Source organism: Phascolarctos cinereus, unplaced genomic scaffold (genome assembly GCF_003287225.1).
Source record: "Phascolarctos cinereus isolate Bilbo 61053 unplaced genomic scaffold, phaCin_HiC Scaffold_3;HRSCAF=262, whole genome shotgun sequence".
Lineage (NCBI taxonomy): Eukaryota > Metazoa > Chordata > Mammalia > Diprotodontia > Phascolarctidae > Phascolarctos > Phascolarctos cinereus.
Window position 1 is genome coordinate 91,487,195 of NW_027555736.1, and position 72,089 is coordinate 91,559,283.

General features: G+C 38.3%; 1 long non-coding RNA gene across 1 annotated transcript; it reads right to left on the reverse strand.

Annotated features, from left to right (window-relative positions):
• Positions 1-18,045: 18,045 nt before the first annotated feature.
• Positions 18,046-40,004, reverse strand: LOC110209633 (uncharacterized). The gene is made up of 5 exons (XR_002324875.2): positions 39,731-40,004; positions 35,851-35,904; positions 27,457-27,549; positions 21,502-21,552; positions 18,046-18,251 (listed from the first exon to the last, which is right to left on the reverse strand). It is a non-coding gene; the product is annotated as an uncharacterized LOC110209633 (long non-coding RNA).
• Between the last annotated feature and the right edge of the window lie 32,085 nt (positions 40,005-72,089).

Below are 72,089 nucleotides of genomic sequence, written 5' to 3' on the forward strand. Positions count from 1 at the left end.
TTGTATAGGCTCATTCAGGGTATTACTACACTGAAGAGGATAACTTTCCTCTTGATTCTGTCTTTGTATATATAATAGATGACCTCTCTGAAAGACTAATGCCCTTTCATGGCATAAGTTATAAAAGCTTAACATTATTTGAATGCCAGCCAGGCTATCTGCGTTAACAATCAGACCCACAGTCCTGAAGAGCAGGAAAATGTTGATTTTGACCTCAGTAGAAATCAGATCTGCTCAACACAGCGATGATGATAGCAAACATATGGAATTGATTAAATGAATAAATAACCCTACTTAGTTTTGCATAAAAATATGTGGTACCCAGGTCAAAGATAATCCCTAATTTTTCTATGCATAATAGATTCTAAAGTGTAAACATCACCAGTAGCCGGAACCAAACTAGATGCTTTAAGTCAACAGTCAAAGGTGTGATTGTAAACTCAGAAATATTGATAATGTTTGTGAATATCACCAGACTAAATTATGCTAAGGGTCCCCAGCAGTTATGAGTTCCTGCTCTATCTGAAATTTCAGTATCCAGGCTCATCTATGTCAGAATTCTGACCACAGTAACTACCCCTCCCACTAAGATTTGATGTCTCTTTTTCCCCTTATTATCTGCAGTGGCAGAATAATACCAAATAATCTGATAGAAAATAAAGACCTAAATACAGTGACATGGGAGCACTCAACTTATTTTTCTTTTCAATGGCTCTAGATGTTAGAAAAATATTTATTTTCTTCTCACAATATTTTCCCCTCCTTTCCATAGTAATACTGAGAATGGTGGTAATACTAAATTACAATTACGGTTATAAAGTGCTTTATGATTATATAGCTCTTTACATGTACTCTCACAGTCACTGAAGAATTAAAATTAAGCACCCCCCAGAGTGCAATGAGGAGACACATGGTAGAGGCAAGCAGACCCAGGCATATTTCCAACAAAGAATTACATACCAAAAGTGATACTAACAATGTCCTCTAATAAACACACAACTGAAATGGGATGTGGGCCAATAATGAAGCAATGGTGAGGGAAGGTCAGCCTGTGTATTTCACTGAGTACTAACATGTAAAAATATCCAAAAGAAGTTACCCAGCATATTGAGTGGACCATGTGGAGGACGTATATGAGAATAAGGGCAAGAATCACACAGCAAATTTGGAACTCAAAGTTTTATAAATGAATGTTAAAAATTATTTTTACATGTAACCAGGGAAAGCTAAAATAGTAAATAAATTTAAAAAAAGAATCACACAGGCTTGGAAGGCAGGGATGTTCTACTTTTGGAGGGAGTAGTTATATCAGTGAAATCTTAGGTGCACTAAAATATCTCATTTGAACCTCAAAACAGTCCTGTACTATAAGCAGTCTAGCATTATTGTCCTCATTTTATAGATAAGAAATCAGAAGCTCGGATGGGGAAGTGATTTGCCCCACACTATCCAGTAAACAAATATCAGAGCTAGGTCTTCCATCAAATGGTTCAATAGTCTTTCTATCACACTTTGCTTCTTTTCTCAAGAGCATGAGGGTTTCATTTCCTTTCATGGGTTCTTTTTTTTACAAAAAAAAAAGTTTAGTGCACTAGACTTGTGATTTCCTCTGTATGGGGAACTCCCAGTGAAGAAGCTCCCTCCACACAAAGCAAATTGCAGTGGCTACAATGCAATTTAGTCTTACAGAGTTGCCTGGAGCACTGAGAGATTGTGTCCTCCCCAGCTTTACACAGAGTGAGACTTGAATACAGGTCTTACTCCAAAATCAGCTTTCTCTCCATTATGTCAGGCCACCTCTTGTAGAAAGAAATACAATTAGTGCTAAGGATATGCTAATAAAATTAGGTGTCAGTGTGGAAAGGAGAAGATTAATGCAAGTCTTGCCATTTTAACACTTCTGTGGAATAATACTCTTGTCATTGCAAAATAAGTGGAAATGGAGGGATGGGTTACTATTCCATGGGAGGTTGGTGGCATTTAAGAGCATGGGAAAGTAGGCACGTGTATTTGACATCTTTAGAAGCCAGCTAGATGCTCTGATAGCAGAAACATGGAAGAAGAGGAAGTGGTGAGTACATGTTTCACATTTGCATTACAGTATAAGAGCAAAGAATATAGAAACTGGGAATCCATTGTATTTACAGTGACCCTAGAGAGGCTGGGAATTCATGGTACCAGAGTAAACCATGAGAACAGGATGTGTGGGGTTGACTAAGAAGAATGGTAGTCTTTGATGCTGTGGGAGTTCTGTGAATCTCTTCCACCCAGTATGGTTATTGTAATGTGGGTAAGTGTGAGCCTAGAATTAAAGCTTATAGACTGATTGCCAGAAACCTCCAGGAAGCGTATGCCCACACAGAGTGAATGCTATTAAGAACTGGAAGATTAGACTGTCTAGAATGACGTATTGTAGTTGAGGACAAGTAAGCTTGCCTTTGATTTTCATTTCCAAAGATGAGTGACTTAGGGGGCACTGGGCAACCTAACAAATAAGATGTACCAGTGATGCTGTGGAAGAGGCTTCCCTTCCCTGTCGTCTTGGATGGGTTTGTCAGAATGGTTCAGAGTCTGGGAAAATCAGCTCTGGAAGGTAACACACTCATTGATAAACTCATGGCACAACAAAATTACTGAGTGCAGATCATGTTTATTAATCTCCCAATGCTGGTTGTTCTAGAAGAGTTAATGATTGGATATCCTCATTTTTCAGGGGAAGTAGAAGGAGATGTTAGCTATTCCAGGAGCATTGTCAGTTTACCTTTAGGAGACATATACACTCAGGTATGAGTAGCTTTGATGATTGGAAAGCTAGGAGAGGCTGCACTTGATTGGCCAATGCATTTTATAGGGGAAGAAAGCCCATTGCTTGGGAACTACTGGGTCAGGAATTCTTAACCTGGGGTGCACAGGTTCATGGACAGATTTCAAGAGGACAGATTTCAGATGTCCAAGGCTGTGAACTTGGATAGGAAAACACACACACACACACACACACACACACACACACACACACACACACATATACACACTATATTATTTTCACTAACCTTTGTCTTTTAATCCTATATATTTTATTTTATTCATTTAAATTCAGTCTGAGAAGGGGTCCATAGGCTTCAATAGACTACCAAGAAGGTCCATGACACAAAACAAGGTTAAAGATGTTTATACTCGAGTTCTGAGGCAGCTATTCAGTTCATGTTTTGGTTCCTCATATAGGACACAGGATACTACGACTCCCACCCTAAGTATTGGGCATTGTGCAAGACCTCTGCCTGATTACGTGAAGGGAGTTAGCCAGTTGGGAGTCATTTGAGTCTGGGAGAAGGCAATCTTAGTGGCAATCTTTAAAAAAAGGTTTCCATGAGGAGCATCAGGACTGCTTAGCAGAGGATCTTTCTTTAGACAATAGGTCTAAAGTGATAGGTCATGATGTACATGATTGTCCAGCTAAATGATTGACTTGAATACTAAATGAAGGGGCAATAGAATCCTGAGCCTATGTAACTATGGGGCAATTGATGAAAGCAGACTTCCCTGGGTTAGTCAATAAGTCTTAATTAAGTGCTTACTTGTGCTAAGTTTGGGGAATACAAAGAAAGGCAAAAATCATGATCCTTGCTCTTAGCTCACATTCTAATATGGGTAGGCAATATGTGAATAACTATGTACATAGAAGAGATATAGGCTATAAATGACGGTAACCTCAGAGGGAAGGAACTAAGGGGTAGGCAGGAATAGCAGGAAAGACTTTCTACTGAAGGTTGAATTTTAGTTGAGACTTGAAAGAAGCTGGGGAAGCTATGAGTCAGAGCTGAAGAAGAAGATTCCAGGAATGGAGAATAGTCAGAGCAACGCCATGGAGACAGGAGATGTGGTGTTTGTTGTATGTGAAGGATAGCAAGTGAGTGGGATTGGTAGATCACAGTGCATGGAGGAATGTGGAGCAAGAGGACTGGAAAGGAAGAAAAGGGTCATGTTGGGAAGGGCTTTAAATGTCAAAAAAGAGGATTTTGGTCCTGGAGGTAATAGGGAGCCAGTGGCTTTCATTAAGAAAGGAAGTAGCTGACAAATCACTTTGACATCTGAGTGGAGTTTGGCTTGGAGTAGGCAGATAGTTAAGGTAAGGAGACTGTTTAGAAGGCTATTGTGATATGTGCTACTCCATAGCTTCTGCCTTCAGAAAGGAACACTTGGTAGCCTGGGTCATTGATATCAATGGTCTTGGATTCAGGATGGAAAAGAGTAGCCTTTATTGGCCAAAAGGAAGTATAACTGGAGTTTACCCTAAGGCCTCATTTCCCTAGGGTGCTATATTAAACCAACCTAAGCCTATGTTTTCCATGCTGTGTCTGGGGCACAGCAATAGTGAATAGGGCCCAATAGTGAAGACAGTAATGCCCATCCCTTGATGAAAGATTTAGGCAATGTTCTCCCTTGAGACCAAGCAAGAGGGGGTTGTATTTTGGATTTCACCTACAATAGCAGCAGCTTAAGATCTGAGTCATCTGAGAGGCTGCAAGTTAGCCAAGATGAGGTCCAGGTATAGTTTACCAACATCTTTCCTGCCCTCAGAGGGAATTCTGAGAAACCTTACATCTGGGAGTATGTCTGAAAGAAATCCTTGTGGATTGAATCTTTACACTCAGATCTCAAACTTAGGTGGAGAGAGAAAGATTATGGTTAGGATATTAGAACATAAGAAGGCTAGAGGGGAAAACAGATATAAATTTTGTGTCTTGTAAAGGAAAATTCCTTCCCCATGCTCTTAGTGTCGTGAGGGTTACTGAAAGAGAATGAATAATTGCAATTCTGTGAGCATATTTAGGATAATCAGAAAGCAGACAGAATGTTGGTGAATGTGGCATTGGGTTGGTTTGAAGCTAGCCCTGGGTGCTGTGAGGGTAGAAGGAGAAGAGAGGTGATGGTGAGTCTTTATTTTGGGTTTTCATTTCTGTGTGAAAGCAGAGTGAATAGAGGAGATTATAGACGTCAGGAACACTTGACACTTGAAGGCAGGGCTCCTTCTTTTGGGTGGCAATCATGAAGTGAGGGGCTGTGCACATGGTATTGAGGCTTCTGGTCTAATTACTAGCATCTCTCACGCACAGTAACTCCCAGAAATGATTGAGCAGTGATGAAATCCAGAGCAGATTCTAAGTATTGTAGCAAGTCTGAACTATGGGCACCTGAATTCCCCACAGGGTTTCTGTTTCCAAATGAGAGTGCCCTGGTGGGCCCTGGGCAGCCCAGCACTGGGTCATTACTGTAACCACCGTTTTGTTATGCAAGTAAAGGTCAAAGTAAAATGCAGTGGTATCCTTTCTAAAGTTGTAAAAGTAAGCTTTGAATATCAGCCAAAATATTGAAAGGAGCTTTTTAAAGCAAGGAATGATCTGAGGATTGTAAATTTGGGGTTGGAGAGAGCTGCTATGGACACATCTTAGATATTAAGATCTGTTACAAAATGGATTTTGCGTGATTGTAAATTCCTAGTTGAGTTTCACTTATTTATTTGTCCTTATCATATGTTCCATCTTTTATATGTTGAAACAGAGGTCTGCTCTAATTTGCCATTATAGTCCTATGGATATAGGTTCCTTTTCAATAATTTTCCAGCTCAGTTGTAGTACATTATTCTTTCTTAGATCTATGTGTTTGTTGTATAATAAAAAAACAAATACAGCCCTTAGTGTGGTTCTCTCTATCTCCATGCTGTTTTATTGATTTAAGTACCAAATGTTATTCTGTTGGATCTTCATTTTCAAAGAGGACCAATGGCATCATGGGGTGATGACTTGTGGGTGAACTGGATTTAAGTGAGGCAGAATTGTATCAAGTTGTCAGCCTCACTCTCTTTTCTGAGTCATCAAAAATCCAGTGGCAAGGCAAAAGTGAAGATGATTGGCAGTGGCCTGGGATGCAGTAGATGACCTTGGCATCTCTGATGTCTGATCAGGCTCTAAGTGCTCCGTGGTGCCTACTTCAGCTGCCTTCATGGCTGTTGAAACAAACTTGTTCTCATCAGTCTATTCCTCTGGGGGGATGTCTTCTTATGCTTGGCTAGACACTCCCCTAACTCACTGACAGGTTTGAGCCTGTTGGTTACCCTCAATGTGATCTAGCCTGTCTGCCAAGATGGTTTTCCTGGGTGTGGCCTCTGTGCATACTACAGCTTCTTGGAGCCACAGGTGAGAGGTGGGTGACAGGTGGACACCAAAGGTGGATGACCAGCCCTGAAAAGGGCTCGTACCAAGCCCTCATACCAGAGATTCTAGTCCTTCCTGGACACCCCATAGACCCCTAAGTATCAACTAGCTAATCTAGAGCTATATGACACAGAGTACCCCCTCTAATTTTTGAACCCAAGTCTGGCATTGTTATAAAATGGTTTGTTTTGTTTTAAAGGGAATTCTTCCAGATTATTTTTCTTTTCTGGTTCTAAAATTGATAACAAAATTTAGGTACAAATTTGTGAGTCCTTATATATGGAATGAAAGTATCAGCACAATCATCACTTAATAATGACTATGGAACATTGGAAAAGCACTAGATTTGGAGTCAGAAGGCTTAGATTCAAATTCCAACTTGTGTTTGCTGCCTGCTCTTGGATCCTCTCCAGAGCCCAGTTCTCTTGTATGTGCCATGGGGGAGCACTAGTATGATCACAGGTGCATAGGGTGAGAGCTGGAAGAGACTTTAGAGGTAATCGAGAGCAGAATGGATCAGATGACCTCTTATGTACAAGGCCACATGTTAGGCACTCTATAGAAATAAAGGAATATGAGATATAACTTGATCTCAAAGGAAACACAAAAATAGTTGGTGAGAAAGTATTTACAAACAAAAAATGATAACTTGCAATATATAAGGTGAAAAATAATGGCACCTTTGAGTACAATTAGGACAGAGAATTCGCCAAGGATGTGGAATTTATGTAAGTCTCCACAGGAAGGGAAAGATTTTCAGACAGGTGGAGAAGGCCTGGTGTTATAGGTTGGGGGTAGAGAGGAAGGGAACTATATGTTTAAAGTTATGGCGTCAAGAATATACATGGTGTGGTCTCAAACTAGTGAGGAGACCAGTCTCACTTTCATGGTACAAAGCTTCACATAAAGGGGACTTCTGCATCACATGGCCAACAATATGAAATATTAGACTTTTTTTCTGATCTCTCAATCTCTCAAACCATACAAAAATAAGAATTATACATAAGAAGTGCAGCAATCCCATTTATCTCCATAGTCTAAGACAGAGGCATCAAAGTCCTACAAGCAGACAGCAAAAGTATATCCTGAGCTAGATCAAAATGTAATTGTAAAATATTTAACAAAATATGATACAGCATAGATAGTGTTAATTTGTGGTCTCCTAAGTTAATTTGTGGCCTATAGATTTCTTTTTAACTTTAACATTACTGGTATAAGACACCAAGAACAACTGGGTAACAACCCAGTGAACTAACAGCAGGGAAGACTAAGCCTTAATCCCTAACATGCTCCTGTAGCCTCCACTCCATCACCAAGCACCATGCTCTTCAAGGAATACACCATCTCTGCCACCTACTCAGCATTTCTCTTGCTGCAGCTGTAGTCTCTGCTAGCATATTCCTTTGCTTCTTCCCTCACCTCACTCCTCTGAGGCAAGAAGTACAAGAATTCAGCTCTGCCCACCTCTATTCTGTAAAGGAGGAGGAAGAGGTATAGGAAAGCCAGAAGCTTTCCCTCCCTGGGGGTGGGAAGCGCTTCCATGGCCTAGCCAGATTTGTGACGACCAGAGGGATCTGGGGCACCTAAATGTGCTCCAGTGTAACCATGTGTATCCATGTTGTGGGGATAGTAATGGAGGAGGCACTCTAGGCCTGAAGGAAGGGAACTGGCATTGACTGAGGCCAGTTCTGTCCCCTTAAAAATGAATTTCTAATGTAGCTTTGAGGGGAGTGTAGGAGCCAGCCCCTACTGACTTGACTCACGAGAGCCAGTTGTTAAATTTTCAGAAGGAGCATTTATACCCCATAAATAGGCAAATGCTAAAAATCAGTGCCAGATTTATTGCTTTGTTGATTGTCTAGACTTCAGAAAGTAATGTAAAAACATTAATAGTGCAGATTAAAATTTAAAACTATATGACATGTAATCTTTTTTCTTCAGAGAGCCAATTGTTAAACATTTATCATCACACTCCTGCTCCTGAGTTCAGCCCTCAGGAACACCACCATCAAAGGGGAAGGATCCAGAAAGTGAGTGATAGGGAATGATAGGAATAGGGATAGTGATAGGGATGAGAGAGGAAAACAATGACACCACCAACACCAAGACTAAAATTAAAAAAGATATCAAGAGGGAAACTTTTTTTAAACCTTGAACACAAGCAAATAAACCAACAGGGAAGATATTAATAACAGAAGGGAATGTGGTCGCCATATCATTGAAACAAGTCCGAACATCCCTGAATAAATATTAGGAGATAAAGGAAAATGAATCAATAATTGATAAGGCAAAGGACCTATGGATTCTCAAGGGAACATGGAAACTGCAACAGCATGTTCCCAAATGGTTCAAGTAATAAATAAGAACTGTGAAAGCAGACTTTATGGCCTGCACAACAGAAATAATCAACAGAAAAGGAAAAAAAAAACCCAAACCCGTGATGACAAATCTCACCAAAGAAACAAAAGAGGAAACAACTGATTGGGAATGCAAATGCACAGAGAGGAAGGACAATCTGGAAGAAGAGACATAAAAAGCAAGCAAAACATAATTGATCTAGACAACAGGATTTGTAGGCACAATGTAAGTATGGTAGGTCTTCCACAAAGACACAGCAGAAAAACCCAAACAAACAAACAAACAAATGAACAAAAAAAACACCTAAAAAGCAAAAGCAAAAACAGAAAACCCCTAAACACCACAATGCAAGAAATATACAAAAAAAGTGCCTATGAAAGCTTTACATAGAGAGTAAGCTGGAAAGGTAAGTTTGGGCCAGATCTAGAGAGCTTTGAATGTCGGCCTGAGGAATTTGGACTTTACCATTTGGCAATGGGAACCACTGAAGGTTCTTAATGGGAGAATGACTGGTTGAGAACAGTGGTAACTTTAAGTCTCTCACCTCTAAGTGAATTGGTAGATTATGTCTGTAGGGTTTTCAACCTAATAGTCTGTTTATTTAACAGTCCTCATTAGAGCCTCTTAGCACATCAAAGGATACTTAAAAATCTACTGGCTAACTTTGGGAACAAAAAAGCAAACACAAGCACAATATATTACTTTGCCAGCTGAACAAATACCACTTTGTTATGCTAATAGCCCCTAAGGAAGACAGCAGCCCTTAAACAAACTTACTTGATTACAGAATTGTAATCTGCACAGGTAGAATCTACTAATTGCTACTCATTGTTCAGTGTTGAGTGAATACAATCTGTGTTTTTTTTTTTGTCCCCTAGTCTCTCTGTGTTTCCACCAATGCCTTGCAACAAATATTTATTGAGTACCTACTATGTACAATGTGTTAGGCTCCAGAGAAGAGATTAAGAAAGGAGGCATCCTTCCTACCCTGAGGGAGCTTACTGTTCTTTGTCAGCTGCCAGGCCACTTAGCCATCCTCAACAAAAGCACAATTTTCAAGGGACAGATGAGGTGACTGCTATTGTAGAGTGGGAATGCTTAAACCTAACTTTTCCATCCCTCAGCTTCTGTCAGAACAATAGATCTAAAAAAGGTGACTCATGACTGAAGAGTCTTTCCCATCATAGATTTATTAATAACTAGGAAGGACCTTCAGGTCATCCAACCAATCTACCCACCAATGAGCAAATCAACAAGAGTTTATGTGTCTACCATATGCCAAGCACTTAGAAAGAAAGGCAAAAACACAAAAATAATCCCTGCCCCTTACTAATGGGGGAGATGACATATAAATACATAGGCACATACAAAATATATACAGAGTCAAAAGACATCCCACCCATCTCAAAGCCCCTACTCAAAACTTTTCAGCTTGGTAGGAAGTTCCAGAGTTTATATTCCACTGAAGGAGCCTTTGAAGGAGCCACTGAACTTTAATGTGCTAAGAGAGGCAACATAGAATAGTGGAAAGAGGACTGTATTTGGAGGCAGAAGACCTCAGTCTGAGTTAATGCTGGCTGTGTTACTAAGACCCTGTTTGACATGGAACAAGTTATTGCACTTCTTCTGCCATGGTTTTCTCATCTATAAAAGGAGGCTTTTGAAGAAGATGATTTGTAAGGCTCTGTAAATGAGATGTGCAGTGCTGTGTGGATTTAGAACAGGGGGAGAAAATCAGGAAAGGTGTCAGGAAGGAGATGGCTTTGGATTGGGTTATGCATTAGATAGGTAGAAGAAGGGAGGTCATTCAAGGAAGAAGGAACAATGTGAACAAAGGTATGGAGAAAAGAAAGTATGGCATGGTAAATCCTCCAACCTGGCTGGGTCATAAAATGAATAGTGAGAGATGTCTGGAAATAAAGGTTTGGACCAAATTGTATAGGGTCTTGGATGCCATGTTAAGGAGTTTAAGTTTTTGTCAGTTGGAGGTGGAAGAGATATTAAAAGTTCAGGTAGCACAGTGCATAGACCACTGAGCCTGAAGTCAAGAGGACTTGAGTTCAAATCTGACCTCAGACACTTACTAACTGTGTAATCCTGGACAAGTCTCTTAGCCCTGTTTGCCTCAGTTTCCTCATCCATAAAAAAAGCTAGAGAAGGAATTGGCAAACTATGCCAGTATCTTTGCCAAGAAAACCCCAAATGGGGTCATGAAGAGTCAGACACAACTAAAAAATGACTAAAAATAAAACAAGAAGTAGAAAAGCGTGAAATGATCAGACTTGTCATGTAGGAAGCTTAATCTAGCATCTGTTATAAAATGGTTTTAAAAAGGGAGAGACAGGAGGCAAGGTCCTTTGAGGTAGAGGGTGAGGAGAGAGACCCTACTGCAGCTCAAGGTCTTAGTAGGGCAGAAGAAGCTCAGGTGTATTAAAAGAAGGCTGTATATGGGAGAACTTCAAGAAGAGAGTGTATGGGATGACAAATATGCCATGGTGCACCTTCTAGAGCCAGCAGAACATGGACACAAAACCTGAGGCCCTTGCATGCTCTGCATGGGCAAATGCCTATTGGACAGGATAGAAAGTTGATCCAGACGCATGCACAAGCCACACATAGAGACACGTAAGTAGGAGTATATGTCCAAAGCGGCTCTGTACAGACCTAGAGGTAGGCATAACCAAAACATATGAGTAGAGAGTCTATATTGTGGATATAGACATATATTTAATTTTATTCTTTTTTAAAGCCACATTCCAAAGGCAAAGACCTCCTTGGAGGTAAAATTCCAGATGAGGAGGAAATTAAGAGGGAGATCCATCTGAAGTTTTGTGGGGTGTCAGATACAACATGAGAAGGACCCTGGTATTCTCTGCAAAAATGCTAGAACATCTGTTACATTCAGTATAACAACGACAAAAACCAAAGTTACTCTCTAGTGTGGAAAAACTACTAATCGATCATTGTGGGGTTTCTGTCCTATTTAAAGGAAGCTGCCAAAAGAGCTCCAGAAATACCAGTACAGGATGAAAGTAATATTCGCTTCTGTATGAAGTTATGCCAACTTCTAGGGCTCACTAACTCAGAATTCTCACGCTTGGCACAGTTACACAATGACTCTTAAATGAATCCCACTAGCTTCTAGACAAACCAACAGCCAGTCAGATTCATTAGTCTTTTTTTTTTTAAATGTTTTCAGTATAAACATTCTTCTACTAATTAGTGTGATCTGCTTGGCCATCACAAAAAACATTGTCAAATCAGTTTCCCTCTGTTTATTTTAATGCATGACTGTATTATTTCAGATGAAAAGACTTTAGTTTAATCTGGGTAGATATTAAGAAATAAACAACTGGGATGTGAAAGTCATAATAAGCATTTGGTCTCTAAATCGGGCCATTCTGATTGATGGAGAAGTTTTTGAAAAGTTTTCTATATGCAGTTCATGTATACAAATTCTAATATACTAAATAAAATAAACCCCTTTTCTGGGTGAGTTTTGAAAAAAAATAGCACAGTGCCCTACACGGACTTGATTTCCTCATATGAAAAATAAGCAAGGCAAGGCAATAAGGATTTATTAAGCAAATACTATGTGTCAGGCATTGTGCTGGGGTTATGAATTCAATAAACCACCACCACCACCACCCAATTCCTGATCTCAAGGAGTTTACATTCTAATGCAATAGGATAACACCCAAAAGACAGCAACAGAAGGGACAGTGAGTAATGAAAGTACATGGCACCAGGGGCATGATTTTGAGATCCAGAAGCCAAGAAGCCAAGGGAGAGGCAAATGGAGGCAAAAGAAGGAAGTGCCAATGGGAGAAAAGGTCTGGGTGGGAGGTGATATTCCAGGGTGATAATGCCTAAGGGAAAGTGAGAATAAGAGGGTTTAGCTCGGTATCTAATTATGGATTTACCAGCTATCTTCCCATTTGAAATCCAGTATTCAAAATTGGGATGGTGAACGCTCTAGGCTGGTTGAACTTCACCCAGGAGCATTGAGTGGAATAGGCAGGGATATGATTGAGGTTAGAATTAGCTCAGTACTGACGAAGTCAGTCTGTGGAAGCAAAGGAGAGCTGAGGAAAAACTGCTAACCACAACAGCAACAACAAAAATCCCAAAATTATAATTAGGGAATTGACACATATGGCAGCCCCAAAACTAATCCCCAATAACATAAGTAGTCAAAAAATGCCAAAAGCATTCAGGGAAGGTTCTGTGGGGAAATTTCAAGAGCTGGTTAAATGCAGACAGGAAGATACTTTCATAGTCTAGGTACAGGAATGGAATTCCAGGCCCCCCAAAGTCCTGTTTTAGGTCATACAAGTATGTTCTTGACTCATTGACACTCTTATAGATACCCACTAGTCTATACTACCGCTTTAAAAAATTTAGTGAGGGGCAGCTAGGTGGCGCAGTGGATAGAGCACTGGCCCTGAGGTCAGGAGGACCTGAGTTCAAATCCGGCCTCAGACCAAACACTTGACACTTGCTAGCTGTGTGACCCTGGGAAAGTCACTTAACCCCAATTGCCTAAAACAAACAAACAAAAAATTTAATGAGATAAACTACAGGTTTATTTTAAGCTGTTACTCCTTCCTAATTAAATATCCAATTAAGAAACACCAGAACAGAATCATAGAAAGCATATAATATTTATATAGTGCTTTCAAGTTACAGAACACTTACTTTACATATGTTATCTCATTTGGGCCAGTAGAATGTAAGCACCTTGAGGGCATGGCAGTAGTTCATTTTTGTCTTTGCAGCCCCAGTACATAGTATAGTGCCTTTCCCAGAGTAGGTGCTTAAGAAATATTTGTTGAATTGAATTTAAACTTCATAACAATTCTGTGAGATAGACAGTGCCAAATCTTATTATCTCTGTATCGAGGAAACTAAGAGTTGGCCAGAGAGGTGAAGGGCCTCCATCAAGGAGGCACAGCTAGTAAGTGAAGCAGCCAGGAGCCAAGATTTCCCAGACCTTCTGCCTTCAAGCCTAGGGTGCCTCTCAACATCTTGAGAACTGTTGTTCACCAAATGTACATTCCTCAGAACTTAGGATTTGGCTCAAAAAATGTTGTAACACATACTAAAACCTATTTGAAAGTATATTAAATTCCAAGACCCTGCCAACGAGAAGGAGTAATATAGACCTTCCACATTCTCAAGCTGAGCATTCTGCTTCCAAACACTGTCATTGAACTTTATCAATAATACAATGACTTTTCTTTAAGCATAAGCCTATTCATTGCTCTTTCATGCTTTACCTTTGTGGGGGTATACAATATATTTTTACTAGAGCCGATATCCCCAAACTGAAAAAAGATAATTTTCAGCTCTGATTATGTTTTGTTTGGGATTTTGTTTTTACTTCTTTGTCTTTGGTGATGATGCTACTAGCTCTTAGTAGCTCTTAGAACATTGCCTCAGACAAACTGAGACTTGGCAAAGACCTTAAGAAAAGGCAAGGTCACCCACTGCATCCTGGGTCATTGCCAGTTGTCTTAACCTTTGTCTTGCCACTAGACTTGGATGACTCTGGAGGAGAGTGTGAGGCTGAGGGGTCTGTGCAGCTCTGCCTCACTTAAATCCACTTGACATGCAAGTTAAGACATCACCCTCATGATGTCATTGGTCCTTTTTGAAAACAAAGAACGTACAGCAATAACAACAATCTTCCCACTGATTGAGGCTCAGAACTTCTTTCAGAGTCATCTTTGAACTTTCTCACCTTTCTCAACCAATCACTTGCTTAGCCATATTTGTTCTGCCTCCACTATTGCTGGCCACCATTGCTGGCTTCTCATTTTGTATTTCCACTCAAACCATCATCATCAACTCTGTATTCTAGATAACAGTCTAATACTACTAATAGTTTCTCCCTATTTCTGGTTTCTTCTACCTCTAATTTATCCCTAGCTTCTTTCAGTCTAAGTGTCATTATGTGAAATTTTTCTTGATTCCCAAGTTCTTCATGTTCTCTCCCTCCTCAAGTTATTTTGTATTTATTTTCCATATTTGTACATATTGTAACCATCAGTAGAATGTAAACTCCATGAGGACAGGGACAGTTTGGGCTTTGATGCTTGTATTCGTAGAGTGCTGAATATTAAAGGTTCTTAGAAAATGTTGGAATTGAATACTTTGTCAAACCCCAGGCTGATTAATTTATCTAATGCACCTTTGTGATCATATTATTCCTTTACTCAGAATTATTCTGTGGCTCCCCATTGCCTGCTAATCAAATAAATTCTAAACTTTTTATTTTAAAATTCTAGGCCTTCTACAATCTGGCTGTAACTGACACTTCTAACCCTGTTTCAAATGTCTATATTCTAGTCAACTTGATCTGCTGACCATCTATATTCATGTCATCCTCTTTACTAAAACAAATTATCTCAATATCACTTCTCAGCAAACTCTTTGCCCATTGACAGCTTATGAAAATTTTCCTTCAAGGCCCTTCCTCTATAAAGCCTCCCAAAATTCCCTGGCTGGAATTGGTCTCCCCATTATCAAATTTCTCATTACACTTTGTTTGAATGTTCCTTTTGTCCTTATCCTGCTCATCCTTATGTGAGGGACTTGCGCATAGGAAATTCTCTCCACCAATACAGATTGCTATCATTGATGACTTAGCAGTTGTCTAAGGCCCTTAAAGTTAAATGCTTTGATCTGTCTTGTATAGTTTATATCAGAGGCAGAGTGAGCAGCTAGGCGGTGCAGTGGAAAGAACGCCAAAATTGACCTCAGACACTTATTAACTAGCTGGCGAATCACTTAACCCTGTTTGCCTCAGTTTTCTCATCTGTAAAATGAGCTGGAGAAGGAAATGGCAAACCACTACAGTATCTTTGTCAAGAAAACCCCAAATGGGGGGGGGGAGTCCCACTCCACAAAGAGTTGGACACGACTGATAGGACTCAACAATAACAACAATAACATCCGAGGCAGAATTTAAATCCAGGTCTTCTAGATTCCGAGCCTGGCATTCTAACCACTCCATTGCACTGACTATTGTTTTAACCTAGCAGGAAACTAAGCGGTACAGTGGAGAGAGCACCAGACCTAGAGTCAGAAACACCTGAGTTCAAATTTGACCTTAGACATGTACTAGCTGTATAATCCCTGGCAAGTCATTTCACCTTAGTTTACCTCAGTTTCTTCAACTACAAAATGAGGATAATAACATCATGTACCTGACAGGATTGTTGTGAGACTCAAATGAAATGATAGTTATCATGCACTTAGCCCAATGCCTGGCACATAATAGGCACTATAAAAATGCTTATTCCCTTCCTCTGACATCTCAATTTATATTATTGTTATTTGTGGTTTTTTTTTTTGTCCTAGCAACTACCAAGCTATGGGTTCCCTAATAGCAGGGACAGTGGTTTCTGCTTTTCATCTTTGTATTTCCCAAAGTGCCTTGCACATAGAAATTACTTAATAAAAGTTCTTTGAACGAAATGAGTTGAATCAAGATGTACCTTACTATAATTTCCTGCAATATCCTAATGCTGAATTCCTTAAGTTTTGCATCAGAATATGAATTCTGCTGACAATGCATTGCTTACCCTAAAAGAGAAAAAACATACATAAAATAAAATGTATTTGGGTCAAGCTCCTTCAGAAAGTCAGCCATACTTGCCACCTCTATTTCCTCCCCTCCCCCACTCTCTTCTCAATTCTCTACAATCTGGCTTCTGAGCTCAACACTTTCTCAACCCTCTCTTAAAAATTACCAATGTCTTCTCTTACTAAATCCATTATATTTTCTGAGTACTTCTCCTTCTTGGATTTTGGTGATTTTGGCACTGGTGACTACCTCTCCTACTTGAGTACTTCCTCCTGCTTATCTTCCTACATCTTAGATTGCTCTGCTCTGTCTGGTGCCTCTCTCTCTCTCTCTCTCTCTCTCTCTCTTCTCTCTTCTCTCTCTCTCTCTCTCTCCCTCTCTCTCTCCTCTCTCTCTCTCTCTCTCTCTCTCTCTGTTTTCTCTTCCAAAGAGGATTCTATTGGAAATGGAAAGGACAGGAAAAAATGGTTAGTAGGAAGTTGAAATCCAAGATAATTGAGAAGGAATAGATCAATCAGCCTCCCTAAATGACTACTTGCCCCTTGGTCTAGAGAATGACAACAACATATAGGATTTGATGGGAATGGAGCAGAGCCTTCAAATATAAGCTTAGGGTACCCTTTCCTCTTGGAAAAGTGACTGACCAGGAAAATGGTTTCAACCAAAGAAAAAAGTTATTTCCCCCAGACTAGTAATATTTGAGAGTGCAAAAAGATAGAATTCTAATTTGATACCCATCTCTTTGAGGAAATCAAAATGGCCAGCCTCAGGACACCTGCTCTTGCTCCCCTCTTGACATGAACCAAAGTCTCCTACAAAGAGGGGCAGGCAAGATTCCTGAAATATCTATCAAAACCTCCCCATGAGTTGACAAACCCATGTGGACATACACAAAACCGAAACGTGTAACACTCATACCCTGTGATTATACTATTCTTTAGGCAGCATTAGGAACCAGTAGTCTAGTACAAGTACTATATTTTGAACATTATCTAGATTTGTTAATTACATGTAGCTTATTAATTATTACATTTATTTTCTCCTGCAAGGAACAAAGGCATATCAAATTTATATATAGTGGCTTCTCCCAAAACGCTCAAAATGCTTCACTGACATATCATTCATAGTAGCAAGGGGAGCTTTGGTGATAAGTTGAGGTATTCCACACTTGTGCCTTCTTGATTAATAATTCAAATGTCTGGAGTGCTGATTTGGCTATTCCAATATTATGAAATCAAAATAAGCTCATTGTCCAAACTGGCATGTCATGTCTCTATTGAGGTGGCTTAAATATTTATTGGTAGTTCTATTGAGCCAGTTGAAAAATTGCACTTCTCACGTCCCTGTCTCATTTAGGAGATCATTCTGGATGAGAGCGCCCCCCTTCAAGCAGTGATCAGTAACTGGGAAAATTCTCCTTTCTCTTCCAAGAAGTTTGAGGTTTTGGAAGAAAAATCCTGGAGTGTGTTAAATATGCAATTATGTTATTACAGAAAACAAACATGGGGCTGACGTGAGAGAAATATTCTACTATAGTATCATAGTCTACTGCTGAAATAAGATCACCATTTTCTCCTCCTCCTCCCCTTTCTGCCATACAATTGGAAGGGCATTGCTTCTGTTTTCATGTATATTATATAATATATATTTATGTTTTATAAGCCTTTGGTAAATAAGACATTATTTCAAATAATTTAATATACACTAGGTGTTAAAAATAGATCAGACTCTCCATTCTGTTCGTCATCATCACACCTAATGCAACTATTATGGCAACATTAAGATGGACCTGCATAGTGTGTGTGTGTGTGTGTGTGTGTGTGTGTGTGTGTATGTATACACTTAAGTTAAAAATGAAAAAGAATGCCCAGGGAAAATAAAACATGAAAGTTCAAAAGCTTTATTTATTAGGTTTAATAAGCATCAGTATTTGGCCTACTCAGTATTCCAGATGACATTTTTTTCTCCTGATGAACTTGTGCATTTTCCAGAAGGAGCAAACACAACATATTTCTCAGCCATCCTTATGATCCAAATTCACTAGGTCCTGCTGGATTAACTGGGTCTCACTTGCTTTATAGTTTTCTTATCTATAAGGGGAATGAAAAGAAAGGCATATATCAAAAAAAGGTTAAGTAGCACCACCCTTACAGTTCTACTTCCCATAAATAACTTCTATCTCTCATAAATCAAAGTGTGCCTGAAAGTAATGTGGCAAAACGGAAAGAGGACTAGGAGACTGAAGGTGTGGATTCTAGTCCTAGCTAGCAATGTGACCTTGGGCAATTCATTTGAATTTTTGGTGCCTTGGCTTCTAAATCTGATTCAATAATGATATTCAATAATATTTATTAAGTGCCTACTATGTGCTAAGCACTGTGCTAAGATTCTTTAAACTGAAATTTCTATGAATAGAAATATAATAAATGTTGAACAAATGAATGAGTGAATTGTATAACTCTTTCCAACTGCTTATTCAAAAATACAAAATAGACTGCGGACACCTTCAGTTGGTGATATTGTTTTTCTTAGACTCTAGCACATTTCTATGAGAACCTAACTCAATACAGATGGACAACAGACAGGATAAATCTCTATCACTCATTACATATGCTTAGTGATCAAAGGTATTTAACTAGATATTTTTTCTCATTGGCTGTTTGCATTAGATATGCAAATCTTCTCTCTTGCCAAGACATTTCTGAACATATTTGCAAGGCTATTGATGTCCATTAAGTCTTCACTTAAATATAGATTAGAAATGCTGACAAATATTTTCATCCAAAGAGTTTGATCATTTTCAGATTATTCTCAATACTAGTTATTAACCTTACTCACTATCTTTCTGTAGAACTTTCAAACAGAGTTCTTTGAAAACATAAAGTTTCATAAATATGTACTAAATAACCTTAAAGCCCTTTATGAATAATTATGAGTTTTTAAGTTTTTGTGAATCTGCATATTAATTCTGGGCCATAAATAAAACATGAAGTAAGAATCCAGCATGTTGAAATATCAGGGGGATAGAGGAAGAAAAGGAGGGATAATTATCAGTTTAATGTGGGCACATACTTAACCTAAAAGCTTTTCTTTAAAAATGTTGACATCCTAAGTATATATACTATAAGAGGATGCTTCAATTTAAATTGGAGAAAAAGATTTTATATTTGAGTTCCTGCCATTTTGCAAGCTTTAGGCTAAAGGTGATTGTGAGAATTTTAATTTGTTAGGGAATTGGTTTCTTTCCTTTATTTAGATGCTACTCCTCCCACACATATGTATTATGGATCTATGACCATGTAATTCCCAGATTGGGATTTGATCTTTTGAAAACCACATAAAGAGAGACTGCTTCTGACTCAATTGACTATATTTTGCTTTTCATCAGCAAGTATGGACATAAAGCACAAGAGGAAACATCACTGGTACCAAAACAATTTCATTTTATTTGTCTCTGGAGTGCTCCAGGATGAAGAGTGTATGAATAGTGGCATCAAAGGTGAAGTTGTGTGGTCCCCATGGATACCTACCATACATCATAATTTATAGCAGCTCTACTCCAATCCCTAGGCCCCAGGCTCCTTACATTTAAACACAGCATTTCACAGAGTGAAATAGGATGATGAATGACATGATCTCTCAACGGTCATGGCATGGCAACTTCTGAATGAAACCAACATAACAAGGGCACTGAAGGTATTTGACAATCTACCCTATGCAATGGCATGTGTGGAATTAGAATGGAAGGCAGGAGAAAAGGGGCTTGGTTATGAATGTTTCCCCACAGGCCAAAAAGAGAGCCAACTAGGTTTGTAAATGTCATCTAAGAAGACATCAAGTTTCACCATGCATGTTTTATAACATACCTGACTTTGTGCTTAGGGCTAACTTGTCTCTGAAATACTCACTTTCTTTTTGGAAAATCATCTATTTTGGGAACCTTGCACAATCTTTATCAGTGTGTCTAGCCTTTCAAAAGCACAGAAAGCATGAATAACATTAAACATGGTTAGGATACTGTGCTGGGTTTGGAGCATATTAAGCATGTTCTGAGAGCTCAGAAAAGGGTTGAATTATAATAATTTCAATATTAACAGCTCACATGATTTCAACCCTGATGCTTCACTGCAGTGTGGAGGTGACCCTAGACTCTGGGTGGCTATGCCAGCAGGATTCAAGTTCTGGCAAGTGCTACCATGCTGGAAAGTCTTCAAGTGTGTTCCCAGTAACAGACCGTCTTCTTTCAAGGAGTAGTCTAGCGAAGTATTATGAGACCAGGCAGCTAGCTTCTGCGAGAGGAATCCTTTGGCTTTGGAAATCCATCTAGCCCCCAGTCTACTGCATCTACCTTCTGTTTCTGCAGTACCCATTGGAGAGCAGCAGAAAAGGAAGCAGAGTGCTAAGAACGGAGAGTTTTTGGCCACTCATAAACCATAAGTTTACTATTTGCAAATGGGAGCTCCTTGGCCGATGACCAGCGAACTGACATACTAGAGGATACTAAAGCAACTGAATCATATTAATTAATCATAATCATAATAAATGAAATCAGATAGCATAAGGAACTAGCAGCTAAGATGGCCCATATGTTCTCCTATGAGAAGAGTTGGTTGCATTGCTTTAGTATCTGTACAAAGCTAACAAGAATCATCATTTCATGAAACACTTGGTCATCTTGTTATGTTAGTGCTCATGATGAATGCAAGTAAAAAAGATATCCATGAAGAGCATTTGTAGATTTGTTTTCAGAGGATAGGGAAGTAGAGAAATTTTATGTTTAACTTGATAGGAATCTTCAGATGAACTGAACCTGCACTTTAATACTCAGTAACTTTAGTGAAAAGGGAATCAGTCATAGGATAAAATATATGCTGAAAATAGGGCTCACGGCCAAGGTACGAGAAAGGGCAAAGACTAACAAAACCTTAAGCTTACATACTACATATATTTTCTCCAAGAAGAGATGGAAAGGTGCAAGGCAGGAAACAAGTGGTTACTAAGGTAGGAATCATTTTCATATCAGCTTTTGTTCTATAGTCAGATTCTTCACTTGAATGAACAAAGAACAAACCCACACCAAATGAGATGAAAGAATAAACATAAGACGATATGGCAAATAACTAAAACAGCTTAAATAAAAACAAGTTATTGATAGCCCCAAATGGGAAATGGATAAATGAACAGACATTGACATTGACTATTATAATTTCCTATGGAATTTTAACCAATAAAAAAGCAATTCCCAAGATGATCAGGCCAACAGAACCTAGGAACTGTCTCAACCAGGAACCATTTGATTTTTTTTCACAGAGAGAAATATTATGTTTGAGGGGGTCATACCTTTGAAGGATTTTATAGAGGAAACTGGTAGAAGCTTTTGAGCAGTATCACCTGAGAAAACAGAGAGAAGCAGTGTCAGAAAAAATATGATTGCAGAAAGTTTGGCAGGAGACCAATTAAGCCAATGCATCTGTGGGTCACTTATAGAACATTTAAGGATAACACTTTAAGGATAACACTTAAGGTAATCACTTCTACATTCATTCAGAATTCAATAAGAATGTATTAAGAAGGATAGTATATTGTGCAAGGAACTGGATGAAAGAATTAAGACTCACTTCTGGCCCTCATGGCACTTATATAATAATGATGATAAGACTCAGCAAAGTATAATGTTCATTAGAATGTTATAAATGCATAAGAGTACAAAGTGCTATGGAATTAGATGTAGAAGAAGTTACATCTATGGGAGTGTATCAGTGAATACTTTCTACAGCAGACAGAGTTTAAGTTGATCTTTGAAGGATGTATAGGATATCAAGGGGTAAAAGATGGGAGGTATATTCTAGGTATGACAAATGTGAGTAAAGGAACAGAAACCAAAAAGTCCTAGATGTATTTAGGTAATAGTGATTAGTCTTAGAATGATTAGAACATGAGAAGCATGACAGAAAACAGTGTGAATTGAGGCTGGAGAGGTGATTTGGTACCATATTTTGTATGACCCTGAATGCCAAGCAAAAGACTTTGACCATTATGTTGATGGAAAAGGGGAGTGATATGATTAAACCAGGACAAAGTCTCACCCAGAATCACACAATAATTTATAAATAGAAAAAGTACTAGAACCTAGGTTCATAGGATTTAGAGGTAGAAGAAAACTCAGATATTCTATAGTCAAACACCATTTAAAGAGGAAGGAATTGAGATTAAGTGGTTTATCCAAAATTATCCAACTAGTAAGTGGCAGACAGAATTCAAAACATAGGTCCTCAGACTCCAAATCCAGCATTCTTTTTATTTTGTCACATTGGTCCAGAACTAATGTGGTCTAAGTATGCAACGACATGACACCTGACACCTTCTTCTGTCTCTCTTGGCTGATGCACTTACCTTAACTTGCACCTACACTGGTAAGTCTAAAGGTTTTCCCATATTGTGGGTGTATGGCAACCATGACTACATAGTTATAACTCAAACTCTCTCAGGGACTGGGGTGGTGGTGGTGGTGGGATTGGAGTCACACCTATTATTTACTAGTGTACCTTCTGATCTCCCATCAGTCTGCTTCCTATTTAAACAATGTAATCATAATGATACTATTGTAAATGAAACATTTACTAAACAATAAGGTAAAAGCAAGAATATTTAATTAAAACATTTACTTAATAGAAATCAAAAGCAGGAGAAATCAAAATATAATAGTCCAGTCATAAACCTGGGTCACACTCTCTTACCAATGCATTCAGTGTCTATCAGAAGAGTAGGCACAGACTTACAGAAACCCAGAAGAGAGGCAGATGAACCTATGTTCCTGGGATGACTTTCTACTCTGAGTACCAGGCCTTGATGTCCTTTGGCTCCTCAAAAATAGCCTAAATTACTAGGCAAAACCTTTTTTTCTGCTACCTCTTGTCCTTTTTTTTTTTTAGTGAGGCAATTGGGGTTAAGTGACTTGTCCACAGTCACACAGCTAGGAAGTATTAAGTGTCCGAGGCCGGATTTGAACTCAGGTCCTCCTGACTCCGGGGCCAGTGCTCTGTCCACTGCGCCTCACAGATCCGTAAGTGGACAAAGTCATTTCTCTGCTACTCTTGAACAACTGAAGCAGTTTCAAATTATTTTAGCATGTAACCATTCTTGGCAGGGTGCTCAGAGAGTGTTAAGCTATTATTCTCTCTAATTGGACAACTTCCAATTTCCTCATATTTGTTCTGAGGCTCTGAAGAATTTTTCCCTCTAAAATTATAGATTATGACAGGGCCATCCTTTCTCCAGTCATATCTTCAAATAAAAGGGCATTATATTTTCTCCAATCAGCTTTTAGAAAAGCAATGTCTCTTTTCCAACAAGGGGAAGAGAATAAACATTTATATGGAGTCTAGTGTGTATCAGCCCCTGTGCTAAACACTTTTACAAATATCACCTCATTTGATGCTCAAACAACCCTGGGAGACAGGTGTCATTATTATCCACATTTTATAGTTGTGGACACTGAGGCAAATAGAGTTTAAGTGACTTGCCCAGGGTCACAAAGCTAGTAAGTATCTGATGCTGGATTTGAACTCAGGTCTTCGTGACTCCAGGTTCTGTGCTCTATCCATCCACAGTGCCACCTAGCCGTCTCCAATAGGAGCATCTCACAACAAAGTCTATCTTTCCTCCTTTGTTTCTTCCTCTCAAACCATAGTGGATAGTAAAAGGAAATACAGTAATACCACTGAAAGTTTTCTCTTCTCTCAGGATATATATGATCTAAGGGGCCAATACTGTCTTTCTTTAGTCTATCAGCTTTCAGAGAAGCAATGTCTCTCTTCTAATCAGTTCAGATCAGCATGAAAGTTAAGCTTGAGAAACCAGCTGGATCATTTTAAGAAAATTAGAAAACCATTTGTGACATTTACAGAGATTGCACATAAATATTCTTTCATTCATTCATCCATTCATTCATTCAATAAACATGTATTGATGCCTGCCACATGCAGGCCACTGCTCTAAACATTCTGGGGAATTGAAGATGTATAATAAGTGAAGGAGTTTACAATCCAGGATCATATCCAAGATGAAGAATAAAATATCAACCAAACTTTAAAGTTAAAATGAGCTTTAATAGAGAAACAGACTTTTCAATTTAGTTGTGAATGATTTTGATATTATAAAACTTCGTATTAGCATTCTTAAAAACATCACAGGGCCTTATGGAGAGGTCCTTCATAAATGGGAAAAAACCCATCTATGTGGCTCTGTAACACCATGACATGACAATAAAGCAGATAATAAAATACATGAAAAAAAATCAGAGAAATCATAGTTCTTCTTTGACTCATGAGATAATTAGGATAAAAGTAGAATCTCTCTGCCCTCTCCATATGTATGTATGTATATATAATACACATATGTGTGTATGTGTATCTATATACGTGTGTATATGTATGTATGTATATATGTATATGTGTACATATATACACATCATTCATATAGATATATACATATATAAAGGTATATGCACATACATATCCATTTGTATAAGATTTTTATATATATATGTATAATATATATCTACAATATACATTATAAACACATGTATAGATACATCTATGTTATTTGGAAGATTAGTTAAAAATTATGTCCTTCCCTAAAAGGATCATGGAGAATCAAATGAGAGTGTATATTTTTAATCCTTTACTTTTATAAACCTAAAGAATAAACAACAAAAACTTCAAAAGAATGTATCACTCAATTACATGAAGTAAATTAATTGCTCTATCTATTTTTATCAAGGATATGTTCTGGGACCAATCGCTGTAACTACCTTCTTACGTGCTCTGACTTTTGATTCTGCTACTACTTCTTATATACTGTAACAGCCTTGTAAACCATACATTCTTCTCTGACCCTGTATACTTATTTAACCTATACATATAAAGTGAAGATTGAGGCTATACAATTACCTACATGATTAAAAATTTCCTGGACAAGCTTTTTAAGTGCATGATATTTAGGTCCAAGTAGACATATGTGCTTGTATGTATCTGGGCATGTAATATTATTCACAGAATCCAGTCTCAGAGTTGGAAGCAATCCTGTGGTTCATTAGGTTCAAATGTATGTAACCCTTGTCCCAAAACCCATTGGTAAGTAATTCTCTCCTTCTTGATGGAGATGAAGGCACTTTCCTGTGTGAAGGTCAGGGTGATGTTGGTGAGAGGCGAGAGAGCTCTAAATTCTTCCAGCAGTGACTCACTTCTGGTGCTTCTGAATTCCAGTTTTGAGAGAAAATAATGGAAGAGATGAACCCTACCTTGGGGTTGCTGAAAGAAAAGACTGGGAAGACGTGGGAGGAGCTGGCAGTCTCCTGTCTCTAGCTTGCTACTGTAGACAATGCAGAGAGTTGAATCCGGTGTTTCGAAGACCAGGATTCAGATCTCACCTTATTTCTCACCAGGACGCACTACTCTGGGACATCTCTGACTTCTCCATGTCCCCCAGGAAGCTCTTTATTGGGAAAGTCTCAACATCCTGCAAGATCCCATCAGCCTGGGTACTTTACTTCATTGTTATCTTCTGCCTCTCTGAAGAGGGGAGCCATGAACTCTGAAACCTCCCTTTAAGGAAGGAAATTGGCTCAAAATACTTCCATTTCCCACCTGACTGCATTACTCTGGCAATCTCTGATTTCTCACCCTCCCCCAAACTTTTCAGTTTCCTTTTGTGCTTTGTCTTTCTCCTATTAGATTGTAAGCTCCTTGAGGGCAGAGATTATCATATATACATATATGTGTATATATATGTGTATGTATTATATATATATGTATATATATATATGTCTATCATCTATCTGTCTGTCTGTCTGTCTATCTATCTATCTTCCCAGCATTAAGCACAATGCCTAGCACATAGTAAGTACTTTTTTGTTGACTGACTTCATATGTTTACTAGCTGTGTGACTCTGGGCAAGTCATTTAACCTCTCTCTGTGTCTGATTCCTCATCTGTAAAATGGGGGTAACAATACCTAATCTCACAGAATTATTGTGAAGATGAAATGAGATGGTGGATGTAAAATGCTTTATAAATATCAAAATGCTATTGTAAATGTCAGCTGTTATTATTACTTGCATGATTTTCTCAATTATCAAGAATTGAATTGCTTCAAAGGTTATGGGAAAAACATAATCTTATATAACCTTTACAACTTAATTTCACCTAATCTTTCTACATCATTTATTATATGAAACATGCTAATAGAAGCTTAGGGTGTTTTAACTCACACAACCAATGTTACAGTCATAGAACTCTTTTCTGGTTCTTCAGTGGAAATCAAACTGAATTGTAATCAAGAAGTACCTCCTGTAGAGGTATATGGTAACAAAATCCTAGAACTAGAAGTGAATCTTACGTTTCATCTTGTTTCTGCCCCCTCTACAGAATCCTAGAAAAGTAGCTTCCCAGACTTTATTCAATGCCTCCATCACTCCCTTATAAAAACAGTCTATTCCATTTTTGAATAGCACTTATTGTCAGTAATTTAATCTGTGTATTGATCTAAAATCTGTCTTCTCTCTATCAGAGAAAGGAAGTGATAGACATTGCCCATATGCATCTATCTATTGTAGGTGCTTAAGACATAACAATTCTTGTTATTTCTGCCCTTAAAATAGCTTATTTTGAGAGGAAGAATGCAGCAAACACTTTGACCTTTGATTGAGCAGGGAGAAGAGAACTCTGAAAAAGAAAGATTAGTGTTTTCCCATCTCCATTAATAGCATTATATCATAATTGTTTGTGAGTCTAACTAGGACCATAATTTTAAATGCTGAATTGAAAGACATTAAATATAAATAATAATGAATTATTTCCATAATTGAGCCTCAAATTCTAAGGAAGCAAGATATATTTTAGGTCTCCCCCCAGCAACTCTTTACAAATGTTAAATAACAACCAATGAGATGACCAATTAACAGGTTTCCCTCTGAATCATCTCCACCTCCTTCTCAGTTCTTAATAAAGGTGAAACCTATTATTAATACAAGAAGGGCTTAAACCACATGGATTCAAGTTACACGCAGGCAAAAATCTGTCCTTGTTGCTTAAAATAAATGCCACAAGAGGGGGTGGGGCAGAGATAGTGCTCAAGTTCAGAAAACCAGTTTTCAAGTGTGAACAATCTACCTCCCTTGTGCAACCCAATGAGATCCAGAAATCACCCAACATTATGCAAAAGATATCTTGCTTCTGGTGAGAAAAAGTGACATGATGGTATTTTCATTTCTGTGTGGTTTTAAATAAGGCTTACCTAAGGAACTGCACTGATGATGGATGGACCTTTTCCTTGAGAGTTTCCAACTCAGTTTCTCAGTTGAAATCAAAGTCATTTTAGGCTACATCTCTGTAAGGGGAAAGATAGCCATATCACAAAAGAGAGCTTGGCTCTTTGATCTCACTGTGATACATGCAGACTTTTCTGACACAAAATCTTTATGTTTTGTTTTGAATTTTGTATATGGCACTTAATTTTTAATGAGATTCTAAATATCAGCATTGTTCTTTATTCTTGAATTGTTCCCCAAAACCCAACCTTAATTGCATTGAGTTTTTTTTTAATTGGAAACATACAGATCAGGTTTTGGCTTATCCCTCTACTCACAGGGATAAGAACTGGATTTGTGACTTCACTAGTATGGGGGACTCCTTGATGAAGAAAATGCCTCTGCCTTGAAGATCAGCAGCTTCTCTTGCATTTGAGGAGTTGCCTATAGCACTGAGATGTTAAATGCCTTGTTCAGAGTCACATGATGGTTTGTGTGTCAAAGACAAGACTTGAACCCGAGACTGCCTGGCTCCAAGACCTATCCATTACACCAGGCTAGCTCTCTTCCTTTTCTTCATATGAGATGATAATGGGAATTTGCTTTTTTGGCAGAAATATATTAATTGCATGGGGCTGGGCTTACAAAAGAAATCAAACTTTTTGGTAATATGCTTGCCAATGAAGCATTCTTTTCTTTTCCTTTTTTTTCTGCTAATAAATAAATGCTGTGCCTCTCTTGAAAGGCATAGAAGTCTATTCCCCCAAGCCTTTGCTTCCAACTATGGCATATTAAGCTAAACATGGTGGTTAACAACTTAAGTTAATTCTGCCATGCGTAGGACTTACATAAATTCATGGACTTTATTACAAACTCAGCTGCAGTGTAAATTATTGGGTAAACTGTTTTCATCTCAAACACTTTCAAAATCCACAACAAAAATAGTAGGCCAGCTGCCCACACTACAAGGAGAGACCCTCATTAGATGTCATTTGCATCCTATTAACCACTGAGCTGTGGGTCATTCACTGCCTGTCAAGCATTCAACTCATTCTTTTTGTGTTAATTAGCAGAGAAATAAGGAGTTAATGAAGATCTTATGATCTGTGATGATTCATCTATGTTGTTTCAGATGAATCCCTGCTCTCTGACCACTCCGCTGAGCCCCTAGTCTCTGAATAACAGAGAAATAGATGGGAGGGAGCTTTTCCGAGGCCCTGAGAATGGCATTCTCCAGGGGCCTTTTGCATGGTGGGCTTTGTTAGCTCAAGATTAGAAGGAGTTAATTGCTTCAAGATTGCTGGGAGATTAGGTTACTGGGTGTGTTGTATCTATGTAAGCATATGTCAGGGCTAGTTAGAAGATAGAAGATGCTTATTTTAATAAACTTATGAAAGGAAGAATTAATTTGTCATTACATTGGAAATCTTACTTTATTAACTTAATTTGAAAATGTAAAGCTGTCTGAAATACTGGTTTTCACTCACTTTCCTTCTGAATATGGATGAATCTTAGATTAGTTCAATGTGCAACACTGTTGGTTCAGGGCTCTTTCTGGGCATTTTCACTCAATATCTGGGGTGACCTCTCACTTTGGGGAAGTGAAACAGCATAGTGGTATTAGTAGTTGTCTTCTGATGGGTATGACTTGGTCTCACAAAGGATACGCTTCAGTTCTGATAAAAGGATGACCGTTGATTTTCCCATATCCTTCCTTGGCCCAGAATCTTCACCATTAGTATCTCAGCACCTGCCTCTAGGGGCACTGCTATGACCTCAGGGTGATTAGGCAGCATCTCAGGGATCAGATTGCCACAGAATTCTCTCTGTCAATCAATTAATCAATCAACAAGAATTTATTAAGCACCTACTATGTTCCAATCTCTGTCTAGGCACTGGAGATACAAAGACAAATAAAACAAGTCTTCTGCTTCCTTGCCCAATTTGTTCCCTTAGTCCAGAACTAGGTTGCCTATTGGGATATTTGTCACAGATTCTGACAAACAGTATACTCTAATCAAATTGATATACTTTGTATTCCTAAAGTTTGAAAATGTTCCTTCTTTTACTTTCTCTGTTCTATACTTTTGGTTATACTATTCCCTCTACTTGCAATGCCTTTGCTTCTTCCATTTCCACCCATCAAAATCTAAGCCGTCTTTTAAGGAACAGTTGAAAAATCCTATTTGAAGCTTTCCCTGGTCAACAGACCTGGAAACAGTGCCTCCACCTTTGGAACTATAATCCTTTGTTCACACCACTTATGAGAACTCATAATTATTTCTGGGCATGCCTTGTCATCCTCCCTCCCCCATCTCCAGTACCATTTCACTTCTGCTGGAAATAAATGTGTATTGCTCAGTACAGAGAAAGTGCAGACTTGCATTGGAGAAGATAGTTTCCTCACCTGGGAGTTCCCTATACCAATGAAATCACAGGTCTCTCCCTATCCCTATCCCTTGGATTTTCTTTATATTTACTTGTTGTCCATTTCTTTCATTCTCTAGTAGAATGGTAGGCTCCTTAAGGACAAGGACTGTCTCATTTTTTTCCTTTGAATCCCAAGTACCTACCATGGAGCTCTGTATGTAGAAGATATTTAATTAAGTGTTTGCTGAATGGAAGGAAGGAAGCAAGAATGTATTTAGCATCTACTATGTACCCTGTGCTTTACAAATATTATCTCATTTGATATTCCCAATAATCCTTGGAGGTAAATATTATTATTATCCCCATTTTGCAAATGAGGAAACTAAAGCAAACAGAGATCAAGTGACATGGCCAGGATCACACAGGTAGTAAGTATCTGGGACCAGATTTGAACTTAAGACTACCTGATTCCAGGCTCAGCACCCTATCCAATATGCCACCTCAATTGTCTCTGTGGATGAAATAAAATATTTTACCCCTTCATCTAATCCCCTCAAGAGCAAAGACAGATCTTACAAATATTTCCCCCCTACACACATGAAATACTCTCTCCCATCACTGCTGCCTCTTGGAAGCTCTGGGTCTTTCAAGGTTCAGCTTATTTGAAGTATCCTAAACAGAGAATTTCTTTATTTCCTCCTTCCCCTAAGTTGTGAGTCTTTACACTTCCCCACATTGCTTTTTGTTTAATTTGCATGTACGTGTTGTTTCCTCCTCTTTCCAATAAAATATATGCTCCTCAAGGGCAGAGACTCTTTTTAATTTTTTTATGCCCAGCACATTTTTTTTTAAAGAACCTGTGATTTTACTAGTACAGTGAACTTCTGGGGAATAAACTTACACTATAATGCAGATCTGCCATTTATAGAATTAGAGAGTTGCCTAGGACACTTAACAGGTTAAATAACTTGCTTATGATTATGCAGCCAGCATGTGACAAGAGTCAGCACTTGAATCCAGCTCCTCTTTCCATTATATCATGCTGCTTCTCATTTTACACATGGTTGGCCCTTAAATGCTTGTTGAATTGAATTGTAACCGAACTGTGATATTCCCCATAATTCCCAACACATGGCTTTGCACATCCAGTAGCTATTCTTCAATAAATATTTGTTGAATGAATAAATGGAGGGACAAATGAATGAAGTATGAAACTTGGACACATCATAGAAGGGAGAAAACCATTCTTTTGCCTTGCTAGTATTCGATTGGAGAAAGTCCAATAAATAAAATGCCACACTGCTTTTTGAAAAGACTGATCTATGAACATAATAAATAATCTGTGCCTTCAACCCCCAAGTACCAAGGAAGGAACTTTGTGCCTTTGAAATTGTGTGTGTGTGTGTGTGTGTGTGTGTGTGTGTGTGCCTGCTTTTTCAGTTCTACCCTCTGTTAGCAAAGTAGCCAAACAAAAATGTCATGTAGCTTTATAATAGATTTGGATAGATGATATGATATTTTTTTGGGTCAGATTATATCTTTGGGTTGAGAAATAGAGTTGGACTGATTGTTAAGAGATCTGGTTTTAATCCCAGCTCTGCTACTAGCAAGCTGTATGACAACAAGGAGATCATTTTATCTCTTTGGGTCTCAGTTTCCTTATCTGTAAAGTGAAGGAATTCAAATCAGTGATCTGAAAGGTTCCTTCCAGCTTTGCCATTCTATGATTCTCAAACACAGCATGTCTTAGGAAAAACAATTTATTGGAATTATAGATGATACAGCCTGACAGTATTGACATTGGTCTCCTATTCTGAAATCCTGTTAGTGCCTTAATATTGTCACCCTTTCCTGAGCTGACATTAAGATGCACTGGAAAGAAAACTAGCAAACCTCTAAGAAACTAAGATGAATAGTATTTACATTCTGATATCTAAAAAGGTCTGCCTGCTTACAAAGAAAAAAAAAAGACTGGAGAGGAGACTCCATAATTATGGTGTCTACAGGGTCCTCCAGGATTGTGTGAACGTTTGCTGTTATTTTTTTCACTAGGTAAAGTAATTCAAACTATCAGGACTTTCTCCATCTAGCACATTTAGCTCATCAACTCAGAGAGTAAGGATGTGGCAAATATCATATGGCTAATGAAGAGAATGTAAATGAGTTTTCGGAGACTGCATTCCCAAATGCTAAGAGGTCCACATTTATAGGACAGCTTGCTAGCAGCAGAGCTGAGATTAAACCCAGATCTCTTACCCATCAGTCTAACTTTATTTCTCATCCCAAAGATATAATCTACCAAAGGATATCACACCATCTACCCAATTTTATTATAAAGCTACCAGATATGTCCACCCCATACTCATTCATCAGGAAGCCAATTGGCCATTGATGTAATGTATATAGTCAGCACTCATGCTACCTCTGAAGCCTGTAAAAGACCTAGCCTAGGCCCATGAATTCATATAAAACATGGAGGATAAATAATGACACATTCCCTTTCTGTTTTCTTAGAATCCTGTGTTTGTTCTTTAAAAGGTCTCCATTAAAGACTATTGAGAGAGGAGATTTTTGGGGACTTTGGTGCTTTGAGGAAAGATGTAGAGAACCCTAGAAAATGTACATCGGTAGCACATCCTGGAAAAAAAAATAGCTATTGAACCAACTCCTATGTAAAGCATAAAATGAAATAAGCAAAGGAATGACCAATAATGCAACTTGTTTTAGCCTGCAAACAATACCCTTATTTCACTGCAAGATTCCATTCAAGTTGTGTCAAATTCCAGTTCATTGATTGGGATTCAGCCAGGACTAGTCTCCATATTTATAGCATTCTTATCCAGATGTAATTGTACTAATTTAGATCATAGAATAATAAATTAAGCACTAAAAGGGACCTCAGAGGTTATCCAGTCTAATCTTATCATTTGACAAATGATGAAACTGAGGCCAAAAGTGGTTTAGCGACTTACCCAAGGAACAGTCCAAGGAAGATTTCTGATATTGAGATCTGACCAACATTTCATGTATGTAAAGGCACATATAGGTCTTAGAGTTAGAAAATCCTGCCTCTGACACATCTTTACTATTAAGAGATGGACAAGTCACCTAATTTACGTGTCCCAAGCAACTCTCTAAGACCATAAATAACAAATGAGTTTCTGATCTGCATCAGTGGAGGGAATTTCTATATTGGGTTCCCTATACTGCTAAAATCACATCTGAATTTTAAAAAATTGCAGAGGCTATAAAGTTTGGCTTAACTATATATAGTCCTTGATGAGGTTCAAGGTAATTTTCCTTCTCAAGTTAACATCATCTTCCTGCTTTCCTTCATGAATGAGACTTCAAATCTATTTACTTGTCCATCCATCTTTTTTTGAGGTTAGTTGGAAGAATATCAGAGATCTGATTGCCTGAAATTTTATAACTCTTGAAAATACTAAGTATTTAGTAATGGCAAATTGACTTTGTCTTGCTACTTTACATTGACATTATTTTAAAAGATTCCAATTATCTCTTTACCTCGTAGGCGTGAGGTTAGAGAAAGCATGATGAACTAGTAGGAGCTCTCTGCATATATAAATCAACTGAATGGGAAATTAAGAAGAATGTACCTGCAGTTCATAAACTGAAAGAGTTTAACTAAAGCTCGAAGGGAGAAACATATTGGACCCATATTTGCAAGTGAACTGTAATGTGAAGAGTGAACATAGAGACACTAAACTTATTTTTGAGTTAAGGTACGGGTTTCATTGCAATTAAAATGCTTCCAACACATTTTAATTGCTTTTCTATACAAGAATAGTTTTCTTGCATAGGTTTAGGCTGGTGACTCATTGATTTGAAAAGAACCACAAAATAATCATTAGCGAGTTGGGAGTGAGGGAGTTGAGTTGGTGTAAAATGTTATTTACGTTAATAGGCTGAATGCATGGAAAGAGACCGGATCCCCAAACATCGTTTATTTCCACATCTCCTGACCTTTGCTGTGAGAAGCAGAGTCATGAATCAGTTATGAACGGCCATCACTAAACAACGAACATAAATGATGCATGAATTTATTTGTACATCTGGATAATAATGCTATAAATATGGAGACAAGTTCTGGCTGAATCTCAATCAACTCTTGGAATGAACTGGGATTTGGCACAACTTGACTGGAATCTTGCAGTGAAATAAAGGTGTTTGCAGGTTGTTTTTAAATTTGTATTATTGGCCATTTCTTTGCTTATTTCACTTTATGTTTTATATAGGAGTTGGTTCAATAACTATTTTTTCTCCAGAATGTGCTATTGATGTACATTTTCTTTGGGTTCTCTCCACCATTCCTAAGGGATAGACTGTAATACATTTCCCCCCTCAGTATCAGTAGCAATGTAAAAAAAAAAGTATATGTATATGATATATATGTGTGTATATATATATATATATACATATATATATACATATATATGTATATATATGTATATAATGACTGCCATCATGGAATTAAGGTAATGGGAAAGCATATATGCAATTGCTTCTTTATAAAGAATTATTATTAATTTATTATGGGGGTGGTGGTAGCTTTATAATTTCATCCATGTGGGGAACTACTAAAGTAAAAATTTCCTCCAGTGATAGTTTTTTAAAGAATTCTAAACTTAGTAACTATCACCTAAAACAAATAATCAAACATAAAATTAGGAATAAAATCTTACATAAGATCCTAAGCATTTAACAAAGTAGAATTTTTAAAAAATACGAAAAAAAATCCCAAACAAAAATTGTGTTTGCTCAGCTATTATACCACCCTTAAATTTTCTTCTTTGTTAGTATGGTTGTAATCATTGTGTACATAACTCCAGTTCAGCTTAGTTTTATATCACTTGCCATATATATTTTATCTTCTTTGTGTTTATCATCTTTGAATCAATGAATTGCAGGTTTGAAGATTGGAAAGGAATCTCATCAACCATGTCCTAGGTGTGGGGAACCTGTGGCCTTGAGGCCACACATGGCCCTGTAGGTCCTGAAGTGTGGCCCTTTGACTGAATCCAAGCTCCACAGAACAAATCCCTTGTTTGGATTTAGTAAAAGGGCCACACTTGAGGACCTAGAGGGCCATATGTGGCCTTGAAGCTGCAGGTTCCCCTCCCCTGATCTAGTCCAAGCTTACCCTGCAAAGGATCTGTACTAGAACACAGCCAACAGTTGTCAACTCAACTTTTCCTGAAGACCTCCAATGAGGAGGGAAAGAGAATAAAATTCAACATTGACCAGGACAAGGGAGTATGTGTTTCTGTGCTAATATCAGCTATAATCTTATCTTAGTCTAAAAAGCAGATGGATTTGGAATGACATGGTCATATGAAATTCCCATTCATCCCTAAATCATATATTCTGACCTAAAACTTCCTACCACCTCCCCCTCATCACTTAGCCACTCTCTGAGAGGAGAACTAGTGTTTAGCTCAAGATGCATTTAAAACATTGAGTCATAAGTTCGGAGGTCTGGAAGGAAACTCACCAGTTGTCAACAGATCCATTTTCTGCTTCTAAACAATTCACATCTGAATTGGCCAATTAGCTCAGCATCTATCTTATTTTTAAAGGCTTCTAAGAAAAACTATCTTACACCTTCAGTAATCTGTTTCTAGGGACAGCTAGGTAGTATAGTGGATAGAATTCCAGGCCTCAAATCAGGAAGACCTGAGTTTAAATCTGGCCTCAGACACTTACTAGCTATGTGACCCTGGGCAAGTCACTTGACCTTATTTGTCTCAGTTTCCTGATCTGTAAAATGAGCTGGAGAAGGAAATGACAAACCACTCCAGTATTTGCCAAGAACACCCCAGCTGGGGTCATGAAGAGTTGGACATGATGGAACCACAACAACAATCTGTTTCAAGGTGTAATGAGTCATAACAATGATTGTTTCTTTATATCAGATTTGAGTCCTTTATGATAAAAGTTTGTGGTTTTGTTTTTAATTGTTCTATGCTAAGTAGATTACTTTTGCTACTTACCACCTTTGGAGCCATAACTAGGCTAGGAAGATCAGGGTTTATGTCCCAGGATACCTAAATTTAGAATATAAAAAAATTACTATAATAACTGGTTTTCCCTGCCACTCAACTGAATTTTTATTACTTCCTATATTTTTGCATAATAAATTGCAATGTTTATTTCAAGGTACATTTATACCATCTGCCCTGGTTATATTGCTGCCTGAGGCACTAAAATATACAGAAACTAGGGATCTTGAGTTTGGAGAAAAGAAGACATAACTCTCTTATTTGAAAACACACACCACACACACAACACACACACACACACACACAAAGCCTTATCTTTTCCAGTTCAATTGATTCAATGTCTCTCATCTTAAATTGGTTGCATTGTGGCCAACTATCCCTACTAGATTATAAAGTCTAGAATGAAACCTAGACCTAGAAATACCAAGACTTTGTTGTGGACTCCTACCCAACTTGTGAGTTCACTTGTCATAGTAGCAGTATATAACCTGGAATTCTGTGTCGGTGCATTGAACTTTGTCCTGATAAGTGTACTGCCTTGCTTCGGCCTATCTTGAACTTTTTTCTCCTTTTCCATGAACATTTCTTTAATTCATAAAGATCATTTTGAATTTTAGTCCTGCCTGCCATGAGAGCCAGTTATTGTTAACAAATAATGACCACGTGTACCATTTTATAGTCCAGGTGATGGGTCAAATCTCAACTAAAACTAGGCTTTTTATAACCTCACTTATTTTCTATACCTTGGTCCTAAGGGGACATTTTGAATTTAATTTGGCCCATTTTGAATTCAACCCTGTAGAGGTATAGTCAAGACAAAACTGTCTCAGTCTGGGTATATTTATCAAGAGACAGAATCAAAAGCCTTTCTTAGGTTCAAATATAACATGTGTAATAATCCCTCGATCTACAGGCTTCACCATTTCCATGAATGAATGCAATGTTCTTGTCATAAATAGACATTTCAGACAACAGAAGGATGGTTTAATCCCAAATACTGGTATCCTATTTAGTCAACATGGTCACATACCACTTTCTTCTACTACTTTCCTTTTACCTTCCATTCTTATTCTCTGCCCTATTAAAATAAACTTCTTGTGTACTTGAAGAAGAATTTGATTGATGCCCAACGTCACTTACCCAGAAGAGTCCCAAATCCAGCCTCCTATTTGAGTAATATGCCAAAAACTGGTAACAGATATTCTAGATTTGGGGGCGGAGGACCTTATTATTCATGATGACTGACTGGCATTGTCATGAATTGGTAATGAGGACAGTACTGTCAAAGAGGGATCAAGTCCAAAGCCCTCAGATTGCTATGAAATACAGTATTCTGTTTACACACTGTAACCTCATCCTTCTAAAGGGAACTCAAATTGGAGGCTTAGTTTTCTCATTGCAGCTGCAACCAGAGTCCTTGGTCTCCTGGTCTCTGGCAGCAAACTGACCCGAATGGCTGGAGGGAGCTGGCCGCAATAGGAGAGAGGTTGAAAAGTAATGAAAATGGACAAAGAGAGAGAAGACCAAACCTACCAACTGAAAGATGAAAGTTTTCAATAAAACCAGACCGTCAACATTTTATGAACTTGGTGGCATATAAAACATGCCATAAAAATAATTTGCATTCTCTGATTATATATGTCAGGTCCCTAAATATCACAATCATGTTATTTTGCTAAAGATATCCTGATGGTGGATCTGTAGATGATTTACATAAATGAGGCATTTGCATAAATTAAATTAACAAGTATAAATACGTGCTTATAAAATACTGATACTACTTACTACCCTCATAAAAATAAATTATGAGGGGTGACATATGATAGGACATGCAGTTTCTGGGTAATCATTGCATGCCCCTGATGCATGTTTGGCATTTTGTTGCCAAGAGAAGAGGGGAGTCAACTCACATAAGTGCATTCCTGAGAGTGCTATTCTGCCTAGCAAGTTGTGTAACTGACTTATGGAAGAGGAAGCCACGTGCTAAACTGTTGGAAGCAAGGCCACTGGTCTATTAAAGTCACTTTGTTCAAAAGAAACACATGACCTGGGGGAGGGGAGTCTCATAAATACCTTTACCATTCAGTTACCATGCACTGATGCTTCCTTTTTTTCAGCATGTGCATCACTTGTGTGGGAGAAAGAACAAGTCTCTCAGAGACCTACCCCAACCATTCCAACTGATCGTTTTGTGGAAGAAAAGTAGAAATACAAACAAATACAAAACAACATTTAATAAGAAAATGCCAAACCTGACTTAATGGGCAAATTGGTATTGCTTTGGGTGATACTGCAGTTAGAGACGTTATAATCATTCATTTAGGTAAGGAAAGAAAAAGACTTTCTCACATTATAAACATAAATTTCTAGAGAATCCTCATGGATGAGCAATGGTGATATTGGATGGGCCCAATGCCAGTACCCTGTCGGTTAAAGTTCAATTTTTAAACAAACTGACATACTTGTAAATCATTGAACTGTTAATTTGCCCCAACACAGCAAGGATACACAACAAAGATACACAACACCCCACCTTGTCTCCATATGAAAATTGGTAAAAAAAAAAAATTGTCTGGTCAGCAGGGCAGGGTATGGTGTTCAAGCATCCATCCAATCAAAGGGACTCTGACTCCGTGTGAGTGGGACTTTTTATGTCCTCGGGTGACCAGGAAGATACTTTAAAGGAGGCAAGCATCCAGACTTCAGGGAGAACTCTGAGGCCTTTGAGAGGAAAAGCTATCATTGTTCCAGAGTAACGGGACAGGGGGAATATTGGTCCTATTAGAGGTCCATAGACCAAGAGAATCATAACTCTGTGATTAAATAAGGAGTTCTTAACCGTGTGTGTATGTGTGTGTGTGTGTGTGTGTGTGTGTATGTGTGTGTAGTGAATGCTTTTGACTGTGTGATGAAGCTTATGGATCCATTCTCAAAATAATATTTTTAAATAATTGAACAAAATGCTAAATTTCAGTTTGACATTAGTGAAAGTAAAGATGTAATTATTTTTTCCCATCCAAGTTTCTGGACTCATGAAAATCTATTCATGAACCTAGGTTAAGAACATTTGCTCTAAAGGCAACAGGTCTCTAGAACTAAGTGGTTTATGCTCTGAGATATTTGGTTATTTACAAATGGTGATGCTGAGCGAGAAAATATATCATTTATCCCAGCATAATGGCCAAAAGATAAACTGCTAAGTTTTGGACCCTTCCATCAGACTTCTGGGCAATCAGTGGTAAAGTGAAAGGGGAAAAGGAATAAGCATTATATAGTACCTACTAAGCACCAGGCATTGTGCATTACAAATATTTCATTTAATCCTCATTAAAAACCCTGGGAGGTAGGCATTCTTATTATCCTCATTTTATAACTGAGGAAAGTGAAGCAAATACAAGTTAAGTGACTTGCCTGGAGTCTTACTGCTAATGAGTATCTGAGGCTGAATTTGAACTCAGGTCTTCCTGATTCCAGGCCCGGTGCCCTCTCCACTGTGCCCCCTAGCAGCCTCAAAGTAAAGCACAGGAAGTTATTTTATTGTCTTTAGCTATTCTATCTAAGGATGGTCAGAAGCAGAACAAATTCCCTTTTGCAGGCTAATGTGGCAGGAGATTAGAAGGGAGAGTCATTTAAGGATTCAGGATACAGTAGGGCTGGGGAACTGAGTTTTATCCATTATTATTCTCCTTGTCCCTATGATCAGAAAGAAATCATCATCATAATAATAGCTCACATTCATATAACACTATGTGCTAAATACTTTATAAATATGATCTCATTTGATCCTCACAACAACCCTGAGAAATAGGTGATATTATTCCCCCACTTTACAGATGAAGAAACTGAGACAAACAGAGGTTAAGTGACTTACCCAAGATCACATAGCTAGTAAAATCCACAGGCCAGATTTGAACTCAGTTCTTCCTGACTCCAGGCCCTGAACCCCAAACAACTGTAAAATTTCATTCTTTCCACACTTATCCAGATGATTCCAAGAGTCCATGGATTGGGGGCAGGGTAAGGGAACTAGAGCTGATTCAGACTGGCTTTTGGGAGAGGTGATTGTTAAATTTTCAGTCTGAGATTTACACCTTTGAAATTGACAAACTACAAATCAAGGTTTGGTTTATTGTTTTGATTGGACTTTAGAAAGTGAGGGAGAAAATGTTAAATCAGATTAAACTTAAAAGTGTGTCAAGTGTCTTCTTTTTTTTCTAAACTAGTTAAATATTTATCAGCATACCCCTGGAGAAGAGTGAGTGAAATCTGGCTCTCGAATTCCCAGCTGACCAGCTCTGCTCGATAGCTAAAATCGTTCTCCCGCAAGTCACCATCATCTCTTTGGAGTTCAGCTTTTTCTGAGCTCTCATCCTCTCCGATCTTTTTTTGGAGCGTTTGACCCCACTCTCCTGGACACTTCCTCCTTCCTTGGCTTTGGTGAAACTGACCTCTCTGGTTTATCCTCCTATTTCCTTGGTCTCCTTTTCGTGGGTCCTTTGTCTTCTATCTCCCAAGGTTATTCCCTATGTCTTTCACTCTTCTCCCTTTACCTTCTCTCCTTTGTTGCTTTCATTCACTCCCCATGTGTACAGTTATTACCTTTAAGCAAGAGACTGCTAAACATGTATATCTATCCTCAAGCTCTTTTCTGAGCTCCACTATTACATCTCAAACTGCCAACTGGCTATTTCTGCCCCTACATCACAACACCCAAAACTTATGCCCAGAAATTAGAGGACCTTCTTTGCATTCCCCTTAACCTGTCCCTTTTCACAGTTTACCCGTAGCTGCTGAGCATACCAAGTGCTGAGTGACCTCAGTTATTATTGATTCTCCCTTCCTCCCCATCTTTCTCTCTCTGTCTCTCTCTGTCTCTCCCTGTCTCTCCTCTTTCTCTGCATCTGTTTCTCTCTCTCCCTCCCTCTCTGTCTCTCTCCCCTCTCCCTCTCCTTTCTCTCTGTTTCTTCTCCTCCCTCCCCCTTCCCCCTTCCCCTCTCCATCTCTCTCTCTCTCTCTCTCTCTCTCTCTCTCTCTCTCTCTCTCTCTCTCTCTCTCTCTCTCTCTCCCCTCCCCCCAACAAGATGCCAAGTCCCATTGATTCTCCCCCTATAACATCTCTCTCAGCTGTCTCCATCTCTCCCTTCCCTCTGCTGCTATATTAATATCTTAGGTCAGGATTTCATCCCCTCTCATCTAGACTGTTAGAATAGCTTCATCACTGGTCCCCCTGCCTCTGATCCCTCATATCTCCAATGTGTCCTTTATGCATCACATGAAACTCCTTAGCCTGACATTTATAATATCTCTAACCTGCCTTTCTGGCCTTATTACTTCCTTTCAATCAAAAATAAAAAATGACAATCCTTGCTAAAAAGAATTTCCACTCTAGTCAGTGGTAGCATAGCAGGAAGACCTGGATTCAAATCCAGGTTTGATTAAAATCCAAGTGGCTACTTGGCTATGTAACCTTGGAGAAATCATTTATCCTTTCAGTGAATCTAGACTACTCTTCCAGACTGTAAGTTGCAGAGAAGGAGCCAACTTGCATTGGTAGAGGGAATTTCTTCACCTAGGTGGGAGGACAAGAGAAGGTACCTTGTAGGGGGCACAGTGGAGAAAGTCCAGGGAGTCTGGAGTGGAATCTGTAGAGGAATAAAGAGGTGCTTGAACTATTTTTCCCCGTCTTTTTATCCTCCACACCTGGCACTGTGCCTCATACACACAGTAGGCATTGAATAAATGTTTCTTGGATTTTTGTTTGTTTTGTTGATTGCCTGTCCAGTAAAGACAGATGGCATTGGAGTCATTGGTATGCAGATTAAAGTTTGATTCTGAGGCCAGTCGCTTAAATCTCCAGACTTTTAACATTCAAGTTTCTCTAAGGAGTTCCCATTTTTCCTTTGCTCATAATTCTGTGAAATATTACTTTTTCAAAGTGAAGTCTTCTTTCTTTAAAAATAACCTTTATTCAGATGAAATTTTTTTGGGGTTGTTGAAAGTTCAATTATTGCTTTCAATTGTGCTTTAAATAAAATACTTAGTTTTATTCTTTAAAAAAAGCCACCGGTGAAATTCTTATCTTTCCTCTTGAGCTTGGACCAACCAAAATATTTCTTTTCTCTCATTAAATTCCTCTGAAAGCTCTTAAAAGCTATAGCTTGTAAGATTGGAGGTTTCTAAACCAACTTTTGATCTTTCCCAATCTTCCATCCCATGCACGGGTTCCCCCCAGTGTTTAAATGTAGTAATAAATAAATGGATGAAAAAGTTTTTATCAAGCACTTCCTATGTACCAGACCCTATGTTAAGTACTGAGGATGCAAATATAATAAGCTAAGATAGTTCCTGCCCTCAAAGGGCCTATATTCTAACATGGGAAGACAATTGCTATAGGAAAGTAATGGCTAGAGAAGGGCTTTCTAGTCTGGGAAGTCAAAAGGTTGGTGAATGTAGCCACAGATCAATCAGATCATACATCCTTTCCATGAGGAACGGTAATGTTGATTTGACTACTTTTCCTAGAACAAGAGGTAAGGGATAGGGAAAAACAAACCATGGCAGCATGGAAGAAAGATAGCCAAGGTACATCATGTTTTGTCTGTCCTGTGCTTGATATGGTGAACTCTAGTCTATCAGCAGAGCTACAGTCCCAGAACCAAAGCTGGCATTCAGACTTGGAGGTTAAGGGTGTAATGATAGCAGACTTCGGTGGTAGGGGGCTGTGGCACAAAGATCATTCCAGTATAGCATAGCATGGGTTTTGAGCCAGCTCAATATGGTGAACTCATACCAATCAGAGAAGGGTGGCTGCAGGATGAGAGAAATCAGTCCATGCTTCCCATGATGGGACTTGTAACCAGTCACTAAAGTGGTGTGATTTCCAGAACTCCACAAAACTCTCGGTTTTTCCTGGGGTAAATTCAGGCCAGACCATGCTCAGGAAAGTCAAATGGGCTACTCATAGTTCTCCAGACATGCCCCAAATTTCCTGGCCTCTGTAATTTTTTTTTCGTATCTGGAATACTTTTCACTGGGATCTCCATCTGTCAAATTTTTATTCATTCTTCATGACCTACCTAAAATGACACCTTCCCCTAATCTTTCCTATCCCAACCCTTCCCCACATGCACATACTCAATCAACTTCTTAACTTTCTCCTACCTCTGATCCACCATAGTTGCTCAGAATGGACAGGCATGGAAGGATTTTGATTTGCATAATTAGAAGAAGTATCCATATCCATAAGGTCACCATTCCATTGGAATCCAGGGATATTGGACTGCTTAGTACATGCTACCTTGAATTATAGTTGTGTATGTGCAGTTCTCAATAGACTCTAAGTTCCATGAGGACAAGTACTATCTCTTATTCATCTTTGTTCCCCAGCAATGCCTGGCCCAGAGGAAGTCCTTTTTAGTCTGGGAAGCCACAAGGTTGATGAATATAGGCATGGGGCAATCACTTCATATATCCTTTCCATGGGGACTGGCAATGTTAATTCTATTGCTGTGCTTAATAAACACTTAATTAAATTTAATTGGGCAAATATATACTCTTCTAAGGCATAGGAAACTACCAGCTAGCTGTCTGCTAGGTTCTGTTTCCACTTTTACCTTGTTTCTAGACTTATGGTGTGATGGAAATTAACTAGCATAAATATATGGCTTTAAGGTTCACAAAGTACTTTCCATATATTATCTCATTTGATCCTCACAATAACCTTGGGAGGTAGATGCTATTAGTATCCCTCTTTCACAGATGTGGAAACTAAGGCACAGAGAAGAGGTTAACTGACTTGCCCAGGATCAGACAGCACTTGAGGCAAGATTTGAAGTCAGGTCTCCCTGACTCTGAGTCTGGAGCTCTATACACTATATCACCTGGCTGTCTGGCTCTACACCTTACTAACTGTGTGACCCTGGAGTCCAATTAAAAACCTGCTGTAGTAGTCCAGGCCAAAAGTGATGAGCACCTGAACTAAGGTGGTGCCTGTATGAGTGGAGAGGAGGCAATATATGTGAACCGTGTTGTGGAAAAAAATGACAAGATTTGACAATTGATTGTATATGTATTGCGATGGAGAATGAGGAACATCTGGAATTGCCTGTCTCAAGAGATGGTGGTTTCTCCCTCCTAGGGGACACTGAATGATCACTTGCTAGATATGTTATAGTAGGAATTTCTCTCTATAGAGTTTGGAATAGATATCTATTTAGTTTCCTTCCATCTTTCAAATTCAGTGATTCTGTGAGTCATTAACACCAATGTTGGGAATCTGGGTAACTGGAGAGATGATAGTACCCTTGGAAGTAGTAGGGAAATTTGGGAGAGGGAAAAGTTGGGGGAGGGGGGAAGAAAATGACTTATGTTTCAGGCTTTCTGAGTTTGAGATGTTTCCAGGACATCCACCTTACAGTGCTCAATATGCCATTGCTGATGGGGGACTGGAGCTCCAGTCAGAGAAATTAAAGCTAGATGTAGACATATAGATCTGGAAATTGTATAGATATGACAAAGGAAACCATGGGAACTGATAAGATCACTAAGTGAGAAATTATAGAGAGAAAATGAAGAGGGCTCAGGATAGAGCATTAGGACACAGTGAGTGGTTTTGTCATGGGTGAAGATCCAGCTAAGGAAGCTGAGAAGTAGTAATCAGACAGATGAAAGGAGAACCAAGAGAGAGCAGAGCAACAAAGGCCTAGAGAGGAGGGAGCAACCAGGAGAAGGTGATCAACAGGGTCAACACTGCAGGTAGGTCAGGTATCCCATAGGATAAGGACTGAGAAGAGGCAATTAGATTTAATAATCAACTGCTCATTGGTAACTTTGGAGAGAATAGTTTTAGTTGAATGATGAGCTTGGAAGCCAGAATGTAGAGGATTTAGAAGAGCTCCTATTAATGGTCATCTTCTCTGAAAAGAGTATAGTTGCAGAGAAATACTCTTGCTTCCACTTAGCTCTAACTGATGGACATAGTAGCACTCAATCTCCCAAGCTCAAAAGTTTGCCTACAACGTTGGAAATGTCCATCTCCGTGTTGCTGCTTGATCACATATCTTCAAAGAAATAAACTCAAAACAGAGATCCATAGGACAGTTTAAGTTCACCAAGGTAGCACTTATGTTCATGGATGTCAAAGTGGAGATAAGACCCACCCTACTCCTGCCCCACCCTCCTGGAAGTCCAAGAGAAAGGCTTGCAGAATCCCCAAAGTCTTGTGAGTTGGGACAAAAGAGTACCAGGGAGCAAAGTCACTCTTTTGAAGACCCATATGGGTTATTCCTCCTGATTCAGAGGCCAGTCTACTTTGTCGTAGCACCCATTAGTGAGGCAGAGGGAAGCACTATGGGAATTTGCATGTCTGTGAGCATGGGGCTGAAATCCCCTTGGGTGCAAAAACATGTGTACCAATGATCTCATCTCCATTACATATAAAATAGGGATAATAACACCTGTAGTTACCTGATTCCCACCACTTTCTCTTCAGAACACGGGGGCACTGTGGGTATGAAATGCTATATATAATGGACATTTGGTATATTGATAAGGTTTGTCTGAACCCTTTTATTCCCCTTTGTTATAAAGGATGACTCTTCAAAAGGAAAAAGAGGTATATTAGAAATATTGGTGATATAGTGATAAAAAAATCAATAAAATTTACTTTCAAAATTAAAAAAAACTTTTTAAAAAAAGAAACTTTTTTTTTTTGCTTTTTGGTGAGGCAATCAGGGTTAAGTGACTTGCCCAGGGTCACACAGCTAGTAAATGTCAAGTGTCTGAGACTGGATTTGAACTCAGGTCCTCCTGGCTCCAAGGCCAGAGCTCTATCCACTGTGCCCCCTGGCTGCCCCCAGAGCTTTCTCAAAGAGAAAATTATTAAGTTTTGTTATGTTCTGGGCTGAATTCCGAGTTATCTCTGAAGATGTCAGAAATCTATTAACATCATATAGATGATTATGAGGAATTCAAAGAAATGTGGGAAGACTTTTATCAACAAGGCAAAGTAATGCCACAAAGAGAATGATATTCATGACTATAATGATTGTAAATGAAAATAGTACTGCATGACAGTTGAACCCAAGTTTATTGCAATGACCAAACATTGTTCCAGAAAACTGATGCTGATGACCCCCTCCTTCTTCATAGAAAGGTGAGAGACTCTAGGGGTTGAGTGGGGAATATTCTGCCCAATACAGTATGGCATTTAGTCTTGTTTAAATGTTTTTCTTGTTATAGGGAAAAGTTTGATGGAGATGGGGGAGGAAGAGGGAGCAACTGATAAAATACAAGGCATCAATAAAACTGTTTAAAAGAAAGAAATCAAAAATATGCAAAAAAGAGCAACAATTAAACATCTTTAAATTAACAGGAAAAATATTACAAAAAGAAATATAGGATACTTTTGATGCTACCTTGTTAGTTTTTAAATTTTTTATTTATTTTATTTTTAATTTATCAAATAAAAAAGTTTTTTCATGGCATAGTATAATAAAAAGATGATTGCACATGAAATGGCAAATCTATTATGTACAACTTGCTATTCCTTTTAACTATACAATAAAGTTATTATGTAAATTTCCTTTCTTTTCCTTTTCCCTCCTCCTCCCCACCCTAGAGATGGCTGCCATTAGACACACATATGTATGTGTATATATATGTGCACATATATAATGTACATATACACATATGTAAAATCATTGTATACATACTTCTATAAATCAGTTCTTTCTCTGGATGCAGATAGCATCTTCCTTCATATGTCCTTTGTAGTTAATTTAAGTATTTATATTAATCAAAATGACTTACTTGCTCAAATCTATTCTAAAAGCAATATTGTTGCTTCTGTAGACAATGTTCTCTTGGTTCTAGAATCCATGTCTATTTGAGTTATAAGGAAATTCTGGAATAGGTGCTTAACACTCCTTCGAGCTCACTCTGATGCCAGCTATTTAGGGCTAAGTTTATGATATGCGATGGGCGTATTTATCAAATATTTTAAGGGACACATTTAAAAGAGATACCACATAAATTGAGGAAACTACTAGCAAATTAGAAAATTTAATGGATCTAGAAGAAAAGTCCAAACTTGGGGTACATTGCAAGTTTCACAATTTATACTATAATTTCATTACCTTGGATTTAGATAGTGCCTTTCTTCCAGAGATCCACAGTTTTCATAATTCTTACTTTGAATAATCTGTGAAGCCTGTAGATATCACTAATATTGTCCTCATTTTAAGGGCAATTCACTGTGCGTCATCAATTGGTTGAAATAGATATTTTAACTTCCTATATACATCATAGGATTGTAGGATTTTTTAATTAGAAGGGAGTTTAGGGATCATCTCTTCCAACAAATTTATTTCATAGATAAGGATATGGAGGAGAAGCAACTTATGCAAGGTAGCAAGTGGGAGAACTGGGATTTGAACCCAGGTCTTTTGAGCCCAAATGCCATGCTCTTTTCTTTTAAATTTTTTCATTAAATCAGGCTCACATAGTTCTAAGAGTTCAAGTAGCATAGTGTAATGGAAAGACCACTGAACCAGAAAGTAGGAGAGCTAGGTTCTGATCCTCAATTTGCTGCCAAAGAGTTCACATACTCTTGAGGTATTAGTTTCCTCACTGGTAAGATTAAGGAATTGAACTAGAAGGTCTCAAAGTGCATTCTTGATCATATGTTATCTATGTGTTATCTTAAATACACTTGTTATCCTAAATAGTACCTGACCATACATGAAAAGTGTATATATGACCATCAAAGTAGATAACAAGTGGGCTATAGTGGAAAGATCTTGGGAAATCTGGGTTCTAGTCTTGAATCTGCCTCTACTAGCTGTGACCTTGGAACAAGGCACTTCATTTTGCAAATTCAATTCCACAACTACTTATCAAGTGCCTGCTGTGGGTAAGCCATTGTACTTAAACCTTTCCGAGCCTCAGTTTCCATCTTTGTAAAATGAAGGGGCCAGCCAAGATGATTCCTAAAGGCCTTTCTGGCTTTAAAGTGTGTTATTCCTTGGAGAAAGACTTCAGAAGCATGGAAGAAATGAGAAAAAAGGTAGTAGGGGAGGAGGGAGAGAGGAAGAGATGTGGGGTTACAGGAGGAAGCCCAAAGCTCCTTCAGTACGTCAAGCTCCCAGCTATTGACTGACAGGTCCTGAGAGTTCCCCTAGCAGTTGAGCCTCTCATTAAAGCCAAGCAAAGGTTTCAGGGAGACCCATTGGAAGTGGAGGCTTCCTGGCAGTGGCAGCAACAGCAATGACAGCCAGAACTGGGGGGTTGGGAATTTCCCCCCCCCTTCATCTCTCTGTGACATCAATCAGAAAGGGCCAGCTTTTGAGCTGAGAACGAGAGGGTGGGGGAGAAATAAGCAGAAGTAATTTATTCGGGATCTTTGAGAGGATAATAGCCAATTATTTGTTTATAACACTGGTTAAATTTTCATTAGGCAGATTAATGGAATATCATGCACTGTCAACATTGGACTGAGGGGTGGTCTGTAAGAGATAAACGGGCAAACAGGCGCTATGTCTCTCTGAGTAAATTAGTTTTTGCTTTCCTGTTTTTCATATGAAAATGAAAAGGTGGCCAAGGTGGTACATTTTAAAACAGGTCTCAAGATGGGCCAAATCCGTTAACTATGAAAGCTGCTCCCATCATAAATACATTATAATAACAGCATCAGGCCTATAATTTTGATTTCATGAAAGTCTAGGATAATGTCGATTTTTAACCTGCTCTCTTAATACACATTTCCTCTTGCTGAAGTTCAGCGTGGCTCGTGGTGAGGTGAAAGCGTATTACTTTGGGGGGCCTGATGTGGCTGTGTAATGTGTTCAGTATTACAGCTGGTAAGTGCTAGAAACTCCGTGCTCTTTCTTGTGAATCCTGGTATCATTGCTTTGTGGGTGGTAGGAGCAGCTTTCTCTGAGTAGTGCCTGTATCATCCCAAGCACACACACAACACACACACACACACACACACACACACACACACACCCTCCCAACCCCACAGGAGTAGATACTCTTTGTTCCATTCTGAAAGTAGACAAGGAGACACGTTCTTAGTATTATGTTCCGTAACAAAGGAAGGTCCCTGGAGCACGAGACGCAAAATGGTCAGAAGCATGTGGTCTATGGACTTTTAAAATATTCAGTTCCCAGTCTTTGCCTGTTGGAATGTTAGCTACCCTTCAAGACTCAACTCTAGTGTTGGACTTGGAAGTAGGAAAGCCTGGGTTCAAATCCCACTTCTGACACTTAATAGCTCTATAGAACGTGGCCAAATGCTCTGTGAGCCTCAGTTTCTTCATTTGTAAAAGTGAGGATAATAGTATCTTCAACCTTACAGGGTCATGAGGTTCCAGTGTGATAACTTAGCCAAAGAACATAGTGGATTGTACTATTCTCTCAATGGCAGTCATTATCTTTGTCATGATTTTCATTTCTATCCCCTGACTTATCACACTTTTCACAATACTTTGTATCTCTCTTATGCACTTATCATGATCTATGCTATATTTTAGATACTAGGTTGTGTATTGTATTTCCCTGCTAACTAAAGTCATGGATCATATCTTTTTCATCTTTGTGTCTCTCCTAGCACTAAGCACATAGTAGGTACTTAATGAAATTGTATTGAATTGCAATGGCTACGTATAAACAAAAGTATTAGCAAACTGGGCGGAAAAAAAAACCCAACAACAAAGCCCCAAACCCTAAAGTGGCCTTGTGATCTATCACTACTTTGTAGTTAAAAACTTAATTTACAATTGAAAAGCTTTTTAAAATTTTAATTATCTTTATAAAGCCATTCAAATTTTCAGTTAGAGCTAAGTGCTACCTTTTAAGAATTCTATTGTTTGAGAAGTCAAATGAGGACATCTTTTTCACATATATAATACACATAGACACACATGTATATATATATGTATACGTGTATGTACATATATATGTATGTGTGTGTATATAATGATTCTACTACAGCGCTATAGGATAAAAAACTAACTAAATGAGATCTGTTCTTTTTGTAAAATGCCAAAGTATTTAGGGAAACTGTTTCATAAAGTTTCTTACAAAGGCCAAGGACACAAGGCCATTTGGGGTCACTTTTATTCATTTCCTTTTAAGGAACTCAGTACCCACAAAATAATGATCAGTGTTAATTGACCCATGGTATAAGTACTCTATCTCCTTAAGTTAAAATTATTCACAATAAGATGTGAATGAGGTTCATCTTCCCAGAGGGCATTTGTGTTATTAAAAAGGACTTTCTTTACTGAAATGGATTATCTAATTGATGGAATGTGAAAGAAAGAACATTCCTAAGCAGGGAATCCTTCATATACTTCTTACCTACTCTGGGCCACTCTCATTATTCTTCCTGCCAACTTCCCCATATTGAGTCTGAGAGGGAATAAAATATAGAGAATCATTATTTCAACTATTTGCCATCCACTGCAATCCACCTCACTTTTACAAATGCAGGGAGGGGCCAAGTTGAAGTCAAGGAGGAAAGGATTGGGATGGCTCAGCAAACTGTAAAGTGGAAATCTACAAATGTAGAGGGCTTCCTGTAGCAAGAATCCTCTTGTTTATTGGGCACTTAACATTGATGTTTTTTTGAGAGAGCACAAAATGAATCAGGAATGTAGGCACAACCTGACCGCATGGAGATGCTTTCTCAACCAGAGTTGAAACTATGGCAGAGCATTAAAACTTAGGGAACTCTGACAGCAGTTATACACCTTCACAGTCTGGCATCCATTTAGCAGGAGTCATTAGATAAAATGGGGAGCTTCTTCTACTCCTCCTACTAAGCTCAAATGACTTCCCTGCCCTTCAAATTTTTACTGTCTTCATTGTTTGACCTGTGCAATGGATACCAATGGATCATCTTCATCTTCAAGTGTAAAAGACATCACAAATACATACGTAGAGTAGGGTTCTGGCCAATAACTCACATTTCTAAAGCACTTTAAGATTCATAAAATGTTTTCCTCAAAACCACCCTCTGAGACACATAGAATAGGTATTATCATCCTATTTTCCTGATGAAGAAACTGAGGCCCAGAGAGGAAAAGTGATTTACCCAAAGTCACACAGCTTAGCAGTCTTCAAAACAGAGATTTGAGCTTAGGTCTTCTGTCAGCCTATAGGGATAGAGAACTTTCAAGGTCTTTGGGGAAGCAGGACTGAGGAAAGTTTCCTCATTATACAGAAGACAAATGAATTCCATGCCCTAAACCCTACTTCTCATCCCTTACCCCCACCGTGACGTCTTATATGAACAAAATGTAGCAAAATTTGGCAGCTGTTCGTAAACGTGTTGCCCATGATTGAGGAGTCTTAATCTCAATGGAGGGTGAGACACGGGGATAATCTTAATGCTGCTTAAACACTGGAACACCCTCAATTCTCAGTAGTTTAAATGTACAGTGAATCTCTAATTCACTATTCACTGAAACCTCTGGATCTTGAGTCAGGAACACCTTCATTCAAATATCTACTAAGGCACTAACTAGCTGTGTGACCCTAGGCAAGTCATTTAATATCTGTTTGCATCTGCAAAATGGGAATGATAATAGCACCTGCCTCCCAGGGTCCTTGTGAGGGAAGAATGAGGCAATATTTGTAAAATATTGTATAGACCTTAAAGTACCATATAAATGCTAACTATGTTGTTGTTGTTATTATTATTCTCAGGGTCCAGACCTAAGGACTCACTTAAAGCTCATATAGCTCAGCCAAGCACCAACTTACACTTGGATTGAGGAAGACAGGCATTTCAGTATTGCCTCACCAGATACCTGTGTACCCTCACCTCCATGAACCTCAGTTTCCTAATCTGTAAAATGGGGATGATAATAGCATCAACACCTCAGGGCTGCTGTGAGAACCAAATGGATCACAGAATCCCAGATTTAGAGAGAGGAGGACCTTAAATGTCATCTAGATCAAAGCCCTCATTTGAAATGGAGGAAACTGAGGCCCAGAGAAATTAAGCAACTTGTCCAAAGTCACACAAGGAGTTTGTAGAAGAGCTAGTAGGCCTTCTGGCTCCAAATCCAAGAGCCTTTTCAATATACCATGAGGGAGACTCTTGTAAATCTTAAACCATAGCAAATAATCACTTTGATTCAATACGGACAATCTTACCTGGCTCAGCCATAGACTGACAGATTAGTAGCTCTGTGGAGATCAGAACAAGGGTATTTTCAGTTGGTGAAGCACTTTGTCCAGTAGATTCTGAAAAAAAGAGACACTGACATCCTTACTACTAATAACTAACATTTATATAGCACATACTATGTGCCAGGCTGACTTTACAATTATTATCTCATTTGTTCTCATTATTATCCCCATTTTATAGATGAGGCAAATGAGGCAAACAGAAGCTAAATATGACTTGCCCAGGGTCACACAGCTAGTGAGTATCTGAGGCTGGGTTTGAACTCAGGTCTTCTGATTCCGGGGCTGGTGCTCTATCAATTGCACTACCTAGCTGGTGACTTTCAAAGGGTAGGCATAGTAGTATCTCAGAAGGACAAATGGCACTATTACTTCAGACTGGCCACCTCATAACAAGATCCTTTTGGGAATGCTGGATCAAAATGCCCTTTGGATGGGGATTCAGTCATACTAATTTTATTGTCGTTGTTGAGTTCAGTTGTGTCAGACTCTTTGTGATCCCATTTGCTGTTTTCTTGGCAAAGATACTGGAGTGGTTTGCCATTTCCTACCAGCTCATTTTTATAGATGAGGAAACTGAGTAAAACAGGGTTAATTAACTTGCCCAGAGTCACACTACTAGTGAGTGCCTGAGGCTAGATTTGAACTCAGATCCTACTGATTCCAGGCCCTGCACTCTATCCACTGTGTCACCCAGTGACATTTATGGAATGTTCTATGATTACAACCTATTTTAAATCCATTATCTCATTCAACCCTTGCAAAAACCTGCCAGGTAGTTAGTATTAGGCTCTGAAAGGTTAAGTTATTAACTCACAGGAACACAGATAGTAAGAGGCAGGTCCAAAACTTGAACACAGATCTTTAGACTTGAAATCCAGTGTCCTTTCCATGACACCATGCTGGCTTCCAGGCAGGCCTGCTTTATACTGAATGTCTACTCTATGGCAATAAATGTTGTTCTAGGGGCTAAGGGTATAAAGAAAGCTGTGCTTGCCTAATTTCCAATATGAATGATGTCCCCTGGGCTACAACATTCTTGTAGTGAATGTGATTCACATTCTTTTGATGGTTTTATACCCCATCTAATGATCAAATCCTGAAGTCAGAAAGCTTCTAATGCAAACCATTTTTATGGCCGTAATTAGATCTCAGGCAAACATAACCACGACGTGGCCTGAAACTTCATGGTGATGCTCAATCAGGATCTGATATATCCTAGGAAAGTGATATCTCGCTATTGATACTTTTCTCTGGAGCAACATAAATGAGAGACATACCCAAGTGATTTAGAGACCTCAGAAGCAGCAAAAAGGCCATGCCTACATTTTTACATCCTATGAAAGTTCAGATTCTTGTAGCATATCCAACGAACGTTTTGCTGTGGCCATCTTAATGGAAACCCTATGAAAGTCTTCTGTTAGATCAGGGTGTTAAAGAAGAACTTCCTTTTGGAGAACCACTTGAAATGTTGTTTTCAAGAAAATTCAGGAACTGATAACGCTGGAGCATCTGTGTGCAAACTTTTGTGCCCTATGGGGTGCACAGCTCCGAGTTGAAACCATATGAAGCTCTATTGTGCTTTGGATTGATCCCATCCTCACTCAGCCGATTCCTGGGACCTCGAGATTTCCCTATGAAGCTCCCAGGATCAGTCTTTTGGCACCCAGACCGGACAGAAGGATGGACTCAAGGGTCCCAGTTCTTAAAGAGAGAATGAGATATTGCTACAAAGGCCACTTGAGATGAGAAATGAGTTATTTCATAGCTACTAAATTAATAACATCTCTGCTATTGCTTATTAAATTAGAATAATTCTTAAATTTCTGCTTGAGATTTGGAATCTCACTTGTTTGGCTCCCTGCAATTGTTGGAGATTCTTTCTCAGCATCCTGGGCCAGAGTCACCTCCTTCCTGATTGCTTCACAGTGGGATTTGAAATTGTGGTTCTGATTGTCCTTAAAGTATTTCTCTCCCCAATTCTGTTTGCAGCTGCCCTGTTTCAGATCCCACACAACAGATGTATGGGGATCCTCTTGTTTCCATTCTGGGCACTCGTCCAACCCAGCAGAACTCATTTGTCCGAAGTGTTGCTCAAGTGTTATTGAACTGGCTGTATTTAAGACTTTGCCACTGATGAGTCTGTGTTTAACTAGTTAGCAAATATTTATTGGGCACTGATGTTGTACCAAACATGGCAGTGAGCCATTTGGGAGATACAAAGAAATATAGTGTGTGCCCTACCCTCAAAGAGCTCATAGTCTAGTTACAGTGACATTACATACACACTTAAGAAAGGTGAATGATTGTATGTGACACTGTTTTATGTGGTGAATGAATAGTACAGAGTAAGTACTGCAGAAAATTAGGAGAGGTAGAGCTTACTATGGGCTACTGGACTCAGAAAAGTTTTCATGGAAGAGGCAGAACTGGAACTGAGCCTTGAATGTGAAGAGAGGAGAGAAGGAGGGAAGATTAAAAACTAAGCTGGTTGAAAGAGAGGTGGCAGGGAATAATAGGAGAGGTTCTGGGTTTGGAGGCGACGACCTTGGGTGCAAGCCCTGGCTCTGCTACTTATTGCCGATGTTGTGATACTGGGCAGGATACAACCTCTCTGGGCCTTAGTTTCCCCAGCTATAAAAGGAGAGGATTGGAGTAGATGGCTTACTAGGTCCCTTCTGGCTTTAAGTCTTATCTATAAAGTTGCTCAAGAAACCCATTGTGTTTTATAACTGTGTAGAAGCACAGTTTTATATAAAATTTTTAAATTTTATATAAAATTCACTACTTTCATTCTGTGAGTTGTATATAGTAATAGCTAACAACCAGCATTTCTATAGTGCTTTAAGGTTTACAAAGTGTGTGACAAATATTATCTCATAGTCTCATAACAATCCTGGAAGGTAAATGCTATTATTATCCCCATTTAGCAGATAAAGAAACTGAGGCTGAGAGAAGTTTAGTGACTTGCCCAGGATCACAAAGCTGGTAAGTGTCTAAGGCTGGATTTGAACTCAAGTCTTCAGGTGTCTAGGTCCAGCACTCTATCCATTGCACAACTGGCCTACACCATTACACATCCTTAGGTGACCTGCTGGCACCTTCTATGTGATCTGGATTTTGTTGACACAGTGGTATCACACCCAACCACACCTACTCACCTTCTCAAGGATTCTAGTCTAGAAATAAGCCTTGACTGTGATCTCCAGCTCCAAATTCCCCTTAAACCATTGGCCTTTCGTGGGTTTTCCCAATATTAGAATGTTAGAAGCTCTCAACTTTATTGGGACTAGATTTGACTCACCCACAAAATATCATCTTTTCTATGTATTCTTGTATGCTTTGAGAATTTTCCCTTTCATAGAGAAACTGCTAAATGAATGAATGATCCTTGATGACATTTATAGACTTAGCTGGCAAAATTCCCCAAAGGGCTAAAGCAAATCCTGAATAAACTGGGATCTGCTACTTGCCCCTGCAGCAGTCCTTTGGTGAGATGTCTTGTGGGTGCCCTGCAACAAACGGGCTTTTAAACACTGACCTAAATAACCATCATCTTTCTCTTCATCTTGTGTTCTGTTATTGAATAAAATTTTTTAAAAAATCAATTAATGATGATTTCCTTTTCTAGTTCATCATGTTTCCATCCACAATGATGAGAGATAGAAAGAAGAGAAGACAATGGTGTCTCAATAGAGGATTAAGAGGGGGGAGAGGCATTGATTAATGAGGACAAGGGGGGAGAGAGTATAGGTAACAAACATTTAAGCACTTACTGTATACTAAACACTTTACAAATATGATTTCGTTTGTTCCTCATGATGATACTGTAAAGCAGGTGCTATTTTGATCTTCATTTTATAGTTGAGGAAACAGAGGAAGATAGCGTTTAAGTGATTTGCCCAGAACCACATAGTCAGTGTCTGAGGCTCAATTTGAACTCAGGCATTCCTGACTCTAAGCCCAGAGCTCTATTCTCTCTGCTGCCTAGCTGAGAACGTGGCAGAGATAATTGGAAAGGAGAGTAAGGGGAGAAATTCAGCCTCGATCATTTTCTGATCATACTATGCTTTCTTTACTCCTTTCATTACTGAAAAGTTACATGGTGGATGATAGCGCTCAAGGACCAATCATTAGAAGGCAAATTGTAAAATCCAGGCTTTGTAGATCTGGAAGGGACCACAAAGATCATTCAGTCCAATCTCCTTATTTTACAGATGAAGAAACCCAATGAAGCTGGGACACAGGAATTTGAAATGCATAAGGCTGTTAAGTAGTGGGGTCAGCACATGGTCGCAGATCTCGAGACGGTGACTTCAATGCTCTTTCCAGTCCATCATCCGGCCTCCAGAGTCGTCATATGAAGGAGAGAGATTTGCTTTATTTTGTTTGGCCCCAGAAGACAGAACCAGCACCAGTGGGTACAAATTACAGGGAGGAAAACCTCAACTCAACATATGGAAGAACTTCCTAGTAAGTATAGCTGCATGACAATGGGAAGAATGGTGAGTTTCCAACTTAGAAGGCTCCTTGTAGGGGGGAATTTGAGCTCCAGGGAGGGGCCAAATTAAATAGCCTCTGCAGTCCCTCTCAGTTCTGAGAGTCTGATTCTATAGGTGATAGGACAGGTGGAAATCAAAGAGAACAGTTACCAATTCCTCAACGTAATTTGTAGAAAGAAAAAGGGCTAGTGTCCGAGTTGGACTGTCCTACAGATATATTCTTATGTGAAAACTGGAGTTAGGCTGTCTTGGTTCATAAGCCAGGAAACCCATCCTGGACTATTTCAAAAGAGAGAGGCTGAATCCCAGAAAGCCCAGTTCTGCCAGTGGTCCCAACCCCCATAGGTGATGTCATAGAGATGATAATCTCCAAATTGCCTCTAATCCTATAATGGCTTCCAAACCACATATTACACCACACGTGACAGCCCAATTACTAATACCGCCATCCCTTACCCCCATTTCCATGTATGCAAAGGATGGGTAACTTAACATCCCTGTAACTCACTGAACATAAAACAGCCGATTAGCTAGCAACTTCTAGTGTGGGACAAAGAAAACAACCATTCTTATCACATTCCAAAAGAAACCATAACCAAATAGCTGTAACAAAAGCTGAACCTTATCCAAAGCCTACTTGTAATCTAGCAGTGCTGAGCATAGCCAATGCAGTGTCTAGGACCCCCCAGCTGTTCTTTCATCAATAAGAGCCCTCGTGGTTTCTTCAAGCCACCAGGGTAAGAGGATCCAGAGAAGCCCAATTCCACATCTTAGACTCTGTTTTTGTAAGTCCTTGGAATCCAAGGATTCTAAAATGAGACAAGGACAGACATTCTGAGGAAAGCTCTCCCAGCTCAGGGAGTCAGTGCAAAAAGCAATCATTTAGACCAACTCCCTCACTATATGGATAATGAAACAGGCCTAGAGAGGACAAAGGACTCACCCCAAATTTATACAACTAAGCTGGTGGTAGAGCAGAGACTAGAATATCAGTCTCCTGAGTCCCATTTTCCTGCCCACTTCATGATGCAATCAGTGGGTGGGCATTATAGTAAATACAAAAGGGAAGACTGTCTGAGAAAGGCTAGTCAGGTGAACAAATGAACCAGAAGGAAAGCAAATAATCTGTAATAGAGCAATAAATAAAATTCTAGGGGTCCATAAGTCAATGAGGTCAATGTTTTGTCCCTAAAGATGGATTAGTTTAAAACTGATAAATTACCAAAGAAAAATCTCTCAAATCCCACCCACCCCCCAAATGTATTATGATCTGTATTCATGTTTTCTCTGGAGGTCATAGGGAAAGGGAGTAGGTTGGGGATGGGGAGGAAATGCCTTCTACCAATGCAGATTGACACCTTCCCTACCACTTAGAGTCTTAGAGAATTGCCTAGAGCACAGAGAGACTTGCCCAGGATCACATAACCACCACATCAGAGGTGAGACTTGTATCCAAGTCTTCCTGACTTTGAGGCCAGCTACACTGCCACCATTATCCTAATCTTCCTAGTAAACCTCAAAATTGATACACCTTTGTTTACATTCTCTCTGCCTATGGCAATCTCCAAATCAGTCTTGGACATTTCTGCATATTTCTTCAACATTCCTGCCATGTTCATCTCAGATTCAATTTAATTAAATCCAGTGAACATTTAATAAATTTCTGCTTTGTGCCAGGCAGTGATCTAGGCTGGGGGATACACAGGTAAAGCAAAACAAAAACAACTGCAATGACAACAAACCAAATCCCCAAACTCCAACAAATAATCCCTTCCCACATGGAGCTCCTGTTCTGCCTGAAGCAGTGGGCTTAGATAAGGCACACATACATAGATAAATAAATACAATAGATGTGCAATATAGATGCAACGTAGCTTCTGGAGGGCACTCACAATTAGGAGAATAAAGAAAGTCCCCATAACTTGAACTCAGTCTTGAAAGCGTTTTAAAGGCAAAGGTGGAGAGGGAGTGCATTCTAGGGGTGAGGGATAAACTTTTGCTCGTTGGGGCGGGTGGGCAGGTGAGGGGGAAATAATAAACAATCTCTCAAGAAAGATAGGCTAGAGTCAGATTGTGTTTTAAAATCCTGAACAGATTTTATCTTAGAGGCAAAAAGGACCAGTGAAGTAGTCAGCCTTTTGCTTTAGGAACTTCAGTTAGACAGCTGTGTTGAAGATGAATTGGAGAGGAAAGAAGCTGGAAATGAAGAGACCAGTTAGGAGGCCACTGCAAGGTTTAGGTGAGAGGCAATGAGGGCCTGAACTAGAGTGGATGTAGGATAAGTGGCCACAAAGGAAAGAAGGTGAGAAACGCCCTCCTTCCCGTTCTTCCTCCACCTTCTGTCCTCTGAATCCTTAGCCAACTCTGACCTACCAGGACTTCTCTAACATTGAACCTCCAAAAGGATTTCTTGAATGTGGAAATACCATATTCCCACCTACTTTTTGGCCCCTTAACTTTGAGTGTCTGACTTATACTGCTTGTTAAGGTCATTCTGTCATTGTCAGTTTGACTCTTGCCCCAGACATATCATCCAGTGCTGGTACTTTTTGACATACTGTTTATTAGCTCACAAAATCTCTACTGTCTTCTACTGAGCATAAATAAGAAATGTTTCAATAGCAAATGAAAAATTTATCATATTTTAAGTTTAGGGAGAAGAATTGTGAGAGGATTACTGTAACTGAAATGAACACCTGATATATGCCTTGTATAAATAAAATAATAAAGGGCTATTGAAGAAATGAATGATCACACATGTATCCCTGCACAATTCCTTGAGGAAGTCCTATTCTACCAATAATCAAGAATCAATTCTTTTTTTTCTTTAATTTTTTTCACAATTACATGTATAAATAATTTTTAACATTCATTTTGAAAATTTTAGAATTCCAAATTCTTTCCTTTCTCCCTTCTGCTCTCCCCTCATTGAGAAGGCAAACAATTTGATATGTTATATATGTACAGACATGCAAAACATATTTCCATATTACTCATGTTGTGAAAGAAAACAGACCAAAAAACCAAAATACCAAGAAAAATAAAGTTTTAAAAAAGTATGCTTCGATCCACATTCAGACTTCATCAGTTTTCTTTTCCTCTGGAGATGGATAGCATTATTCATCATAAGTTATTCAGAATTGTCTCAGATCATTGTATTACTGAGAATAGCTAAGTCATTCACAATTGATCATGGTACAGTATTGCTGTCACTGTGTATAATGTTCTGCTTTTGTTCAATTCCCTTCACTTTGCATCAGTTCATGTAAGTCTTTCCAGATTTTTCTGAAAGCATCCTGCTTTCTTGTAGCACAATAAGATTCCATCACCATCATATACCACAACTTGTTCAGTCATTCCCCAGTTGATGGACAGCCTCTCAATGTCCAATTCTTTGCCACCACAAAAAGAGCTGCTACAAATATTTTTGTACAAATAGGTCCTTTTCCTTTCTAAAAAAAATCTCTGGGATACAAACCTAATAGTATTGCTAGGTTGAAGGGTATGCACAGTTTTATAACCCTTTGGGAATAGTTCCAAATTGCTCTCCAGAATGGTTGGATCAGTTCACAACTCCACTAACAGTGCTTTAGGGTCTCCATTTTCCCAAATCCCTTCCAAACATTTGTTATTTTCCTTTCTGTCTTACTAGCTAATCTGATAAGTGTGAGGTGGTACCTGAGAGATGTTTTAATTTGCATTTCTCTAATCAATAGTGATTAGAGCATTTTTTCATATGACTATTGATAGCTTTGATTTCTTCTTCTGAAAACCCCCGTTCATATTGTTTGACCATTTATCAATTGGAGAATCATTTGTATTCTTATAAATTCAAAATGGTTACCTATATTTGAGAAGTGAGGCCTTTATTAGAGAAACTTGCTGCAAATTTAATTTTCAAAGTTATGATTGCTAACTGTATATTTCCCTCCATTCTATGTTGCCCATTTATTTTTTTCTCTTTCTCTCTCCTTTCCCCCATTCTTCCTCAAAGGTATTTTGCTTTTGACTGCCGACTCCCCTCATCTGCCTTCCTCACTATCAGCTGCTCCCCTTTTCTTTCTCTTTTCCCATTTTACTTCCCTGTGTGGCAGATCGATTCCTCTTCCCAACTGAACATGTACCTTATTCCCTCTTCGAGGCAATTATGATGAGAGTAAGTTTCAGGTGTTGTTCACCGCCCCCTGCCCCGTCCTCCTCTCTGCTATATAAACTCTTTTGCATTTCTTTTATGTGAGATAATCTATCCCATTCTACCTCTGCCTTCCTCCTTCTCACACTGTATCCTTCCTTGTCACTCCTTAATTTTATTATTTTTTTTTAGATAATCTTCCCATCATAGTCGACTCACATCTGTGCCCTCTGTCTATGTACACTCCTTCTACCTGCTCTAATAATGGTAAAGTTCTTAGGTGTTACAAGTATCATTTCCCCATGTAGGAATGTTAACAGTTTAACCTTATTGAATCCCTTATAAATTTTTCTTTTCTGTTTACCTTTTTATGCTTCTCTTGAGCCTTGTATTTGAAAGTCAAATTTTCTGTTCAGCTCTGGTCTTTTCGTCAGTTATGCTTGAAAGTCCTTTATTTCATTAAACATCCATTTTTTTCTCCTGAAAGATTATACTCAGTTTTGCTGGATAGATGACTCTTACTTGTAATCTTAGTTCCTTTGCCCTCCAGTCCTTTAATATAGAAGCTGCTGAATCTTGTATAATCCTGGCTGTGGTTCTACAATACTTGAATTGTTTCTTTCTGGCTGCTTGAAATATTTTCTCCTTAGCCTAGGAACTCTGGAATTTGGCTATAATATTCCTGGGAGTTTTCACTTTGGGATCTCTTTCAGGAGGTGATTAGTGGATTCTTGCAATTTCTATTTTACCCTTTGGCTCTAGGATATCAGGGAAGTTTTTCTGGATAATTTCTTGAAAGATGATGTCAAGTATTTTTTTAACATGATTTTCAGGATAGTCCAATAGTTCTTAAATTCTCTCTCCTCAATCTGTTTTCTAGGTCAGTTATTTTTCCAATGAGATATTTCACATTTTATTCTATTTTTTCATTCTTTTGATCTTGTTTTAATGTTTCTTGATGTCTCATGGAATCATTAGCTTCCACTTGCACAATTCTAATTTTTAAGGAATTATTTTCTTCACTGACTTTTTGTACCTCCTTTTCAACTTAACCAATTTTACTTTTTAAGGGTTTTTTTTTTCACTGAATTTTTGTATACCTTATTCTATATGGCCAATTCTGCTTCATAAGGAATTATTCTCATCAATGGATTTTTGTGCCTCTTTTACCATTTGGTTTACTCTGTTTTTTAAGTTGTTATTTTCTTCAGTGTTTTTGTACCTTCTTCACCAAGCTGTTTACTCTTTTTTTAAAAAAAAATTTTTCTTGCATCCCTCTCATTTCTTTCTCCACTTTTTTGTGTGCCTCTCTTATTTGATTTTGAAAGGCCTTTTTGAGTTTTTCCAGGAATTCTTTTTGGGCCTGAGACAAATTCACCTTTTTCTTATCTTCTTCTGAGTTTGTGTTTTGATCTTTCCTGTCACCATAGTAACTTTCTATAGTCAAGTTCTTTTCGCTGTTCTTTGCACATTTTCCAGCCTATTTTTTAACTTTTAACTTTAAGCTAAAGTTAGGCTCTGCTCTTGATGTGGAGGGGTCACTGTCCAAAGGTTCAAGCTTTTTTTTCACAGCTGTTTTCAGAGCTGGTTCTGAAATTTGTAAATTTTCAGTTTTTTCAAGGTGGTATGATTTAAAGAGAAGTGTGCTCACTGCTCTCCTGGCTTGTGCTTTGGTCTGTGAGAAACTATTCTTTTCTGCCCTAGATCTGTGACTAGGGTTCTCACTCTTCTCTGCCACATGCTCTAGTGTGTTAGTGCTCCTCCTTGTGACTCAGTACTGTATATGAGCAATGAAACTGAGTCCTGCATTCAGTTCCAGCAAAGGATCCCCTCTAACCTCTTTCTGACCAGTTGCCCAGCCCCCCTTACTATCTGTGGCTGAGAGATCCAGAAGACCCTGCTGCTAATTTCGTCATCCCCAAAGCCTGCACTGACATAGCCTACACTGGTCAGTGCTAGACTATGCTTTACTCTCACCCCAGTGAGACAGACCTTTCTTGCCAACTTTCTAAGTTATTTTGGGCTAGAAAATTGTTTCACCCTATCCCTTTGTTAGTTCTACTATTTCAGAAGCCATTTTGAGGCATTATTTCAAAGTATTTTGGAGGAAAGTTTGGGAGGGTCCAAGTGAGTCCTTGCTTTTACTTCACCATCTTGGCTCTGTCTGCCACTCCCCCTTTCCCCAATTCCTTTCCTATATTACTATGTCTAACATAAATTTGATTAATACAAATTCTCTCAAAAATAATACCTGGCATTTAAATATAAGTATCTCTTTAAAGTTTACAAAGATATATATATATACATATATATATATATATACACATATATATACATATATATATGTATATATATATGATCTCATTTGAATTTTAAGGTTTTATTATCTCAATGTTATAACTGAGAAAACAGACTCAGAGAGTTGCTTATAGTCACATAGCTAGCATGTATCAGGACTTGGATTTGAATCCAGGTCTTCTGGCTAACACTCTGGCCACTGTGTCATGTTGCTTCTCTATAGGTTCTTAATTTAAAGAAATCTAAAGGAAATGTGGCATTTAGGAAACTTGTTCTAACAGGGTAATACTGCTATTCATATGTCCTTGGCTGAGTAATGGAATCTTGTTTTTTGTATGTGTGTGTGTGGAATATAGTAGTGATAATGTGTCCCCCATATTTTTCTCCCACCCAGACTCTGGTACATACAATGTGTGTATCACAGTGTGGTCCATGCATTGAAAAGCAAGTATCTCCTACCCCTTTGAAACAGCCAATAAAGAACAAAGAAAAAATATTGGAACATAGTAGAGTTTCCAAGTCACATGATGTCAAGGGGAAAATTTTTTTTCTGAACTTAAGGGAAATATTCTCTAATAGACCAAGTAATACGATGAGGTCAATATTAATCCCTAAAGATGGATGAGCATTGAATTGATCAACTGCTAAAGAAGACTCTCCCAAATTCCCATTCATCATTCAAATGTAATACAAAAACAGGCATTGGCCTCTTTTTCCAGCAATAGGAAAAAATCCACCAGCAAAAATGATTTGCTCTATACCTTAAGTAATCTGTAACCATAGTCCATGTTTCTGAGGCACTTTATTTTTATCCACACTGTCTACACATCCCTCTTCCCACAGATATTTACAATCAGAACCTTAACTAGCAATTTGGTACGCAGGGCAAGCAGCATGAATTGTACCTCAAATAAAGAATATAAATCACACCTGAGGCAAGCAATATTCAATCCATCTTTAAATCAAATATATATAAAATTCATGATGCAAAAATCATGCAATGATTTTTTTTAAATGGCAATTTCATTTGAACAGTAAGGGGAATTAATTTCAATAGTGCCTCTGTGCTGCTGACAAATGCATGCATTTTCCCATGCCATGTGGCAAAGCCCTGATCACCTTTCTCTAGATATGGTTCTGTGTATAGTTTCCCATCCTTCACCTAGCCAGTACTCTATTAATTAGCACTTCCGTATTCCCTCTGAAAAAAATGTTGTATTTAATATACAATAATAATAACTCTGGGACATGGCAAAACCTTGATATGCCAGATCTAGATCATCAAAGATCAGGGAAACTGTACTTCGAATAATGGAAATGTTCTAGCTACATCTTATGATACACCCATTCTTTCACCATTAGTCATCCATATATGGTATATATGACACTTCATCATTAGCTAGACTATTTGATTAACCGCAATACCCAACCATGCTGGATAACAGAATTGATTGTACTTTGGTTCCCCCTCCAACCAGCATCTGAATCCATTAACTTATTGCCATCTATCTACCTCCAAAATCAATTGAAACCACTTGTTCTTCCCCAACTAAACACCATGGCTTCTCCTCTAAATGAAAGAAATAAAGTCAGGGTCTCAAATGATGACCAGGTTTTAGGATCTTTAATACACTGAATACACCCACTAGGGAGAAGTGTGGTGAGCATTGTCTATGAATGAAAGACTCTGTTCTTAGCCTTTCATGAGCTGAAGACTTCCAGCAAACTTTTGGGAGTATAAAAATAGATTTCAACTGAGGATAGATGTGAACCCAGATGGATGTGGTTGGGATTGGGAAGAACATCTTGAACTGTTTTTCAAACATTTTGGTTTCGGCAAAAACCAAAACATGTTTTGCCAATCACTTTCCCTTAATTTAAAAACCCATGGATTTCAAAGGAAATTTAATCTGAATGTTTCTACTTCATTTGCTCTCTTCTCTTTAAAACGTTCTCTTGCAAGACTGAAATGATGTCCTAGAAACCTAAAGGACATTTTTTCTTTAAGGAATAGGTTATATTTTGCCAAAAAATGAAACAACACTTTCCCACAAAACCCCCCAAACCCTATATGTTAAAATTAAAAAGAAAAAATTTGGCCTAAAATTTGAATCCAGGAAGAAAAGTTGGCTTCTTACATGAGCAACATTTTTTCTAATCAAAATGACTAGTGAATATCAGTAAATTTAAGTAGAGTTGGGCTCAGTAAATATCACCCAAATAATGCAAGCAGTTCAACAATATGTAATAACTCACATTTATATCATGCACTGTGGTTTATAAACTTTTTTCCTCCAAAAATGTCTATGAGGTAAATAGGGCAAGATTTATTTGTCCCCATTTTATAGATAGTGAAACTGAGACTGACAGTGTTAAGTGGCTTGCCTATCATTTTAAAGCTAGTAAATGGCAGAGGTAGGACCCCAAACCCAAATCTTCTGACTCCAATACCAGTGTTCTTTCTACTTAATATACTGTGCTCTTTGTGATTAGTTCATGCAGTCATAGAATCTCAGAGTTGGAAATAACTCCAGAGGCCATCTAGTCTAACTTACATCTGACCGAAAATAGCGCTCTGTGTTATTGAAAATGGATGAAAAGCATTTATTACAAACTTACTATGTAATAAGTAAGTCATTGTCCTAAGCCCTGGGGATACAAATGTAAGAAAGTCCCTGCTTTCAAGGAACTTACATTGCAAGGGGGGCTAGAGTATATATATATATATATATGTGTGTGTGTGTGTGTGTGTGTATGTATATATGTATATGGAGCAGTGGGGACTGGAAGGGTATTTCAGTTTGGTTAATCACAAAGTGATTGGAGCCATAGGGCTGTTGACTGTCACACTGTAGACTAACAATGGTAACACTGATTAATTGCTATTTCAAGAGAAAAAAGTGGGAAATGGGGAGAGAACATATGTGTGGCAGCAGGATAGATTAATATTGTCCGCACTAGGTAGGCCCTGGTTTCTTGGCAGGTGGTTGGATGAGATGAAGCAAGGTCATGGTATAGCTAGATATAGTGGATTAGATGAGTTTTCACGCAGTCATCCACTAATCACAGAGTTTAACCTCAGGATGATATGCTAAACAAACTCCCCCAATTTTTGATAAACCCCAAACAGAAATAACTTAGGGAAAAAATTCCTGTTTGATTTTTTTTTAAACTACAAGGAAAATTAGAAAGCCATAAAGTAGAAATTAGGTGTAGACAAACATCTTGAGTCATAGTCTACGATAAATTATATATACATATATATATATATATATATTAAACATATATCACATATCTCAAAATGGATATCTCTCTCTCTCTCTCTCTCACACACACACACACACACACACACACACACAATCAAAAGCCATTCACTAACAGTTAAGTGATCAAAGAATGTGAACAAGTAGTTTTCAAAAGAATTACAAACAACTCGATGAAACTGTATGAAAGAAGGCTCCTAATTACTAACAATAAGAAAAATGAAAATCAAAACAACCCTGAGATTTCACCTCATACCCAGGAAAGGTGACAAAAGATAGGAAAAGTCAATGTTGGAAGGGCATAGGAAGATTAATGTGTTGATGGTAGAACTGTGAATCAGTACAACCATTAAGGACAGTAATTTGGAATTATGTAAATAAAGTCACTGAAATAGCTAGTTGGCACAATAGATAGCACACCAAGCCTAGAGTCAGGAAGATCTAATTTCAAATCTGGCCTTGACACTTACTTATTGTGTAACCCTGGGCAAGTCATTCAACTCTGTTTACCTCAGTTTACTCATCTGTAAAATGAACTGGAGAAAGAAATGGCAAACTACCCCAGTATCTTTGCCAAGAAAAACCCAAATGGGGTCACAAAGAGTCAGACGTGACTGAAACAACTGAAGAAGAAGAAGAACAACAACAACAATGAAGTCACTAAAATGGCCATGCCCTTTGATCAGGGATTTGACTACTAGGCATATATTCTAAGGAGATCATTAATGAGAAGAAAGGCCCCATATGCTCCAAAAGATTTATAACAACACTTTTTATAGTAGCAAGGGATTATAAACAAAGTAGATTCCCATGAATCAGGTAATGGCTGAACAAAATGTGGCACATTAATGTGATGGAATATTGTTGTATTGTAAAAAATGGTAAATGTGATAGATACAGAGAAGCATGGAAAGATTGCCATAAACTGATGTAGAATGAAGTAAGCAGAGTCAAGAAAGCAACATACGCAATGATTACAATAATGTAAATGAGAAGAACAATCAGCACAAAACAATAAAAAAAGATTGTTGCAAAATTACAAAAAACAAGTATTGACTGCAAATAAGATATATGGGAAGAAATCCTACCCTTCACCATCACAGAGGTGGGACCTCCAAAGGTGTTGAAAATTGCTCATATTTTCAGATATTTTTGAAGTATTAATGAGTTTGTTGATTTTTCTCTCCTCTTTAAAAAATATCCTGTTATAGGAAACTCTCTTTGTGGGGGAAGGACAAATACTGGGCAAAATTTGGTGGAAACAAAACAATTTTTTTTTAAATGGCTGTTGATTCAGAGAGGGGCTACTCCAGTTTCTGGAGATCACAAGCACCCAATCACCTTTTAAGATAGTTGTGAATGTTTCTAATTATTAAAGAGTTTTTCAATGAAACCTAAATCTATATCTTGGCAACTCACCCATTGGTCCTAGTTTTGCCCACTAGGGCCAGGCCTTATTCTATATAACAACCCTTCAAATATTTGAAAATAGCTTTTGTATTCCCCTTTAAGTCTTCTCTTGCCCAGTATAAACATCCCCAGTTACATCAACAATTCTTTCAACTTTATAGGGACCTTAGAGCTAATCAGGTCCAAATTTCTCATTTTACAGAAGAGGAAACTGAGGCTGTGGATAATTTCAGAGGGGTGCCCAGGGTCACCCAGCTAAGTCATTTGAGGGCAGGGACTATTTAATTTTTGTCTTTCTATTCTCATTACTTAGTATGGGGTCTCATACACTTTAGAGGTGCTTAATAAATCCTTATTGAATGAATGAAATTCTCCTAATATATGGCATGTTTTCCAGGCATCTAACCACATTGATCTTCTTCTCTTAATGTATCTTAGGATGGCTCTTAATGCACCTTATGATGGCATTAACATTTTGGAGCTTTCACAAGATGGGGGTAGCTGATTTTGAGCTTACTCTCCATTAAACTCCAAGACTCTTTTTGTACATAACTTGTTTATGCCTCCACCATCCTGCACTTATGAGGTTGACATTTTTACACTCAAGTATAAGACTTTATACTTATTGCTATTAACTTAATCTTCTTAGATTCAGCCCTTGAGTCTAGCCTATCATGCTCTTTCTGGATCCTTACTTTCTTGGCCAATGTGTTATGTATACTTCTCTGCTTCATGTTACATGTACAACTGACAGACTTCATTCAAGTCACTGAACAAAATGTTAGTTAATGAACATTCACTGTACATTTTTAAACACCTACTCTACTGTGCTAAGTACTAAAGCAATGACAGATACCTCTAGAGATCTCCCTCTAAGCTCACATCAGCTCTCTAATGACTACTCTTTTCATTGAGTTATTCAATTATTTTCAAATACAATTAACTGTAGTATGCAACCCACAACACTCAGTCTTTTTAATGAAGAGAGCATGAGAGTCTTTGTAAAACTTATTGATAAAATCTAAGTATACTTTGCCTACAGCATTCCATTGATTTATCAATCAAATTATCCTACCAAAAAAAGGAAATGGGGTTAGTCTGCTTTAACTTGCCCTTGATGAAGCCATGCTGGCTATTTTCCATTTCTAATTGCTCATAAAGCATTTAGGTTTTGATGGCCTAGAATGAGTATAAATAGCAATTGTTTTCTGTTCTGGCCAGAAACTTTAAAGGTCTCCCAGATAGGTATTTTTGTGATGGTAAACTAGACCATATTTTGTCTCCATTCTTACCTAGCCCCCAGTCATTGAAAGGGCATCACCTCAAACAAACTAAGGTCTGGGACAGACCTTAATTTAGAAGGGCCAAGGTCATCTATTGCATCCCAGGCTATCAGCAGTGGTCTTGACTTATGTATTGACTTTGATGACTCTGGAAGACAGAGTGAGGCTGATGGCTTTGTGCAGTTCTGCCTCAATTAAATTCAACTCACAGGCAAGTCAAAACATCACCCTCTTGATGTCATTAGTCCTCTTGGAGAATGAAGGATGAACAACAACAATGTTTTCTAGAATTTTGTTAGGAACTAATGTCAAATCATTGACTTGTGATTTTTGGACTCTACCTGCTTCCTTTTCTAGAAAATTCATACATTTTTCTTTCTTTAGCCCTGTGCAACTACTTTTCTTTCTGTACCCTTTCAAAGATCACTGACATGGCTCAGCAGTCCAACCTACCAGTTCTTATATGACCCTAGGATTTAATTCACTTGAGGTTAATGGAGGACAGCAAGGTGTCCAATTGAGAGATCTATGTAGGCAATTTTCTCCCTCCCCTTCTCTTTTCTATTCAAACCTTTCTTGACCAGATTTAAAATTATGTTTTTATCAGCTTTTGTTGGTAAAAAAAAATAAGACTATATTCATTACTCTTATATTTGAAGCTATGGCCCAGAAATCCAAATTTGAGACACCAACTTTTTGGATGCTTACTTCCTTAAGAATACCTTTCTCTTCTGAATCCCTACTTTCAGTCTGTATTAGTGATGAAAACACTATGCCTCTAAGGTCTTTAGGGGTGGGAACAATCAAGTGGGGTTAAAAGTTTATTAAAGATTACTTTACCTTTAGCAATACTTCCTAGGTTTCATCTGGTAGTATTATTAGTCATCACATGAATCACCAAGGGTGGTCACTATGTTTGATAAGTCTCGGAAACCTCTCTGTTTTATCCTAAATACACTCCAGGAAGATGGCAGATGTCTCTATCGCCTAAAGTCAACAAATGGTTGCACCAATAATACCCCCTTTAGAGGTAGTCACTCATCAAACACAACTACTAAACTCATTTCCCACCAATCATTTGATAGAATGATCTCTCATTTGGTGATACCTTCTGAGCCATATCATTTCTTAGAGCAGAAGCATCTTATTCTTTCTGAAATCAAAGGATAAAAGACTTAGAACTGGAAGCAACCTTAGAATTCTGACCACCTCATTTTATAGATGAGGAAATTGAAGCCCACAGCAATTAAGTGACTTGCTCAGAGTGACATAGCTAATCAGTTTCTGAAGTAGAATTCAAAATCAGATCTTTCTAAGGCCAACTCCAACACTCTATCCACTGAGCCATTCAGATACCCTTCTACAGGAAGAGCTTACTATTACTATCTATTATTTAGCTCTAATTGTTCAATAAGTCCTATTAACTTTCCTTTTCTCTATCATTTTCTTTCACTTTCCAACATCCCTACATAGATTAAGATTCCCTCCTGCCTCTTCACATTCTTATTATTGTTTTCTTCTTAAAACACTGCTTCCATTCTTTCTTTTTTAGGGGGAAGAAGAATAGAATCACTTTATCTTTCATGTCTATAATTAAATACAAATAAATATTTTGAGGATTAAAATGGAATTGCAAATTTGATTTTAAATTTACTTGCATTAGATACAACTTGGCCAAAGTGTGTATGTGTGTGTATGTGTAAAACATCTAAAAGGTGATTTCTTACAGTAAATGGATATGTCAGTTATAATCATTTGAAGGCATCGGCAAGTACTACAGGTTACATTTCCCTGAAAATATTGAAGATTTTCTTTTTTCTTTTTTTAAAATAAAGAATAATCTAAGAATTCTTGGGCAGGATTGAAGCCAGAGGATGTTTTGATAAGTTACCTCATGGTAGGGTCCAGGACAAGATGAAGCTGAGCCCACCTCTATTTTAGCCTAACTGCCAGTCTCACACTAACTTCAAACACATAAAAATAACTTATACTGTACATTTTTGCATCTCTATAGTTTCTCTAACCTACAGCCATCAAGTCCTTCTCATGTAACTGCTCACAAAATACCTGCTTCCCTAATCCCTAGCCAGGATTCCTAACTTTTTTGTACCATGAACTTTTCAAGTGATGCCTATGGACCCCTTTTCAGAAGTGTTTTTAAATGCATAAATAAAATGCATAGGATTACTAAGGATATTACCAAGGAAAATATTGCAATTATTTCTTTTTTATATAATTGTATACACACACATTAATTCACAGACCCCAGGTTAAGAACCTCTGCCCTGGCCCATCGTGACTATGTGAACAAATCCTATTCCCTTAATGTATTTTCATGTCAATACTATACTTCCTCTGATCATTTATTTCTCTGCCTGTCTCTTACAATAAGCTCTCTGGAATGTCTTCTCTATCATCAATTGGTTTATTTCCTTTGCAAATTCTTCCTGTCACATTGCTTTCCCCTCTCTGCCCTAATCAAATGTAGTTTTCCTATGAGAATATTGTATCACTGATGCTCTCTGAAGGACAAGTTGCTTTTTTGCTCGTTCCCCAGGACCCACCTAGCTAAGATGTAGAGTACATAGCCCTTGCTCTCCATCCCCTGCCACTTCCAGATCCTTACTCTGCCTCCATGATACATCAGATCCTCCTTCTCTGTGTTTCCATTCTTTCAAAGAATATTTCATCCTTCCTTTTCCTACTCTATACTTCTTATTCACCTTTTGAAGGGATTGAGATAGAATTTAATTTTTTTCGCATTTTTATTTATTTTGTTTTTCAAATACAAAATCCTTTATTTTGTATTCAAAGCCCTTCACAATCTTACCCCCTACCTTTCCAGTTTTCTAACTCTCCAACACAATTCTATCCAGTGACATAGGCCTCCTGGCTATTCCAGAAATAAGATGGTTCTTTCAGTTTCAGACATTTTCTTTAGCCATCCCCCATGCCTGGAATGTTCTCTCTCACCTCATCTCTGCCTACTGCTCTCTCTTTCAATCCCAAATAAAATCCCAGAGATGGAATTTATAAACAATCTGTCATTTGATATGTTTCCATTGACTTGATAATCCCACCACTAACGTTTATTTTATGTTCCCACAATACCTCAGGAGCATCCACCTTGCAAACATAAATTGGG